This window comes from Aegilops tauschii, chromosome 6 (assembly GCF_002575655.3).
Source record: "Aegilops tauschii subsp. strangulata cultivar AL8/78 chromosome 6, Aet v6.0, whole genome shotgun sequence".
NCBI classification, from domain to species: Eukaryota; Viridiplantae; Streptophyta; class Magnoliopsida; order Poales; family Poaceae; genus Aegilops; species Aegilops tauschii.
Window position 1 is genome coordinate 8,969,460 of NC_053040.3, and position 72,089 is coordinate 9,041,548.

General features: G+C 45.4%; 3 protein-coding genes and 1 non-coding gene across 4 annotated transcripts; all 4 read right to left on the minus strand.

The window, feature by feature from the left end:
• Positions 1-30,378: 30,378 nt before the first annotated feature.
• LOC109764940 (7-deoxyloganetin glucosyltransferase) lies at positions 30,379-32,120 on the minus strand. Its single transcript, XM_020323722.4, has one exon. It carries the CDS (start codon positions 31,975-31,977, stop codon positions 30,535-30,537), a length of 1,443 nt encoding a protein of 480 aa, XP_020179311.1. The 5' UTR covers positions 31,978-32,120; the 3' UTR covers positions 30,379-30,534.
• A 1,282-nt stretch (positions 32,121-33,402) lies between these two features.
• Positions 33,403-37,512, minus strand: LOC141025669 (uncharacterized). Its single transcript, XM_073501581.1, has 5 exons — positions 36,432-37,512; positions 34,877-35,146; positions 34,343-34,454; positions 33,622-33,958; positions 33,403-33,519 (listed from the first exon to the last, which is right to left on the minus strand). The coding sequence occupies exons 1-5, from the start codon at positions 37,510-37,512 to the stop codon at positions 33,403-33,405; spliced, it is 1,917 nt and encodes a 638-aa protein (XP_073357682.1).
• Positions 37,513-41,146: 3,634 nt separating this feature from the next.
• LOC109764941 (uncharacterized) lies at positions 41,147-42,631 on the minus strand. Its single transcript, XM_020323723.4, has one exon. The coding sequence runs from the start codon at positions 42,529-42,531 to the stop codon at positions 41,380-41,382; it is 1,152 nt and encodes a 383-aa protein (XP_020179312.1). The 5' UTR covers positions 42,532-42,631; the 3' UTR covers positions 41,147-41,379.
• Positions 42,632-46,703: 4,072 nt separating this feature from the next.
• On the minus strand, positions 46,704-48,158 carry LOC109737686 (transcription termination factor MTEF18, mitochondrial). The gene has a single exon (XR_005759017.3). It is a non-coding gene; the product is annotated as a transcription termination factor MTEF18, mitochondrial (transcript).
• Positions 48,159-72,089: the final 23,931 nt, after the last annotated feature.

Below are 72,089 nucleotides of genomic sequence, written 5' to 3' on the forward strand. Positions count from 1 at the left end.
CATCACTGCTCAATTTATCCTCTAATCTCTAATCACCCCTCATCATTCCAAATCATCTAACTTCTCGGACGGTCACCCATCCTCTCACTACTCCAGCCTGAGCACGCTTAACTTCCGGGTTCTATTCTCCCTCGTTTCGAAGTCTGCACTTATTGTTTTCCTGACAATAGTAGGATGTCAATTCTATTAACCCTCAGGAATTTAGCTTGAGCATGAAGTGACACATTTCACTGTTTGAGTTTGAAACTATTGTTTTAAAAAACAATAATTATTTAGTAACACTAATATTTCTGGAATAATTAGTTTGACCATTGTTTGACCACAGTTTGACCAGATTTGACCAAATTTTAAAAAAACTGAAATAATTATTTAGTAACACTAATATTCTAGAATAATTAGTTTGACCATTGTTTGACCACAGTTTGACCACAATTTGAAATTTTTTGAATTTTTTTGCCTCTCCAGATCTTAAAAGTCCCGTATCTTTTTTTCTTTTAGGTTTTTGAGGATTTCGAGTAGATGATTTTTCATATAAAAAACTTTTTCATCCGAGTTCGTATGCAAAAGTTATGCCCATTTTAAGATTTTGCAAATAAAGTCAAAATTCATATTTGTTAATTTTCCCAACAACTAGACCACATATCACATGAGAAACTTATTTTATTTTATTTTTTTGACATTTCCATCATTTTCTTTTGGTTTTTCTAAAACTGAAAAGGCGGTCCAGGGGGGTAGAGTTTGATGAGCCCTTTAGTACCGGTTGGTCTGGCCAACCGCGACTAAAGGACTACCCTTTAGTCCCGGTTGGTCTGGCCAACCGCGACTAAAGGCCTTCGGGCCAGCCTGAGGACCTTTAGTCCCGGTTGGCCAGGCCAACCGGGACTAAAGCCCCTCCCGTCCGCCAGCTGTCGACCGAGCGCGCTGGGCCCAGATAGTTGGTCGCGGGTCTCCTCCCGAACCGCGACTAAAGACCCCTTTGGTCGCGGTTCGATTATTTTGGGGACTAATGGGGGCGTATGGAAGCCTCTTTTTCTACTAGTGGACCGAGAGTGATCTTCCGGCCTTCATTTTGTGCGTGCGTGTCGGCAACACCACTACGGGAATCAGCTAGTTTGCCGTCAGGCATATACACACGGCAAAGAAAGGAATACAAACGGCAAAGAGTTTGCCGTCAGCCGACAGACGGCAAACTTAGACGGGAAAGCCAAAGTCGGCAAAGGTATACTTTGCCGTCTGCTTTTCGTCCGGATGACGACAAAATAATTTGCCATCAGGTTTTCTCCCGCGGCAGACGGCAAAGAGAGATTTACAGTTTTATGTTAGCAGGTGGCCCCTACATTGCTTTGCCGTCTGCCTCAGGCCTTGTACAATGTGAGGTGCTTAGAGAGATGCTTAAAAAAATAAACCAGATTTTTCTGAATTACCTGTGCCTATTTCTACAGGAGAGACGCTTAGTTAAGCGTCTATCCTATACAAATAAGTATCGATGCTTATTTCTCTAAGCACCTTCCATTGTACAAGGCCTCATGGTCTAATAGACGACAAATCTTCTTTTAGTTGATTATAAAAAAACAGCGTCCGTCCGGCGTCCGGCGAGCAGAGTGTCCGGCGTCCTGCGTACACCATGGCCGGAGCAACAGAGGACGACGGGGGACATGGCCGGAGAAGCAGCCGTGGAGGCCGGTGAGCCACGATGTGCAGAGGTCTCTTGCATCCGTCCAGACCGTCGGTCGCCCCCGTGGTCGTCGTCGAGGTCGTCTGCGCGGCGTCGTCGTCGAGGTCACCACCGTGGTCGTCGAGACCTTGGGAGAGAGAGGCAGACGGCCTGCACGGCCTCGATGGCGCAGCTGGTCGCGCGGCGGGCCCCCCCTGACGGCTGCCCCCGACTGGGAGGTGGCGGCGGGAGGAGACGGTAGGCCGCGGCTACTTCGGCGGTGCTGCTTCTCCGGCTGTGCCGCTGCTACTCCGGCGGTGCTGAAGGGAGAGAGGGAGATAGAGGAAGATGGCAGAAAGAGAGGAAGGAGGGGAGATGCATGGCGGGGTCCGGCGAGGGACGTCGACGGGGGATCTTGCGAGGGGCGGTGGCGCGGGAGTCCGGCAGGGGGCAGCGGCGGGGTAGTCCGACGAGGGCGCTGTACGTGCTGCGCTTGTGTGGAGGAGAAAAAGAGATCGAGGAGTTGTTGGACTGTACGTGTACGTGCACGTGGGCTGGGTTGCTAGCTGGTGTGTGCGATGTGTGGTGGTGGTGGGCTGCCCGCCACATCATCGATCCAGGGGACATTGGTTCCAGCCAATAGGAACACAGGGAATTTTTTGAGTTTGTTTAGCCTATTAATGTTGACCAAATAAACATGTTAAAATATAGTAAATTTTCTCAAACTTTTTCCATGCCTTCTAGGACTTGTAAAACTGTACCACGCCAAATTTCATATTCTTTAGACCTTGTTTACATTTTCAAAAAATAAAATAAAAGTCAATACACCCGTGGGCTGTGTTTTCTCTTTGCCGTCTATGATTTTTCTTAGGGCATGTACAACGGCATCTAGTCAGCCGTCTGGAACGCATGCCACGTAGGATTTTTATCTAAGTGGAGGAGAGAGATGAAAGAAAGAGAATAAGGGTGTCTGTAAATCGGCAGGCGGTCGATAGCCCACAAAAATCGCTCCTTACCGATAGCCCGTTGCCGTTGTACGTGTAGGCGTCGCTAATTTCCTATCTGCCGTGCCGAACCGTCGTTTCCATGTTCCATGATTATACACAAGATTTATTTTTCTGTTCCTATTTTTGGGGGAGTTACAGACGGAAAATAGGTTGTCTGCTGTACAGGGAGTTTGTTCTGCTGTCTACACATGATTGCTACAGACGGGGTTATCTAAACTAATGTACATGCCCTTACAGACGGCAAATAGCTCACTTTGCCGTCTGTAGAAAAAATTGTAGATGGCATTGCCGTCTGTAATTTTTTTATAGATGGCGAAGAGCTCATTTTGCCATCTGTAAAAAAACGTAGACGGCAAAGTATTTTTGCCGTCTATGATTTTTCTTACCTACGGCAAAGTGCTCACTTTGCCGTCTGTAGAAAAAATTGCAGACGGCAAAGTATCTTTGGTCGGTTGTTCTTTGCCATCAGCAACTGTCGGCAAAATTGGTCTTTGCCGTCTGCCCGACGAAATGCTGACGGCAAAGAGCAGTACCGACGGCATGCACATAAGCTGAGCACCTGTCGACGACCACTCGGCTTCTGTATTAGCCAACAATCGTGTGCGTACACTCGGCTTACGCCCGAGGCCACGTGGCGCGACCGTTAACGACCGTCCGCCATCAAGCGACTTTATGTTGCCGAGCACACAAGTTTTAAGCTCGGCTTAAGGTAATCTAAGTACCCGATAGAAAACACTTTGACTTACACCCGGTTACCGGCCGGGTGTAAGCGGAGCACCGTAGTCCGAGTGTAACACTCGGCGTATATGTAGCCGAGCCTTTTTTGGTCCTTAACCGAGTATGCTTGGTACTCGGCTTTGACTGCGATTCCTGTAGTGGTAGTAGCTTTTCTAAACTTAGTGAATCCCACTGTCAGTGCTAATTTTAGCTTGTTTCTCGACCGCATCAGATGAGATAATATTATTATTTCTATTTAAACTTAGTTAATAGACCTACATCGCGTGAGCCAGGTTTAAACCATGCTAACTACGTGTGTGGGACAATTTTCTACTATATTCTTGTAGATGCCACATGCGTAGAAACTATGGATCAATTATTACAGTTTTATTGTAGCCTGGATTTTTTCCGACTGACATGCTCTTTTTCATAGATTTTATGAATTCCTGTATCTCTATTATTCTATCTATATCTAAATACGAGGCCCCTATTACCTGATTTTCCTGCCGTCTTGTGAGGTCGTCAGGCATACAACACAGTTTGGTTCGGATCGACTTCCTTTGTTCCGATTCCGATCAAATACACGGACGTGTATTCTAATGCAAACACTCATACATTTGTTATGTTTAGTTTTAAATATCATCCGTTATAAGTTATAACTAGATGTACCATATACACGGATGTTGACAATGATCACTTGATCCCCACTTGTTCCCGTATGCTTTCCCCTAAATCAATGAAGCCGGCCAAAACCGGGGCTTTAAAAAAAATTATGCTCGGAATCTCGCTTTCCCTTCCCCTAATACAGTAGAGAGAGGAGAGGCGGAGACTTTTCTTTCCACCGTGCCGCCGGCGCGGCCGCTGGCTCTCCTCTTCTCCGGCAGCGGGGGGGGGGGGGGGGGGGGGGGGGGACCACGGTGCCTGTGTCTGGCTTGTACATAAGGTAGGATTTAGTTTGTCTGGTGCCGGCACTTGGATGGTGGAGGCGACGGTGCGGGGAATAAGGTGTGCTTCGGCTCGTTCCCCACCCCGGTGTGTTGATCACCGGCGAGCTGGAGGCCGGACCTTCCCGCGGAGTGGCGGGATTGATCTGCTTTCGGGGCTCCTCTCTTTGTGCGGTGGTTGCTCGCCGTGGAGGTGGGTGACAACGGCGCCGATTTGGTGTTCTTCCAGATCCCCTTCGACGGGGTGCTCTTTGTCGGCCTTGGATCTATGTAGAGGAGCGGCGGTGCGGGGCTGTCATGGCGGTGGCGGTGGCCTCGTGGATGCTTTTGTGCCGGTGCTCTTTCCCCGCTTCACTGGTGCACGCTCCGGTGCCGACGAGGAGCTCTGCGGCTGGTTGTACAAGGGCGGCTTCAGATATTTCTTCCTTTCCTTCGTTGGCGAAGGAGAAGATGAGGTGGTGCCGGTGATGCCTGCTGGCTGCCTCAGCTCCGGCGTATTGGTCCGAAAGGACCTATGCCTGACGGCTTCCTGCTTGCAAAAAATCCGTCCGCGGATTCGAAGCTCACGCCGGCCCTGGAAGGGAGCGGCGGTGCGCCATCAGCTTGCGCCAGAGTGTGGGTGTGGTCGGCTCGGGACCCGAGTGTAATTTCTTACTTTGCTGGGGTTCGTGGTATCACTGGCATTTCTCAATAGATCTGGGGTCTTTTCCGCAAAAAAAAGACAATTATTTAGTCTACATGGACAAACGTCGTGACTTGTTTGCCTCGTTTTAATAATATAGGATAGATAGATAACTAGATGTTCTCAAGAATATACCACCACAGTCGATACACTGACCGACTTGACACGGTTGGCACAATTTTGAGAAAAACAGTACACTGATGCTGCATTTCTATTTGCTAGAAACCGACTAGAACCGACACACTAGGTTAACCATCGATAATCTGCAAAACGACCACAAATGATTGTTATTTGACCACTGAGAATTCAAAACGAAACTGCGCACGAACACGTCACCATGTACCCTGACGTCGAGCGCGATACGGAAAACAACGTCGCTGGAGGAGCCTCGCCGGGAGTGAGATACGCAAGACACGCTGGCGAGATCTTTTGGAGACCCGAAAGCCCACACGGCCGGGAGGGACCCTTTCAAGGCGTGCGATGGCTGTCGGCTGCCCTAGGTTGACCTGATCGCCCCAAGGGCTTCGAGGTTCGATGCCCTGCAACACGAAGAACGAGAAGAAGAAAAACTAAGGTAAAGAAGGAAAGGTAAAAGATAAAAGCGGTAGATTGATTTGTCGACTGTGTGTTGTTCAATTAGCCGCCACCTCTCATCTATATATGAGGCAGATGGACTTTCCGTACAAGAAAATGACTCAAAATCTCGTCCAATAGGTCAAAACCTAATCTAACTTGGACAGAAATCGCGCACAAGTCCGACATAAGGTCGGACATCTGGGGGTGAAATATCTGACTTGTAATAGAGAGCCCGCTAAACTCGGATACAGGGTCGGACATTTGTGGGGTGGGGGTGGATCTATATCCTCACGCGCATCCCACTCACCCTACGTGGCCGCCGCCTCCCCTCCGCCATCACCACCTGCCGGCTCCACCACTCCGCACCAAGCCCCGCCTCCCAAAGCCACAGCCTGCTCCCCGGCCGCCGCCAACCCCCTCCTCCCCGGCCCCCGGAGCTCTAACCGTCGCCAATCCTAGGTGAGTTGCATCTCCAAAAAAATTGTTTTAAAAAATGATATTGCTAATTTAGTTGAGCAATATGTTGGGAAACGTAGTAGAAAACAAAAAAAATTATGTCCTACGAATCAAACCTAGGAACACTATGAAGATGCTGATGGGATTAGATTAGATCGTTACCAACTTAGAGTGCAACGGAAGAAGAGTTGGTGTAGATCGTTGGTGCAGATTCCCGCAGTTAGGATTAAACCTACCAACAACGAGAATTAATTCCCTCGAAGAAAGATTGATCGCACGATCTCTCTGCCGGTATCCACGCGTACGAAGTCAGCGATCTGACAGGGCTTCGCTGTCTAGAGCTAAGCAGAGCCGGAGAACTAGAGGAGGGGTGGAGCAGCCTCGCGGCATAGGAAAATTTTTCGGTGGAGAGAACGAGAGAGAGAGAGAGAGGGGCAACCCTTCCGCTAGGAGTTGTGTCTTTGGAGGGGGCTGCCCCCCATTTATATATATATAGGCGTTGGGAGGGGTGGCTAGCCTTGGAGGAGGGACTACCTCCTCCTAGGGTGGCGCACCAAGGGGTGGGCCCACCCCAAACCCTAGTCGTACCAAGCAAGGCTTGAGTGCCAAGCTAGGGGGCCACCCCAATAATGGGTCACTAGGGCCCTTGCGGCTACTCCCCACTTTGGCTTTGCCCACTGGATTAGCCCATGATACCCTGGAACATTTTGGAAAGTTCCTGAACCTTCCCGCCCCTTCCATTGGTTCTTTTATTGCCTCCAGAACTTTTTCGGTCCTCCAGTTTTCTCAAAAACACTTCCGGTTCTCTCTCCAAAACATTTTCAACATTCTCGAAACTTTTTCGGTGAATTTCTCTCAAGCTGCTAACTCATCTAGTACTCATCAGGTTGATGACCCTTAAGTGTGTGACCCCATAGGTTCGGTAAAGTATAGACATGACCGGAACTCCCTCCGTTCAATGATCAATAGCGGCACCGTGGACATCCTTATTAACCCCTATTCCCACATGAATAATTATCGAGTGAACTTGTTGTTCCCGTGTGCTATTCCTTTTGCTTCGCGATATTTTACAAAAACCGAGGTGAGATTTATCGGCATCCTCGTGAACCAACAAATTGATCACTATGCCAGTTGCTCCATTACATGTTTTGTTCTCTTTTCTCGTTCCCGTGTTCCGGCATCCCCGTGAGTCAAGTCACGTTGTGTCTGACCAGATGATGATGGATACCGTCACCCCGAGATGGTCGTAAGAATATCTCTCCATCATCGGAGGAGCAAATCCCAGTCTCGAGCTATTAAGTCCCTTGTCATACTTTTCCGATGCACCTAAAAGTTGCCGTTATAATCAACCTGTTACGGTTGACATTCGACGAACCCCAAAGTGCATCATCTGGTATGAAGGTACATGATACTCCCATGGTCTAAGGAATTATGCATACGTTAACATCTCTATGTTATATACTATTAACTTGTGACGAAATGATCTCGTAGTATAACAATCAATTGGGTCGGTTCAACACAAGTGTTCTTCTAACAATGTGTCCTCAAAGTTGCCGACATCCTCATTATTTTAACTATGCCCATGATTAGGAAAATAGAACCATCATTCAACACTTGAGCTAGTCTTAGAGGTGAGACTAGGAATCTTTTTACTATTTATTATTCCACACATGCATATGAGTTTTTCTCTGAGCCTCGTGGTTATTGCAGACTCGATAACCATCATAATTATAGCACAGAACATAAACATTAATTACAAACATGGAAATAAATAATAACATTTATTATTGCCTCTAGGGCAAATTTCCAACAGTCTTCAACTTGCACTAGTGTCAATAATCTAGTTTACATAACTTCTTTAACACCAATGGCAATCTGGTGTTGTTCATGCTTTGCTCGTGATAGAGGCTTCATCATCGGGTCTGACACATTCAGATCCATGTGAATCTTGCGTACTTTCACAAAACCCTTATCGACATGATCTCGAATGATGTGATATTTGCGTTCAATGTGTCTGGACTTCTGGTGGGACCTTGCCTCCTTTTCCTGAGCCACAGTGCCACTATTATCACAATAGAGCTCTGATATGTCCATTTTGCATCATGCTTTTATATCAATATTTATTGCATTATGGGCTGTTATTACACGTTATGTCACAATACTTATGCCTTTTCTCTCTTATTTTACAAGGTTTGCATGAAGAGGGAGAATGCGGGCAGCTGGAATTCTAGGCTGGAAAAGGAGCAAATATTAGAGACCTATTCTGCACAACTCCAAAAGTCATGAAACTTCACGGAGGCACGTTTTGGAATATATAAAAAATACTGGAGAAAGAATCAACCAGAGGGGGCCCACACCCTGGCCACGAGGGTGGGGGCGCGCCCTACCCCCTGGGCGTGCCCCCTGCCTCGTGGGCCCCCTGGCAGGCCTCCGGTGCCCATCTTCTGCTATATGAAGTCTTTTACCCTGCAAAAAATCATAAGCAAGCTTTCGAGACGAAACACCGCCGCCACGAGGCGGAACCTTGGCGGAACCAATCTAGGGCTCCAGCGGAGCTGTTCTGCCGGGGAAACATCCCTCCGGGAAGGGGAAATCATCGCCATCGTCATCACCAACGATCCTCTCATCGGGAGGGGGTTCCTCCTTCGAATACTCGAAAACATTCCTTGAACACAGAGAACATGTCCGGCTCTGCAAAACAAGCTCCGTAAAGAATAATATTTAACAAGTCCCATCTACTGACATCTTCTGTAGTGAAACGCCACGTCTCCACCCGATCATTATTTCGAACCGTTTTTAGCCATGTCTCGAGACGCGGTTTTTATTGGCACGTCTTGTCGAAGCACAGATCGTGTCCCCTTATCACGGGATCCTCATCAATATAGGCGTGGGTAACCCAACCGTGTTGTTGGTGATTCCTTGGGAATAGGCGAGCTTTAAGGCCCGTGAAGAGGCGTTCGATATTCCTTGCCTTTATAAAGGGATACAGACCCGTCTTCCCCCCCCCACGCCTACCTCTTCCTCAACTTCAGGCTCCAGCACCCAGGATTCAATTTCTTCCATTGTTACCAGGCCCTCTAGTCATGTCCGGATCTATCTCCCAAGGTAGGTGGGCAGCCTCCTCGGTCACCGAGGAGGATATCGCGAAGCTTCGAAAGGCGAGGCACCTGACTATGGAAATTCCCCACAGGCTCCCCACTAAAGGGCAGGTCGTCCCCATGCCGAAATCCGGCGAGAGGGTCGTGTTCATCTCCCACTTCCTCCGCGGGCTAGGGTTTGCTCTTCATCCCTTCATTCGCGGCCTCATGTTCCATTATGGGCTAGATTTTCACAATCTAGCTCCGGACTCCTTTCTCCACATCTCAGCATTCGTCATCGTGTGCGAAGCCTTTCTCCGCATCCCCCCACACTTCAGCCTATGGCTCAAGACTCTCAATGTGAAGCCGAAGCTAGTTAACGGGGAGCAAGTGGAGTGCGGCGGTGCTATGGTGAGCAAGCTTGCCAATACTAGCTGGCCAAAAGGTACCCTCACGGAAACCTCCGATTCCTGGCAACAGGAGTGGTTTTATATCACCAACCCCGTGGCACCAAATGGGCAGCCGCACCTATGTTCCGATCCGGCCCTCCATTGCGGCTCGCGTCGTGGATAAATAAGGGCTGCACTGGGGATCAACTGATGAAGTACAGACGCTGCAAAGTCGTATCCGGAGTATCCTTGAAAGGGACATTGGCCTCATTAACATGATCCAAGTGATGCTAGTCCGTCGGATCCTCCCGTGTCAGCGACGGCCTCTCCGTATGTGGGAGTACAATCCGGAAGGACCACTGACCCTTCAGCAATTCTTCGGCACAACGCATGAAGGGATGTGGAAACTATTCTTCAAGACTCGAAAGCAGTGGCCGGATACATCAGAGGACATCGGTCTCGACTGCAACCATCTGGATACCTCGGTAAGCACCCAATTTCTGATCGCAACTCGATCAATTATCCCATTGCGATGTACTAAGAGTTTTATTTTTGACCAGGGTTGGATAAACAAAGCGGAGCGAATTAGGTCTTCATCTCCACTTCCCGAGGATTCGGCCAATCCCGTGTTGACGAGGATGCTGGTCCCAGCGCCGTATCAAGTGCCAGCGCAAGAGAACAAGAAGAAGAGCGAAGAGGCCGAAAGCGGCCTCCATTCTGCAGGTATGCCGGACACTATGTCCGGGGAGACTAAAACTCCTTCTTCAGAAGAAGAAGGGGAAGAAGAAGGTGATGTCCCTTCCCTCCATAGAAGGAAACGGACTACATCCGAAGACTTGGAGGTGGAAGCGCCCAAGAGAGGGAAGGTATCCCTACCATATGGTTCGGGTTCCGGAGCCGACGTCGTCGCAAGGCACCTCTCTAGGGACAAGCCCCTTGCCGAATCGTCAGTGAACAAGGATGCTCTAGACATTTCCCGTTCTTTTCGGTTTTCAGGGGTTACATTTAAACTATATGTTTGCAGTTCGACCCACAATCCACCCCGGCAGTCCTCCTCATCAAGGGACTTGACTCCGGGGATGATGGAAAGCGAGACGCCTTCTCATGCTTCCTCGCCTCTTAGGGCGGACGACTTCGAGGTGTCATCTCGAAGAATCTCCCCTGGCCAGCAAACAGCGTGGGGGACGATGAAACTAACGCCCGAGGGTGGTACTTCGATCATCAAGGGTCCGGGGGCGCAGACCCTACGGAGGCCAGTAATGAAGGCCCCGAACTATCCGGCTTACAGCCGAAGGTGACTCTAGGGTCGAGCCAATGGGCCCTTTTGAAGGGAATGCATACTCTCGCAGAAGCCTCCAGGAATCCGGAGGTGCCGAATAGTCTAATGAGCACATTACAAAGTGCATCCATCTCAGAGGAACATCGTACCTTAATGGGTATGGTAGTTGAAAGGGTTCTGTCTGCGAGAAGCGGATTGAATGAAGCCTTCATGGGCCTGTTGAGAGGCTTCATGGGCCCGTGTACAGATAGTAGCCCCTGAGGCCCTGGTCGGCTTCCACAGGGAGGCAACCAAAGGATCAAAAAGATATGCTCAGGAAGTAACCTTTAATTCAAACACAGGCTGTTACGTCCATGGCGACCGCCCAAGCTACGGAAGTTGCAGATCTAAAGCAGAAACTTGGGTTAGCGGATGAGGACAACACTCTTATTAACAGGCGGCTCGACGAGGCACAAGGTATGTGTTCGGGCAGTTTGTTTATGCATGTATATTAGTATGAGCACGGGGCTGAAAATCATATACTGTGACATGCATAACTGTAGATGGTGCTGCCGCGGTTGAGACCCTTCGGGCTGAACTTGCCCGGGCCAAGGAGCAGGCCAGAGTGAGCGACGCGGCTGTCAAGAATGCGGCTGCAGATTTGAAGGCCGAACAGGCCGCTCAGCGCCGGTGCCAGGAGAGGATATCTATCATGGAGCAGGAGCTGAAGGATGCCAGTAGCAGGTGCAAATCTCTTGAGGAGGATAACAAAGCCAAGGCAGAAAAACTCGACAAGGCCTTATTAGAGGCAAAAGAAGCGCGATCCGAGTCTAGAGCGGCTCGGGAGGAGATCCGACCGGCTGAGGAGATAGCGGCTGGTCCCCTTTCTTTTACAGACTAAGTTCGGCGACCCAAAGTATGCTCTGCTTAACCAAATGTGGAGTTCTCCAGACGCGTTCTTGGATCTGTCGAAGAGTGTTTCCGACGCGGCGCAGTTCTTCCAAGCACAGGAAGGACGTGTTGCGGAGAGGCTTTTCTGGTTGCAATTCAATGTGGCAAGGCGTCCGGCGCTACTGAACGAGCAGATGGCCCAGTGGGCCGAGCTTCACAAGATGTCCGGAGCTGCCATGAGGGACGTCGTGGTTCAGCTATGGCCCGCCCAACCCGTTCCGAGCAGCTATTTCGGTTTGGTGCAGTGGCTTGTTGATGCGGTGCCGCGTATTGACGCCGTCAAGTGGTCGGTGTGCATAGAAGGTGCCCAGATGGCCTTCGCCCGCGTCAAGATGTACTGGGCAAAGATGAAGGCCACCGATGTTGCAGCCAAGGATCCACCTGGAGGCAAGGACCATCGCACGCCGGAGCATTATTTGGCGGACGTCCTAGAAGGCGCCCGCTTGATAGAGGGTAAGTGCTCAAAGGATATTATATTTGAATAATTGTACCAGAATTGTGAAAACAATATTATGATACGTTTAAAACTGTGTTATATACCTTTGGAATTTTTTCCTCCTGTGCGGCCGTTTCTTATAACCTGAAAGTTTGCCAATCGTCGGATTCGGCCCCCTCGCATATAATGCGGGGGTGTTCGGAATAGCACCTGATCACTCTTAACCCAACGTCTTGGTCCGGAACGGAGGTATCGGTGCGGCGAACTAGGCAATCGGACTATAGGGCTTTAACACCTTCACTTAGCCATAGGAGTTTTACGGTGGGTGTACGATATAGCCCCTGGTATGTACAGCTATGCGAATACGGTTGCGTTACATAGGTTACCGAAAAAACGGTCCTTCGTGTAATACGGAAGAAATCGCGAAAGATTCTGATAAGTCATCGAGTGGTTGACCAGCTATAGCCGTATCATGACAGTCAGTTTTCGGCTTTCTCTACTGGGGTGTTTTGACCAGGTGAACCGAAAACACAATCGCAGTAGTTCTCCCTTTACTACCCTAGGCGATAAGACGGAACGTAGGGTAGCAAGCACAGGAGCCGAGCAACCCAACTATTGACCAAAGACATGATTCGGAGCTGATGCATATAATGCCAAACTCGTGACACCGAAGTATGCTATAAAGCTGTTCGGACTTTTTTCGGCAACCCATATGTTGCCGTATCAAGCCCTTGGCGACTTGTGCCGAGGTGTCAGCGTGGAACAACCGAAGAAGCAAGCTATGTTTGTATGCGGAAAAGCAAATGCTGAAGACGGATTATGTTCACTTAAAGTATGATTGGTACGTCGAACGTAATATTGCAGATTATGACACTAGCACCCATGCCATTTTATGTGCCAAGGGTCGAGGGCGGAGGAAAATGGATCTGTACAGGATTCAAAAATTGTTGGTCTATAAGAAATCCTTTGGACCACTTGTCGCACGCCTGCACTGCTGTGCTTCCGTGAAAATGCTTCCTTAAAGGGAGCAATCCCTGGTTATTTGTAGGAAATCCGGGCTCATAAAGATTCCTTTCGGGTCAATAGGACGGACAGGTATTGCATCACCTGTGGCAAGAACATAAGATAATAGTTAGAAAAGAGAAAAGGCTAAGGTTTGGACGGTCTGCTTTGTAGGCCTAATCGTATTGTGCCTCCGTCGATGACCAGGCTATTTTGAGTGCATAGTTATGTATGCGCGGTGCAAGCTTTGTTTGTGTAAGAGGCGAACGACGGAGGCGGAGCTGCTAATCCAGCTATAAGATTGACCACTCCTGTGTAGTAGAGGTCGGGGGTTTAATGACCGATGAGGTATGCGGATTGAGGAGGCCGCTTTGTAGTTCGGCTATGGTAGCCACCGTGTGCCCCTTAGAGTGTAAGCGCTCCATTTCAGAGGTATGCATCACGTGTATCATGTTTACTATTTTTATTTCGGGGGGAAATTGCTTTTGTTCCCCGGTGCTCGGTAGGCGAGCCTCTTCTTCCTCACTGTCACTGGGCGGCCCCTTCCCTTTGCGTTCGGCATTAAGCTTGCCGGCTTGTTTGAAAACCCAACAATTTATGTTGGTATGGTTGGCGGGTTTGTCGGGGCTGCCATGGATCTGACAGGGCCGATCCAGGATCTTGTCTAGGCTGGACGGACTATCTCTGTTTGCCTTGAATGGCTTCTTCTGTTGACTGGTTTTGGAGCCACTAAATCCGGCGTTGACTGTTGCGTCTTGGGTTCCTGCATTATTGTTGCGACGCTTGTCTTTATTGTGTCGTGGCTTGCCATTGCCGTCCCTGACTTCGGAGGTGCCAGGATAGCTCACGCTATTGCTTCTATGAGCGAGCCAGCTGTCTTCTCCTGCGCAAAAGCGGGTCATTAGTACGGTAAGTGCTGCCATGGATTTTGGCCTTTCTTGGCCGAGGTGGCGGGCGAGCCACTCGTCGCGGACGCTATGTTTAAAGGCCGCGAGTGCTTCGGCATCCGGACAGTCGACAATTTGATTCTTTTTAATTAGGAATCTAGTCCAGAGTTTCCTGGCTGATTCTCCGGGCTGCTGGATGATGTGACTGAGGTCATCGGCGTCCGGAGGCCGGACATATGTTCCTTGGAAATTGTCGCGAAAGGCGATTTCCAAGTCTTCCCAGCTGCCAATGGAGGTCTCTGGGAGGCTGTTTAGCCAGTGCCGGGCTGGTCCCTTTAATTTTAGTGGGAGGTATTTAATGGCATGGAGATCATCACCGCGGGCCATATGAATATGGAGAAGAAAGTCCTCAATCCATACCGCGGGATCTGTCATTCCATCATATGATTCAATGTTCACGGGTTTGAACCCTTCTGGGAATTCGTGTTCCATTACTACATCAGTGAAGCAGAGGGAGTGTGCGGCGCCCCTATATCGGGCCAAGTCGCGACGTAGCTCGGATGGAGTTCGTCTGCGGTTTTTGGCCCGGACGTGGTTATGCCTGTCGCGCCCGGCTAGATAGCCGTCGTCGCGCGTCGGGGCACGCCCACGCGATCCGTAGATCGATCTGGTCTGACCTGCTCTATTTTCCAGGTCCTACCGCAGGTCATATGTGTATCCCCGAGCTGTTGTGTCTCTACCTTTACGGCGAGGTAGTATGGGCCGGTGTTCGGCTTGAGTCGCCGTTTTGTCCAGGCCACGTGGTGGTCGGTCAGCCGCGTTACGCGCTGATGGTATGGGCTCGAGTGCCTCGTTGTTGAATTGAGGTAGAAGTTTATGCTTCGGGTAACTTTTGGTTGGGCGCTCGAGGCCGTATTCCTCGGCTGCCAGGACATTAGTCCACCTGTCGTTGAGTAGATCTTGATCAGCTTGAAACTGCTGTTGCTTCTTTTTTAGGCTCCTTGCAGTGGCTATTAGCCGGCGCTTAAGGCGTTCCTGCTCGGGGGGTTCCTCAGGCACGATAAAGTCTTCATCGCCGAGGCTCACCTCATCCTCGGAGAGTGGGAGGTAATTACTGTCCGCCGAGTCCTCGTGTACAGCCTGTTCATCAGGGCTAACTTGCCCATCTTCCCGATCATGCTGTTCGGGGGTTGGCTTGACGGTGTTTTCTTGGTCTTCGGCGTCTTCCGGAGTATTGTTGTCTCTTCCATGGCGTGATTTAGAGCGGCGCCATCGGTGGTTTGGTTGTATCTCAGGAGGTTTATCCTCTACTAGATTCTTCTCATTATCGCCGTTATCCTCTTTGGGTGTATCCACCATGTACACGTCATACGAAGAGGTGGCCGTCCAGCGTCCGGTAAACGGCGGGTTTTGGGCCTGCTCTTCTCCGGCATCGTCGTCCATACTGTCGATGTCTTCGGGGCCATAATCGAGCATGTCAGTTAAATCCTCGACAATGGCTATGAAGTGGGTGGTGGGGTGGGACGTAAAATTCCTCGCTCTCAGCCCCTAGTCCGGGATGGGCATAGTTCGGACATTGCTCCTCTGTAATAACGAGGGATCGCATCAAGTCCAGGGCCTCGCTTAAAGGCGAGGTTTGGTCAGGGAGAAGAGAGTTCGTGGAGTACGGCGGGAAGGCGACTCCTTGGCCAAGCTCACACAATGCCGACTCCGAGGGTTCGGAGCCAGTGTCCAGAGAAAAGTCTGGCCTCATGATGGTTGCCAGCGACAATACTTTCTCCGGCTCTCCCGTACTGGGCCGGGGGACCGCAGACAGTCCGGCGGGCTCAGGAATCCCGTCTTCAGACCTGACGATGCACTCCGGATTTAAGGCCAGAGCAGAGGTTGGGGTCGTGAACCCTTGGAAGATCAAGTCTCCTCGGATATCACCGACATAATCCAGATTTCCAAAACTAATCTGGTGACCTGGGGCGTACCTGTCAATCTGCTCTAGATGGCCGAGCGAGTTGGCCCGCAGTACGAAGCCATCGAATACGAATATCTGGTCGGGGAGAAAAACCTCCCCCAGGGCAGGATCGTTGTAAATGACTGATGGAGCCATCAAACCTTCTGATGACGACACAACGGAACTCTCAATGAAAGCACCAATGTCGGTGTCAAAACCGGCGGATCTCGGGTAGGGGGTCCTGAACTGTGCGCCTAAGGTCGATGGTAACAGGAGTCGGGGGACACGATGTTTACCCAGGTTCGGGCCCTCTTGATTGAGGTGATACCCTACGTCCTGCTTGATTGATCTTGATGAATATGAGGATTACAAGAGTTGATCTACCACGAGATCTTAATGGCTAAACCCTAGATGTCTAGCCTATATGATTGTGATTGCCTCTACCGACTAAACCCTCCGGTTTATATAGACACCGGAGGGGCCTAGGGTTGTGCAGAGTCGGTTTACAGAGGATGGAATCTATACACCCGAACGCCAAGCTTGCCTTCCACGCAAAGGAGAGTCCCATCCGGACACGGGAGGAAGTCTTTTGTCTTGTATCTTCACAGCCGATCAGTCTGGCCCACATCACATAGCCCGGACACCCAAGGACCCCTTAATCCAGGACTCCCTCACTCCCCTTCGCGTGAAACCAACGCCAAAAATTCACATATATATAGAAACCTCCGATGGATAACCTAGAACTCGAACTCCTCCGCCGCACGCCTCTGTATCCTCCGAAAACTAATCTGGACCCTGTTCCGACACCCTGCCGTAGGGGGGAATCATCACTGGAGGCCGTCTTTATCATTCCCGCGGCCACCATGAAGAGGAGGGAGTAGTCCACCCTCGAGGTTAGGGGTATGTACCAGTAGCTATGTGTCTCATCTCTCTCTCTCTCGTGATCTTGAGATGTCACGATCTTGATGTATCATGGGCTTTGTTAATATAGATGGATCATATGATGTTTCTCCCCTCTGTACCTTTGTTGTGATGAATTGAATCTTTTCCCTTTGAAGTTTTGTTATTGTCAGATTGAATATTCAGATTTGGGAACACATGATGTATGTCTTGCATAATGAATACTCGAGGTGACAATGGGGTATCATATTGATTCACTTGATGTATGTTATGGCACTCAACTTGCGGATTCCCGCGGTGACATTGGGGTAATCTATGCATAGGGGTTGATGCACGTTTTCATTATCTTTCCTCCGATAGAAACTTTGGGGACTCCTTGTAGTTCTTTGTGTGGATTGAATATTCTGATTATGAAGTTGTTTGATGCATATCGTATGATCAACTCACGGATACTTGTGGTGACATTGGAGTATCTAGGTGACATTAGAGTTGGTTGATGTGTGTCACATGGTGCTATTTTAGTACGAACTCTAGGGCTGTTTGTGACACTTACAGGAATAGCCCAATAGATCGATCAGAAAGAATAGCTTTGAGGTGGTTTCGTACCCTACAAACAATTTCTATCTTTTGTTCTCCGCTAATAAGAACTTGGGAGTGATTCTTTATTGCACTTTGAGGGATAATCATATGATCCAACTATTTTAGCATTGTTGAGAGATTGCACCAGTGAAATTATGTATCCTAGGCCTCATTTTCTATCATTGCAATACCGTTTGTGCTCCATTCTACTAGTTGCTACCTTGCTGTTTTTTATTGTTCGCAGTACAAAAACTCATATCTACTATCCATACTACACTTCTATCACCATCTCTTCGCCGAACTAGTGCACCTATACAATTTAACATTGTATTTGGTGTGTTGGGGACACAAAAGACTCTTTGTTATTTGGTTGCAGGGTTGCTTGAGAGAGACTATCTTCATCCTACGCCTCCCAGGGATTGATAAACCTTAGGTCATCCACTTGAGGGAAAATTTCTACTGTCCTACAAAACTCTGCGCTTGGAGACCCAACACGTGTCTACAAGAACAAGTTGTCTAGTAGACATCAAGCTCTTTTCTGGCGCCGTTGCCGGCGAGGTGAGTGCTTGAAGGTATATCTTTAGATCTTGCAATTGAATCTTTTAGTTTCTTGTTTATCCCTAGTTTGGTTTTATAAAAAGAAAACTATAAAAAAATGGATTTGAGTTTGCCCCATATTATGCATATTTATAATGTTTTTCATGAAAATAAGGATTCTGAAAATTGTGCTCAATTGATAGAAGAAGAATTTAATAAAAAAATTAGCACAAATGATGAGCATGATTGCAATGTTGTTAGTATGTACTCTATGAATATCCATAATACTAATGATGATTGCCCTAGTCATGACAAAATGTTTCTTATAAGCATGTCAATTTTTGTGGAGTGCATAGAGTTTGTGAAGATGTGCCTTATATGGATGATATATTTTGTAAGAAGCATAAACATGATAAAACCAACTTTTTGCTCAACGTGATAGATGAATTTGCTACTAAATTATGTTCTCATTGTTCTATCACCTGTGATCTTTGCAATAAAGATGGTCAACTTAATTTTCAATGCATACTTTTTCATGATCAAATCATGGCTAAATATTGTAATGATTCGACCCCCCTTGAACTATATAATGAGCTTTATCTATTTTTGGGGTGTGAAGAATTGACACATAAATATAGTTGGTTTGAAGTTTTCATTCTCTCAAATGACATTGAAAATCAATTGAAACACATCTATATGTTTTGTGTGGTAAATTGCAATGAAAATGCCTATATTGCCAACTATAGAGAGACGGGAAAACCAATGGAATATAGAAGGAATACTAATGAAAGGGTAAAGATTTCCACTTTCTCTTCTATTGTCTCTCATGATGAAATAGGTGATGAGGAGGAGCTTCCTATCCAACCAATCTCATGAATAAGAAGCTCGGAAGAATTAAATAAACCCACACATAATGTGGTGAAGAAGAAGAAAAGAAGGAAAACTAAAGGTAAAGAGGTATCTCTCCCAAATAATGTTGCTCCTATTATTGATATGCCTCATGAGAATGAATCAAAACTAGTTGTGGAAGATGATACACTTGAGGATGATTTTGTTATACCTATTGCATGTTGTGATAATTATGATTGGGAAGATAATGATACTTCTTATAATCTTGAAAATATTTATGGCACCAACTTGGAGGATGATTGCTATACTATTGGTGCTATTTATACTATTAATGATGGGAGTGGTTATGCTTGTGATATGCAAAGCCACAAGCTTGGGGATGCTATGCTTGATAAGAATGATGTGTTTGAGAATATATTTGCTTGTCCCAAGCTTGGGGATGCTATGCTTGATGAGGATGTTGTGTTTGAGAATGTATTTTCTGCAACTAATGTTTGTCCCAAGCTTGGGGATGCTATGCTTAATGAAGATGATCTTTTTAGTCCCCCTACTTTGAATGATCAAATTAGTTATGATGATTGCATGCCTCTTATCTATGATGATTATTGCAATGATACTTATGCTATGAAAAAGAGTGATGATTGCTATTATGATACTTGTCATAAGTATGAATACCCTTTTACTGAACATTACTCTTTTAATGTGGAAAGAATTTTTAGTATTCAAGTCTCATATGATACTCCCACTACTATTGATGAGAAGATATTTGCTCATGTGGAGAGTAATAAATTCTCTATGCTTGTGTATCATGAAAAGAATGCTTTATGTGATAGTTATATTGTTGAATTCATTCATGATGCTACTGAAAATTACTATGAGAGAGGAACTTATGCTTTTACATATTGAAATAATATCAAGTTTCCTCTCTATGTGTTGAAAGTTTTGAAGTCATGCTTGTTTTGCGTTCCTATGCTAGTTAATTCTTGCTCCCATAAATTGTTTGCTCACAAATCCCTATGCATATGAAGTGGGTTAGACTTAAATCTGCTAGTCATATGCTTCACGATGCTCTCTTTGTGTTTCAATTCTTATCTTTTATGTGAGCATCATTGAAATCATCATGCCTAGCTTGAAAGGCATTAAAGAAAAGTGCTTGTTGGGAGACAACCCAACACTTTTACCTCCTGTTTTTGTGTGCTCACATGATTAAGATACTGTAGTAATAATGTTTTATAGCTTTTATTTCAATAATGTGCCAAGTAAAGCCTTTGGGATAGTGTGGATGATAGTTGACTTGATTATGTGCAAAAACAGAAACTTTTGCTCCCAGTGCAGAATTTTTATAAATTGATCAGAGCGTCAAAAACTTATGAATTTTTGACACATGAGTGATATACAAATTACCCACGTTGTCCTATTTTTTCAGAATTTTTGGAGTTGCATAAGTATGGTGGTTGTTCAGATCATTACAGACAGTTATGTTTTTGACAGAATCTGCCATGTTTGCATAGTTTGCTTGTTTTAGCATTTCCATAGCTTATATTGAGTGATATAAATTGTGGAAATGATAGAGTACAGTAGACATTATGTGAGAACAATTATGGATCTTGTCTTTGACAGTACCTAAGTGAATGATTTGTGTTTATCATACTAACCCATCTCATGAAGTTCCGTTAAGTTTTGTGTGATTGAAGTTTTCAAGTTTTGGGTGAGATATTGATATGTGGAGAATAAGGAGTGGCAAGACCTTAAGCTTGGGGATTCCCAAGGCACCCCAAGGTAATATTCAAGAAAGACCCAAGCAACTAAGCTTGGGGATGCCCAGGAAGGCATCCCCTCTTTCGTCTTCAACATTATCGGTAACCTCACTTGGGACTATATTTTGATTCGTCACATGATATGTGTTTTTCCTGGAGCATCATTTCATTTTGTTGATATTTGCTTTCTGTTATTTAGAATAAAGTTTTGTATCTTTTACTTTAATAAAAATGTCAAGTGTAGCCTTTACCATGCTCAATTTGCAAGTGAATGAGTTGCTGTTTCAAAACAGAAAGTTTTCTGCTATTGCAAAAATTCCCTAGAAAAGTCAGTATGTCATAAAATCTTGAAATTTGGATAAAGAATGCTATTATAAATTCTTTACAGTGTGGTAAATTTTCAGAATTTTTGGAGTTAATTAAGTATGGATCTTGCTGCATTCTTTACAGGCTGATCTGTTTAGGCAGATTGCTGTTATGTTTGCATTGTTTGCATATGTTGGCTTGTTTAATGGTTCTATTTGAGGATAGGATTAATAAATATGCAGAGGCATTTAGTATGCAATTTTAAATTATAATTTTAGTGATTTGTTACAGTAGAAAATGATAAGGTTTTGCATTGATCTATACTAACTTATATCACGAGTTCTTGTTGAGTTTTAGTGGATGAAAATTTTAAGATTAAGAAAACCCGTGATATGAGAGGAATAGGAGACACAAAAGCTCAAGCTTGGGGATGCTCAAGGCATCCCAAGTTCATATTCCAAGAAGTCTCAAGCAAATAAGCTTGGGGATGCCCCGGTAGGCATCCCACCTTTCTTCTTCAACAACTATTGGTCAGTTTTCATTGAGCCTAAGTTTTTACTTCTTCACATGAGTTGTGCTATACCTGGTGTGTCCTTTTATTTCCATTTTGCTTGCTATTTAATAAGATATTTAGATCTGAAATCTTTCTTTGAGAGAGAGTCCTAACATAGCTACTTAATTATTTGACTACTCATTTGATCTTCACTTATATCTTTTTGGAGTAGTTTATCATTTGCTCTTGCTCTTCACTTATATCCTATGAGTAAATTGTGAAAGAATTTCATATCATAAAGTTGAAATTATATGTGCTTCATATGCTTGTATCCCATTTTGCTTGCTATTTAATATTGGTCATACAAGCAATTCATGAATGATTGGTATGAGGAAGAGAACTTTCACATGTAAATATATTATCTTGGACATCTTTTATGATTGTGACTACTCATTAATTATTTTCAAACTTGAGCAAATTAGTTGAAGTTGGACAAGGAAGACAACGTAATGAGTTATGTTTGGGTATATTTGCATAGAAGTTATATTGTTATGGATCCTCCAGCATGTGGTGCTTGCGTAGGATCTTTTGCTAGGCAAAAATTTGCACTAAATAGAGATACTACTTGTGCATCCAAAAACACTTAAACCCAGTTTCTTGACATGAGTGTCCACCATATCTACCTATGGATTGAATAAGATCCTTCAAGTAAGTTGTCATCGGTGCAAAAAGCAATAAAATTGCTCCTAAATTAAATGTGATCTTTTATTGTAAGGGAAAATAAGCGTGGTACGAACTTGTGATGGTGAAGAATAAAGGCAACAGACTGCATAATAAAGGTTGCTATCTCAAGGGGCAGTATCACGTGACGTTCCTTTGCATTAAGAGTTTGTGCATCCAAAAACCAAAAGCGCATGACAACCTCTGATTCCCTCTGTGAAGGGCCTATCTTTTACTTTCATGTTATTTACTTTAATGCTATTTATTTTCATGTTGTGTCAATTCCTTATCCCAACCTGTTCTCTAGTTGGCAAGCATCATGTGGTGGAGAAAGATCTAAGCACATATGACCAGTCAAATATATTTGATCATGAATTATTATTGTTGACAATTATCTCTATGATAAATGAGTTGGGAGGCGAAACATTATGCCCCTATCTTTCCCTATGTTCGATGGATGTCATTTGTTCTAAAAATATGCTCTGAGTACTAGCAATCATGGAAGACTAAATGATAATTGAGTATGTAGAGCTCTTTCTTAGACTTTGTTGAATTAAGTTGAATTGCAATTGCTTGGTGACTAAGAGTTAGGACACATAAATTGACCACTTGGAGAGAAATAATTAATAGTAGATGCATGACTGAAGAATACCATATAACAATTTTCAGAACCATGATTAGTTGATGAACTAATTACCATCAGTGTTAGGCAATAGATAAAGTGAACCCTTCTAGGGTGATAAATTAATCGTAAACATGCAACAACTACAGAGATCTAAGATTGGGTAATTTATGCCACACATTGTCATAAGTAAAAGAGGATAATGCCATGAGTATCTTATCTCACTTGAAAAAGAAAAATGATTCATAGCCTCTTGTTCCTTATCGCTTCAAGCATTTTTTGAAGCAGCAGTAGCTTGACACATGCTTGCACTCTCGGTAAACAATCATCTGAGATCTAGGTTAAGACCTTTTTCAAGTACTCCTCTTCGTAAAGAAGGATCTGAGATCTGGGTCAGGACCTTTTACCAAGAGCTTCCAATTAATGCTTTCGGAAAGTTTTATTTAAATTAACTTCCAGAACTATTTACATTCTATATGATTCGCTTCTTGCAAACACATATTGATATAAGATGACTCACTTCTAGCAGGCACATATTTAACGGTTGGATTGGGCCACTAGTAGAAAGACGGCCTAATGTGAAGCACATTAGTACCGGTTTGAATTTGAGCCGGCACTAATGTGTCCATTAGTGCCGGTTCGAACGGCTAGGCGGGTGGAGCTAATTAGTACCGGTTCGTGGCGAACCTTTAGTACTCGTGCCACGAACCCATACTAAAGAGGCTGTGGCACGCCATGGTCCGGCTGGGGCCCCACAAGCACCTTTAGTACCGGTTCGTACCACAAACCAGTACTAGAGGTTTTTAGTTGCAGCCGTTTTTTAGTCCCACCTCGCTCCGCTAATAGGGTTTTGACCACTTTAAATATGTTACTTCTCAAATTATCACAACCACTTGGTCTTCATTGAACTCTATGTGTAGAATTTGTGGCCTCAATATGAGTTTTCTCTGGTTTCTAAATCGGTGAGGACTCATATTGTCAATTCAGATTGTACACAAAAAGATCAGCGATAATTAATGTATTTTTTATGTATTTCTCTATAAAGAAATATAAGAGCATTTAGATAGGTTTCAAAGCCACGTCGTCAACTTTCAACCCTTTCTGACATAATTTGATATCTTTGATGCATTTACTGATTTGTTTTGAGCTAAATAACTCTGGAATTGAAAAGCACTACAACTGAACTCTGAAAAGGTTGAAACTTGGCATGGTATCATCATTTCACCCACATGTCATGTGCAAAAAAGTAGCGTGGTTACGGCAAAAACTGGATGCACTTTGTGTACAAACTGGACACTCTCTTTCGAAGTATCAGGGTTTCGGACGAAAACTCATCTGTTACACCGGCTATTCAAAATTTTAATAACTTATTACAACTCTGGACTTTTTGTGCGTTAATTATGCACCATTCAAAGCCACGTCGTCAACTTTCAACCCTTTCTGACATAATTTGATATTTTTGATGCATTTACTGATTTGTTTTGAGCTAAATGACCCTGGAATTGAAAAGCACTACAACTGAACTCTGAAAAGGTTGAAACTTGGCATGGTATCATCATTTCACCCACATAGCATGTGCAAAAAAGTATAGATGGTTACGGCAAAAACTGGATGCACTTCGTGTACAAACTGGACACTCTCTTTCGAAGTATCAGGGTTTCGGACAAAAACTCATCTGTTACACCGGCTATTCAAAATTTTAATAACTTATTACAACTCCGGACTTTTTGTGCGTTCATTATGCACCATTCAAAGCCACGTCGTCAGCTTTCAACCGTTTCTGACATAATTTGATATTTTTGATGCATTTACTGATTTGTTTTGAGCTAAATGACCTTGCAATTGAAAAGCACTACAACTGAACTCTGAAAAGGTTGAAACTTGGCATGGTATCATCATTTCACCCACATGGCATATGGAAAAAAGTAGAGATGGTTACGGCAAAAACTGGATGCACTTCGTGTACAAACTGGACACTCTCTTTCGAAGTATCAGGGTTTTGGACGAAAACTCATCTGTTACAAAGGCACTTTATTCTTTTAAACTTATTATAACTCCGGACTTTTTGTGCGTTTATTATGCACCATTCAAAGCCACGTCGTCAACTTTCAACCCTTTCTGACATAAATAAAGCAAAAAAGAAAAAACTATAAAAAACTACTCAGAAATAATTAGAAGAAATAAGTAAAGCAGAAAAGAAAAAAACTATATAAAAAACTACTCAGAAATAAAAAGAAGAAAATAAATAAATCATAAAATAAAAAACTATATAAAAACTACTCAGAAATAGATAGAAGAAAATAAATAAAGCAGAAAAGAAAATAACTATATAAAAAACTACTCAGAAATAAATAGAAGAAAATAATTAAAGCAGAAAAGAAAAAACTATATAAAAAACTACTCAGAAATAAATAAAAGAAAATAAATAAAGCAGAAAAGAAAAAAAATATTAAAAAACTACTTGGTAGGCAGTACCGTCCACTGTCCCGGGGCTGAACTAAACTGCGAGGAGATAAGTCATTATGTTTCATGGCTTGAGGATCTTGATGATGTCAAGAGAAATTATTTTCCTGAATTTGAAAATCTTAGTACTCAAAACGTGCGACCAATAGTGATCGTATTAAACTACGGTCACATCTATTTAGGAAAGATGGTAAGATTTTTACTATTTGTCCTCAGTGCATCTTTTGCATACATTATTTTTCAAGCTAAATTTCATTGCTAAGTAATGTTACTATACGCGATGTTCTTCAACAGGGACTCCCGATGACAGTTGTGCCTCAGTGGATCGAGACTAAAGGTTGCATGTCAATGGTTAGCTTACGGCCAAGATATCCTACATTGCACATGAGTGCATTCAGGATTTCTACAACCGAGGAATGCTTAATAGTGAAAGACTGGAGCAAAATTGTGAAGGATCGCAGAGAAGTACTAGGGGCAGCAAACAGAAGCGCAGCCCATGATTAGGAGACAGATTCATCTGCATGCTCCAATATGATGAATCAGGAGAGCTATACTTGTTCTATGCTATTTTACCTGAGAGAGAGCAGCAAGAGTGATTAACATGCTCTTAATACTTGTCCTCTCATGTCCGTGTTCTTCGTCGATCCTGAACTTAACCTCATGACCATGTTGAACTTGATGATATCTTTGCTTCTCGTACAAGTGAATGTCTCTTCTTTAAACTAGTGTTGGTGGTGATTAGATAGCGGTAACGACTATGATGATTAATAGTGGTAATGACGACTATATATGATGATTTTTAGCTAGCTAGTACTGTTGTTGGTGATGATATATGATGCAAGAGTTTTTATATTAATATGATGATGATGAGTTATTATTTTATTTATGAAAGAAACCGCAGATTAGTTTCAACTGGATGCATGGATCAAGTAATATATATATATATATATATATATATATATATATATATATATATATATATATATATATATATATACACACTTGATCACTTAGCTAGCTAGCTCTGCATCCAGTTGAAACTAATCTATGGTACTTTCACCAAATGATTTAACAACTCATTATAATGTAAAAACAATCTCTAAATTAAATTGAAAACACAAAATTATAGTAAAAACAAAAAATAAAACCAAAACCACCCCAAACATTTAGTACCGGTTGGTGTTACCAACCGGTACCGGTACTAAAGGTATCCCCGCACCCGGCCCTGGCATGTGCCACGTGGTGGCACTTTAGTGGCGGTTCGTGCCAAACCGGTACTAAAGGGGGGACCTTTAGTCCCCACCCTTTAGTGCCGGTTACAGAACCGGTGCTAAATCCCGGTTCTGCACTAGTGGGCATGCCGCCGAGGTAACCTCCCCCCCCCCCCCCCGGTGGCAGGGCCTGCCCCTCCCTCGGCTGCACAAGGCCTATGCATGTCGGTCGCAAAGACATCACATAGGATTTTCTATGTCGCTTCTGGACAATATGTCATGTGTCCGCCGTGCAGATCTGCAATTTCCCACGCTGAAACCCTAGGAGTGCAATAAATACCTCAAATATTACAGGAGGGCCCGAAAAATGTGGGGGCCTAGCACGTGTCATGCGATGGCCTCATTTGAGAGCACAAGAAGTTTTGAGGCCAACGGAGCACCAGGACCTGCACTTCCTTCACAAAACGGACACGTTCCCTCTCGATAGCTAGAAACTACCTTTGACATGGTGTAGTTTACAAGCGGCCTCCGATCAGGCTTCTATGAAACACGCTCAAACTTTTACCACACCCTACAGGGGCCATGTGATGACACCGTGACAGGTCCCGAGGATTTCCGGCATTGTATGATTTTTCGTGGATTTAAACGGCTCGATTGGGCATGCCGCCTAGGTACATTCGCCCCCCTGTGGCGGGGCCTGCCCCTCCCTCGGCTACACAAGTTCTACACATGTCGCAAAGACATTATATTAGATTTTCCATGCCGCTTCTAGACATGATTTCATGTGCCCGCCATGCAGATATGCAATTTACCGCATTGAACCCCTAGGAGTACAATAAATGTCTCAAATATTGCTGGTGGGCCCAAAAAATGCGGGAGCTGGCATGTGTCATGCGATGGTCTCCTTTGAGAGAACAAGAAGTTTTGAGGTCAATGGAGCAATAGGCCCCGCACTTGCTTCACAAACCGGACACGTTCCCTATCGATAGCTAGAAACTACCTGGGAGATGGTCCAATTTACAAACGGCCTCCGGTCAGGCTTCTATGAAACACGCTCAAACTTTTAACACACCCTACAGGGGCCATGTGATGACACCGTGCCAGGTCTCGAGGATTTCCGGCATTGTGTGATTTTTCATGGATTTAAACGCCTCGGTCGGGCTTGCCACCGAGGTACATTCACCCCCGGTGGCGGGACCTGCCCCTCCTTCGGCTGCACAAGGCGTAGACATGTCGTAAAGACATCATATGGGATTTTCAATGCCGCTTTTGGACATGATTTCATGTCCCCGCCCTGCAGATCTGCAATCTCTCATCACCATGTGAATTTATTCTTATAGTTCTACTGTCTGAAACATTCGACAAAAATATGTCGGTTCAGCAACTTGGCGTGGAAGATATGCAAATAAAATCATGATTTTACGTGTCCCACGAGGTCGGTTATAAATTCCGTACCTTCCTTCCTAAAAATTCCTGCGAAGCCCATAAACAATAGAAAACAGAAACTTTCCTTCCTTTGTAGGTTAGCATGAATATATTTTTCATCATTTTATTTTAACCATGTTCACCATATTTTCCAAGGAGGTGACACAATCTTTCCCGAGAGCCGACAGAGGTGTTTACGATAGGCCCTCCTGGGAAATGCACTAGCCCTAGATCGGGCTGGCTTTTCCGAGAGCAAGAAGTAGCTAGGCGCTTGGAAGACAAGTCGGCCAGGGATTGGATGACGTGGCTGCTGACTAGACGTCGACACATCAATGGCTGTAAATTACATGAGGAACTTATTTCTTGAGAATGTATGCCGAGCACCCTAGCGGAGCTCGGCAAAGAGCCCCCTAACTCATGGAGCTGTCAGTCGCAAACGGACATACCATGTGGAATCTATTTGCCGTGTTCGGCTCTCGGCGTATGTTGGTTTTTGCCGAGTGTCCTCCCTTCGCCGTGTACTTTTTTGCTGCTACTCGGCAACAACATCTTGTTGCCATGTGCTGGACTTTGCCGAGTACGGCTCTCGGCATATATATCTTTGCCGTGTGCCCGTGGTTTGGCTCTCGGGATAGAGCCAAACACTCGGCGTACACTGAAATTCGAGTAGTGTGGCCCTCCGAATGTTTACATCGTCAGGTAAGTCCTCAGCCCATCGCTGTCTAGCAGCAGGCTTTCTGGAACCGAATGCAGCTAATGCATGGGGTAATTTATTACATTCACGAGGTGCGAAGGAAAAGCAGCAACTAGAAATAAAGTTTTGACGAGCAAACTGTCTGATTTCTCAAAAAAAGAAAAAGGATTCCTTCCGGTGTGAGATCATAGTCGGTGGATTTCAGGGCTCTGACTAAAGTCTGGCAATCAGACTCCACTTGGATTTTCATCATCCCCAGCTAGCAGCAGCATGCATTGCCTCCAGACAAGCTGTTGCTTCGGCATGAATGGCACTCCCAACACCCTGCAGTTTGCCGGCTCCTGATCCCCTGACATCCGCCTGCTTATCTCGGATCACAAATCCCCGGCCTCCTGTGTTGTCCTCTTGTTTGAACGCGCCGTCAATGTTAACTTTCAGTATCTCACCCTCCGGGCGCGTCCATTCCTTCTGCCTTTGGCCTGCTACCCCAGCCTTCTGACTAAGACAGAATTGCAGCGACTCCGAGGCCCAGTGACTGATGTTTGATACTTTCTCCTCCCCTGGCCACGTTTTCTCCTTCTTGTTTATTTTATTCCCGTGGTCCTTTGATGAAGTAGCATGTGTACATGTAATGATAAATGAAAATAGTGGGCATCAACTATATAGGCTACAGGACCTTTGCTTCACGAGAGAGAGCCTTGGGCCTCTTTGGGTTCCGGGTTCACTATTGCATTACCGCTCCAAATTTCAGAGGCGTTACATTCAAAAATGTTCCCAAGCACGTTATCTTATCTGTTAAACCATTCTTGTTGTCCCTTGGACTTCATCTGAATTAGTACCAGACAGGTTGCACCTCAACTTCATCAATCTCGTCGTGGAAAGGACGCGGAACCATGTACAGTTCCCCGACACGGGCTCCGACTTCGTCAATGTACCTCTTCGGCTCCCAAAACCTCGTGCTCTCTGCCGTCAAGGTTTTTAGAGCACGCACGACTTCATCGCTGCGTTGTCTCTCCGGCATCAACCTCAGGGAAAGTAAGCCGGTGATGGTTGGGCGACATGGGTCTTGCGACAGCATGCTTACCATGCCTTTGCATCATGTGCATGCCCACAAGTTTGGGTCAACCCATAGGTCCTCCTCTTGCATCCTCCACTGGCTACAAGTATTATGATGGCAATGCGGATGATACTAACTGATTTTCATGAATTCATCTTCTTAAACACAAATCAGATGTTGAGCAAGACTTTTACACCTTTCAAACGTCTCTCATTACAAAAGTTCATGATATCCAATTGGGGAGGTTGTGGGGAGGGGGTATCATCATCTCCATGTATACTTTTGACGTGTTGGCATCTCACACCGTGCGGCATACGCACACGCCCCAAAAGAATACGTATCATCATCTCCATGAATGCTTTGTCGACCAAGAGATGTACATCATGGAGCATGTCAAGTTATCTTTACCGTTACCCGCAAAAAAAAGTTACTTTTATCGTTTAGTATTTGTGAAAACCGACTGGTTTCCAGGTTTTGAATATGTTCAAATAAGGTGTATATGCTATCATTACTACTCCCTCTATCCCAAAAAAGTGTCGCTTTTCAGCAAAAAAAAGTGTTGCTGACTTAGTACAATTATGTGCTAAAATTGTACTAAATTTGTGACACTTATTTTGAAATGAAAGAGCGACACTTATTTTGAGGAGGGAGTAGTTCACATGCCTTGGCGCGGTGGTAAGTGGCCGTCCATGTGCGAGGTACCGGTTTAGAATCGACTTCTGGGAAGTAACGAGCCACCATATAATAACAACTACTATAATTGCAAAACCACGGGTCAATTACATTTGTTTTTGGCAAAAGATACTTAATAAAAATATATTTGCTGTTATTGGACGGTAATTTGCTGGGATTACTGAGATATTCTCAAAACCGGCCTCCTCCGTAAAAAAGGGCATTGGGCAAAATAAAACTTAAAGCAGGTACGTACATTATTATTTCTTTACCCATGGCGGCTAGGAGCTAGCACATCGCGAATCAGCGCATCAAAGTTGTCATGAGACGAGCCGCCGGGCTTGGTCGCCTTGACCGCTTTCTCCCTCCACTCCTGTGCCTTCTTCTTCATCACCTTTCCATTCTCCCCCTCCATGAGCTCCATGATAAGGTTTGCAACGGCGTCGCGCCGGACGTCGGTGTCGATCTCCATGCCGACTCCCCATTCGTTGCACTGGTATCGGCAGTTGGTTTGCTGGTCCGCGAAGAATGGCCAGCTGATGATGGGCACGCCACCGCACATGCTCTCCATCGTTGAGTTCCAGCCACTGTGCGTCAGGAACGCGCCCACAGCCGGGTGGTTCAGCACTTGCTGCTGCGGGCACCAGGAGGCCACGAGCCCACGCTCCGCCGTCTCGACCGAGAATTCTGGGGGGAGCACTGCAGTGTCGCCCTTGACGAGGTCGGGACGGATGATCCAGAGGAAATGTTTGCCGCTCTTGGCCAGCCCCCACGCGAACTCCACTAGCTGCTCGTTGGTCATGACGGTGATGCTGCCGAAGTTGACGTACACGACTGAGCCGACCTCCTTGCCGTCGAGCCATGGCAGGCACTCCTCCTCCTGCTTCCACAGGCTCATGTTGATGCCTGAGCTCGGCGCCAGCAGATGGAGCGGGCCGATGGTGTAGACCTTGGGCAGGCCGAGCGCCTCCATGGCCGCCACCGCCTCGCCCTCAAGGTCGCCGAAGGTGTTGACGATCATGGCCGACGCGCCGACCGCGCGCTCTGCAATGCCGAGCGCGAAATGCAGCATATAGTCGTCCGAGGCCGGGCTGCGTATGAAGGTTGGGAAGTCCCTGAACCTCATGTTCCGCAGGCCCGGCACGTCTTCCACCGGCGTGTCAAGGTACTCGTTTGTCAGCTGCTTGACGTCTCTGATCGGTGCGAGGCCACGTTCGAAGAGGAGACGGTAGTGGCGGACACCGACATAGCTGACGGCACTGGACGTCCAGAGCTGGACATAGGGGAGGCCGAGCTCCCCGGCCGCTTCCATGGAGAAGTCCATAATGATGTCGGCGACGACGCAGGTCACGGGCGGATGGCCCGTGGCGGGGTCACTGAGCTCCGCGAGGAGGCGGCGGAAGGGCCCGAGGCAGGTCTCCGTGAGGGACTTACATAGGGACGTGACGTCCTGCGTGACGTCGCCGTCTGACGGCGGCAGGCCGTCCGGAATGGTCGCGAAGCGGAACCCCGGGACGCCGGCCACCGCGGCCGCGCCCCGCGCGCGGACGAGCCGGGCGTGGTTGTACTCGGTGTTGACGAAGGTGACGTGGAAGCCGCGGGCGTGGAGCATCTTAGCCACGTCGAGCATGGGGATGATGTGCCCCTGCGCGGCCGCCGGCAGGCACACGGCGTGTGCTCTCTCGCCCGCCGGTGCTGAGGAAGAACCCATTTCCGGCGGAGACGGCGATGGGCTATTGCGGCCACTAGCTAGTGTCCTTGTTGCTGCTGGTGAGGATGCTATATATGCGTTGGCTTGGCATGGCTCTGCCGATCTTTACCATACATTATTTATAAGGTGTAGACGATGGGCAAACATACTGACCACGTCTTTGAATTGGTGTCGTGGTATGAAGGACATACGCAAGTGATTACGTCCACCGATTGGGACGTGTTGTTTCTTTATTTGTCGTATAACCTTGGATCGAGGATGGAAACTTTCAGTGGAATTAAGCTCCACATGGACATGTCGGGCGGCCGGGGTGGATCTATTACTCGCTCCAAATGCTAGGTAAGTTAGTACGTAAATACTACTCTATCCCATGATGTAAGACGGTTTCAACACTACTCTATCTCTGTGGACGATATGGACCGAGGGGGATTTTTCCTCGGTATGTCCATTACCGACCGATGTGTGAACCTCAGTTGGGAGGCGATCATTTTGTATGGCCCGGCTGATCACGGGCGGTCGACGGACTTTTTGGCCAAGCTGAAAGATAAGGTAGAACGCTGCACTACGCCGGTCGTAGTCGTTGGGGATTTCAACCTTATCCGTCAGGGGGCTAAGAAGAGCTCTCCTAATATCGACCGGCTCCGGATGCGCATGTTCAATGATTGCATAGCGGATATGGCCCTATGTGTGATAGTCCGTGTAGGGGCTAGGTTCACATGGATCAATAAACAGATGGACCCTATCCAGAGTGTGCTGGATCGGGTCCTGGTATCTATCCAGTGGGAGATTATGTTCCCATTGTGCTCTCTGAGGGCGGTCACTAGGATTGGTTCCGATCATGTTCCCTTGTTGTTCTCGTCTGGGGAAGGGTCCCCGCCGCGGTCCAGGCGCTTCCTGTAAGACATATGATTTGGGAACTGCATGACACACCTAAACCGGGGTGTGGCTATCTCATTATATAGAGGTACCCAAGGGGTACAATACAATGTTACAGTATATCTGTACAGAGGCTATGTATATACAGTCTAACACCCTCCCTCAATCTTAACTATGGCCTGAAGTACAAAGCAAGTTAAGATTGCGCCTACAGCCTACAAACTGTGATTGTGGAAGAGGCTTCGTGAAGATGTCAGCAAGTTGATCCTTTGAAGAGATGAACTTGATACAAAGTAGCTTCTGTGCAACACGTTCCCGAACAAAGTGATAGTCCACCTCAATATGTTTTGTCCTAGCATGAAACACCGGGTTAGAAGAAAGATATGTAGCACCGATGTTGTCACACCACAGAACCGGAGGACAAGCCTGAGGGACACGCAACTCTCTCAATAGAGACTGTACCCATATAATCTCAGCCGTCGCATCAGCAACAGCTTTGTACTCAGCCTCAGTACTACTGCGTGACACTGTTGCTTGCTTACCAGCATTCTAGGCGATCAAGTTTGGACCGAGGAACACCGCATAACCCCCCGTGGATCGCCTGTCACCGGGACTACCAGCCCAATCTGCATCAGAAAAAGCTGAGAGCTCATACGAAGGTGCAGGCTGAAGGAGCAAACCATAGGAGGCAGTTAAACTGACATAGCGCAGAATACGCTTCACAGCTGACCAGTGAGACGTCCTGGGTGCATGCAGAAATTGACACACACGGTTGACTGCATAGGAGATATCAGGCCTGGTAATAGTAAGGTATTGCAGACCCCCAACGAGGCTGCGATACTCAGTAGCATCATCAGATGAGAGAGAGTCACCATCAAGAGCAGACAACCGATCAGTGGCAGACATCGGAGTGTTAACATGTGTGCATTTGAGCATTCCAGCACGTCGCAACAAGTCCAAGAAGTACTTCTTCTGAGTGAGAGTCAACCCAGCAGAGGACTGTGACACCTCAAGACCAAGGAAAAAATGTAGAGCACCTAAATCCTTGACAGCAAAATCATCACGGGGAGCAGTGACAAGACGATCAGCAGCAGCAGCAGAGGAACTGATGAGAATGATGTCATCAACATAAACCAAGATATACATCGTAACCTCATGGCGCTGTAGGAGAAACAACGACGTATCAGCAGTGGAGGGAGTAAACCCAACGGCCCGAAGAACAGATCCAAGGCGAGCATGCCATGCACGAGGAGCCTGTTTGAGTCCATACAACGCCTTAACCAGTCGACAGAGATGATGAGGTCGCGTCGGATCAACAAAGCCAGGCAGCTGACGCATATAAACCTCCTCCAGAATTCCATGTAGGAAAGCGTTCTGCACATCAAGCTGACGAAGGAACCATCCACGAGTAACCGCAAGAGACAGTAGTAATCGAATGGTAGTAGGCTTGATGACTGGACTGAACGTGTCTTCATAATCAAGACCATACCTCTGTTTGAAACCCTTGGCAACTAGTTGTGCCTTGTAGCGTTCAATTGAGCCGTCAGCATGTCTCTTGACTTTAAAAACCCACTTGGAATCAATGATGTTGACGCCAGATACTGGAGGAACCAGACGCCAAGTGTCATTCTTTTGTAGAGCCTGAAACTCCTGTTCCATTGCATCACGCCAGTGAGGAATACTCAGTGCAGCCTGAAAGTGACGAGGCTCTGCAGTGGGATCGGTAGCAGTGTGAGCCATGCACGCAGCAAGCCATGCAACCGTCCCATCCGTGCGTTCCTTCGGACAAAAGACACCGGATTGACTCCGTGTTCGAGGACGAAGAGTGACAGCAGGTCCTGCTGGCAAAGTCGGTGCAGCAGGTGACATTGACGAGGCCGGCACAGAACCAGGCTCGCAAGAGGCCGAAGTCGGGCTGGTCGGCGACCCGGGCGCCAAGACAGGACTGGTCGGGCCAGTGGAGGCAGCCGCCGGCCCAGGCGAGAGGCCTGGCAGCGGCCGGGCGAAGCAGCAGCCAGCGGACTAGGCGAGTCCAGCTGGGAGTCACGCGAGCCTGGCGAGGCTGGCGCTGGCGAGGCCAGCATCGGGCCGAGTGGGGCCAGCGCGGAGCAGGGCGTGACTGGCCCCCGCGGGGCCAGCAGGGAGCCGGGCGGGAGCGGGGCAGCCGCCACAGGTGAGGCGGGGACGGGTTGGCGGGTGGCGCCCGACATGCATGGCGCATGCACGTCCCGATCAGAAGACTCATCCATGACCTGTTCATCAAGTAGCTCTAGCCGAGCACCTCGTCCAATACCTGCAGCATGATTAGGAAGCAACGCAGGGGCATATGCAACATCCACAAATTGATCAGGCGTAGGTATGGACATGGGCACCGGTAGTGTAGAAGTAGTAGAGTTAGTCGGAAGTGCACGAAAAGGGAATACATTTTCATCAAACACAACGTCACGAGAGATGTAGACGCGATTGATAGGAACATGTAAGCACTTGTACCCTTTGTGAAGAGAACTATATCCGAGAAAAACGCACTTCTTAGACCGAAACTCTAGCTTGCGCTTGTTGTACAGACGTAGGTGAGGCCAACATGCACACCCGAACACTTTGAGGAATGTGTAGTCTGGATTTTCATTAAGCAGGAGTTCGAGCGGGGTTTGCATTTTCAGAAGTCTCGACGGAAGCCTATTTATGAGAAAACAGGCTGTGGAGAAAGCATCACTCCAGAACTGAAACGGGACGGATGCATGAGCTAGCAAGGTTAGGCCAGTTTCAACAAGATGACGATGCTTACGTTCGGCAGTTCCATTCTGCTGATGTGTATGAGGACATGACACGCGATGCGAAATCCCAAGTTTGTTAAAAAACGAGTTGAGGTTGTGGTATTCACCCCCCCCCCCATTCGGATTGTACATGGATGATTTTCTGCTTAAGAAGACGCTCAACGTGTGCTTGAAACTGAAGGAAGACATCGAACACATCAGACTTACGCTTAATAAGATATAACCAGGTAAACCGACTATAAGCATCAATAAAGCTGACATAATAATTGTGACCACTAACGAATGTCTGGGCATGACCCCATACATCAGAAAACACAAGCTCAAGAGGATGTTTTACAACACGAATAGACTCTGAAAAAGGAAGTTGATGACTCTTGCCCTGCTGACAGGCATCACAAATAGTTTCAGCAGTTTTATTGGACACAACAGGTAGATCATGACGATGCAAAACATGTCGAACTATGGGAGCCGCCGGGTGACCAAGGCGCGCATGCCAGTGTGTAGGTGACACACGAACACCACTGAACGCCTGAGGAGAAGACGGCATGGACGATGGGCGCGGCGCATCAAGTGCATATAGGCCATGGCGAAGACGGCCGCTAAGCAGAACGGCCCTCGTGTCCCGATCCTTGATAAAGAAACGAAAAGGGTGAAACTCAGCAAGGACATTATTATCACGAGTAAGTTGAGGAATGGACAACAAACTACGCGTAGCAGAGGGAACACGAAGGACATTGGAAAGATGCAATGTGCGAAAATTGTGTGCAAGGAGAGAGGCCTGACCAACATGGGAGATGCGCATACCTGCTCCACTGGCGGTGTGCACCTGATCATGACCACGATATGGCTCCTGAGTAGAGAGCTTGCCCATCTCGCCGGTGAGGTGGTTGGTAGCTCCAGTGTCCATGTACCATGCAGGGTCGATGGAGTAAGACGGTGTACGGCCATGATCATGACTCGTCACCGCGGCAGCGGCCTGCTTGTCGTTCCCTTTGCCATTGTTGCCGAGGCCCAGAAAGTCTTGCTTGTAGCGACGATGACAGCGAGAGGCAATGTGGCGCTCAAGGCCACACAGCTGGCAGGCCTGCAGAGCACCACAGGAAGAACAGCACGCCACCGGCCGGTTACCGCCCATGATGGTCGGAGCATTGCCCCGCGAGGCCGGTTGTGAGGACGGCGCCGGTCGACCGCCTGAAGATGATGATCGCGGGGGTTTGCCACGAGTCGCGGCGTTGGCGGAGGCAAAACTGGGAGAGGCGCGGCGCGCCTTAATGCGTTGTTCACGACCAAGGAGTCGTGCATAGAGCTCACGAGGTGGGAGCGGATCATCACGGCCATGGACATTCTCAATGAGATTGTCATAATCATCATCAAGCCCGTTGAGCACGAAGGTGGTGAACTCCTCATCCTGCAGTGACTGGCCAACGGAGGCCAACGTGTCGGCGAGACCCCGCATCTTGTTGAAGTAGTCCGTGATGCTGAGGTCACCAAGCTTAGTCTCACCCAGCTCGGTGCGTATAGAGTGAGCACGCGCCTGAGACTGAGAGGCGAAGCTGGTGTGAAGCGCCGCCCACGCCTCCCGGGACGTAGCAGCGAAGATGACCAGCGACGAGACGCTCGGGGTGAGCGAGGACTGGATGGCGGAGAGGATGGCCTGATCCTGGGCCACCCATGTGTGATACGCCGGGTGATGAGGGGGCAGACACGGGATAGACCCGTCAACGTAGCCCTCCAGATAGCGACTCCGCAGAAGAGGCAGCACCTGGGCACGCCAGGACAAGTAGTTGTCTGGTGCGAGCTTCACCGGCAGCAGATGCGAGAAGTAAAACGGTGACGACGCCGGGGCCGGATCACCGTGAGCGTGCGGCGATGCATAGAGACTCATCAACGGGGCCGCCCCGGGGTGCGCAGTAGGCACCGAGTAGGGCGGGTAGGAACCAGCCACTAGGGCCCCGTAGGATGCCGAGACCAGAGCCCCATGCAGCGAGGGAGCGGCAGCCCTGGCGGCTGCTGCGATGGCGCCGGGTAGTGGTGGATCGGCGCCGGGTAGGAGTGCGGCGCCGGGTAGGAGTTCGGCTGGGGCGCCAAGTAGGGCTGGGGTGGCGCCGGGTAGTGTGGCGGCGGCGGCGCACCGTAGTAGTGAGGCGACGGCGGGGCACCATAGAGCTGATGTGGGGGCGGCGCCACGTCGTGTTGGGGCGGCGCCGGCCAGGACGACGCTGGCGGCGGCCCACCATGGTGCGGCGCAAGGACACCGCCCGTAGAAGAATCAGTGCCAGATGGCACCGCGACCCTCGAGGAGGCCGCGCGATCACCCGATCCGATCAGGGAGTGGGGCGATGGAGAGGCGCCATAGGCCATCGCAAGAGGCTGCGAGGCGAGAAACGGCGACGCAGAAGCAAGGGCCGGCACCGCGGCGACGGGAGCGACAGAGGTCGGCGCGACGGCGGCGGTGGCGGCGGCGGCAGTGGAAGACATCGTAACCTAATCTGATACCATGTAAGACATATGATTTGGGAACTACACGACACACCTAAACCGGGGTGTGGCTATCTCATTATATAGAGGTACCCAAGGGATACAATACAATGTTACAGTATATCTGTACAGAGGCTACGTATATACAATCTAACACTTCCATTTCGAACCGTCATGGCTGCTACAGCCGGGGTTCTTTGAAATGGTAAGGGATCGTTGGGTTCAAGCGGCAGCCAACCCGCCGCGGGTATTCTGTGCTACCCGCCAGTTTATGCGGGGTTGGGGTGCCAACCTGGGTGCTGATCTGAGGGCCCGCAAAGGGGCCTTGCTAGTTCATATTAAGGCCCAAGATGTAGCTGCTGATTCAGTTGGACTATCGCCCGACGATTGGTTGCAGCGGTACTCCCTTGAATCCTCCCCGATGGAGATTTTCAAGGGAGAGGAATTGTTCTAGCAACGGAGGGGGGCCAGAAATGGCTCCTCCAAGGTGATTCTAACACCGCCTACTTCCAGGCAATAGCTAATGGAAGGCGCCGGAAGTGCGCTATCCCGTGCCTATGGGAGGTAGTTACCCTCCTGGAGCATCCGGGTGAGATTAGGTCTCACATTTACTCCTTTAAGGAGCTCTTCGCGGCGGGACCCCTGGTGGGGTTTCTTTGGCGGAAAATTTCTGGCCGACGACGGACAGGGTTTCCGACATTAAGAATGCGGGACTTACTACCCCATTTTTGCAAGAGGTGGGTAGGCGATCGCCTCTGTGAAGGAGGGGTCGGCACCGGGTCCTGACGGCCTTCCGGTTGCCTTATTCTAGAAATTCTGGAATGTCCTTAAACCTGTGATCATGCCGATGTTCCACGAATTTTATATTGGAACATTTGACATGGCGCGAATAAACTTTGGAGTCATTACCCCGATCCCCAAAATAGTTGGGGCGATGGACATTAGGCACTTCAGGCCTATCATAGTCATCAACGTGCTCGAGCGCATTTTCTCCAAAGTCTGTGTGACTCGTCTAATGCTGGTGGCGCGCGACTGGACCACCCCCTCCAGTCGACATTCTTGAACGGACGACGGATTCATGATGGGATCCTGGCCCTTCACAAGATTGTCCATGAGGTGCGGACGCGCGGCCATAAGGGCGTCTTCCTCAAACTGGATTTCCAGAAAGTCTATGATCGGCTGGATTGGAACTTCTTACGGTTAGTTCTGGAGTGTTGGGGCTTTGAGGACAGATGGTGCAACTAGATTATGCAGTTGCTCCAATCTGGAAAGACTGCAATTAACATAAATGTCGAGGTGGGACCATTCTTTACATCCTCGGCGGGAGTGAAGCAAGGGGATCCGATTTCCCCTCTTCTCTTCAACCTTGTTGTGGATGCATTAGCAGGAATCCTGGATAAAGCTAGGATGGCAGGTCACCTATCGGGGGTAGTGGGTCACCTGATCCCAGGAGGAGGGGCCACCCACCTCCAATATGCCGATGACACCATGATTATGGTGGAGGGATCTGACCTGGACATTGTGAATCTTAAGTTCCTACTCCTCTACTTTAAGGCTATGTCGGGACTAAAGATCAACTTTGACAAGAGCGAGGTCATCATCCTAGGATTCCCATAGAGGAACAACAACGGATTGCGGGCAACCTCAAGACTAGCCTCATTCCCCATTACATATTTGGGAATGCCGATGGCCGACTTGAAGATTTTGATGAGTGCCTTTGACCCTCTGGTGGGACGAGTGGCATCTCAAGCCGAGCCCTGGTGTGGGCGGTTTACTTCAAAAGGGAGTAAATCGGTCCTTATTAGCTCTAACCTAGCGAGCCTCCCCATGTACATGATGGGGTTGTATATCTTACCAGACGTGTTCATAGTGCTTTCGATAAGGATCTCGCGAGGTTCTTCTGGCAGGATGCAAATGGCCGCCAAAAGTATCACATGGTAAAGTGGGCAGACATATGTATGCCTAAGGACCGTGGTGGCCTTGGCATTTCTGCCTCCCACCGCATGAATGTCGCGCTCATGTTGCGATGGGTCTGGCGGATCCTACGAGGAGAGGAAGGACTATGGCTACGTCTTTAAAGAGATCATAGCTGACACAACAAAACAAAATATAGAAGAGCATCCAAAAAAAGCAAATAGTGATATGGAATACAGATGCCTAAGCATCGATGTACATAGTGCTAATATGGAATAAAATCAGTAATAAAAAGGTATGACAGATAAATGACATAACCAGTTTTAAGATTAACTTGACAAAAGTTCTGTTATATGAAATGCCCTCTGCTTTTCAGAAATTTGCCTCTGCAGGACAAATGCCTCCAAAATGCCCGTTACATAGTTCTACATGGATAAGTCGATAACAAAAATGCTACTAGCCAACTAATGCACTATTCAGTTCTGACATCAGAAGCCATATGAGAAATATCAACCAGTAGGCCATCAATCAAAGAATATAAGGGGAAAAACTGAACTCAAACTACTGAGTAGTACACAATGACTTGCTTCCACAACAGTTTTATAAGCAAAGCTACTGCTGGATGAACGAAGATTTTCATCTTAGAAGAACTAGAGCAAGCAACCAACATACTAGATCCAAACTGCATCCTCGGGAGTGACAAACATACTTTCATCCGGAGAAAATTTAAAAGTCCATGTCATCTTTGGCAAAAATGAGAACCTTCTTTCATGAAAAGATAGATTGAGGTGCACATGAAAATGCTATGGTCATTTGAGAACATAAAGATACTTGAAAGTATTTGCAGAATGTCCTGCTCTCACTCTCTTTAATTCCAGTAGTTCTTAGAGAGACTTTTTTAGCTCCATGAAACCACTGCTCCACTCTTGGACGCCATCCGTTTCAAATATAATGTTGTGGGGATGTGTCAGAGAGTGCTTAATACTTTGCATTGCTTTTTCTGACATGGCTCCTATCTCGAGGTGGAAATGGAGGGTATCCGTGGCTGCCGCTCCATGGTTTTCACAAAGATTCCCGTAAATCCAATATGTATGTCAATGCGACCTTAAGAGTGCACAAGCTAGTAGTACGATGCTTTCTTCTCTAATTGAATGTCATAATGAGCATACAAATACTCTCAAATCAAATTGCCAATTTCATCCTAGACTAGCGTCATCAAATCAGCATGTAAGAAACATACAATAGATTATCAATAGCAGACAACTACAATTTAGTTAGGCCAAGAACACCAAATCAGGAATGAATAGCATAACACAGAATGTAAATTTGAATCATGCTGTTACCGCACTGTTACCAATTTTCATGTAAATTTGAATCTAGTCGGCACCTCCCCTCTGCAAGCGGCATCATAGTCTTCAGCAAGGTATGGTGCAACTTCCTTGTGAGGGCATATGTACTTGTCCACGAATACTTTCTCCATCACAATGACTGCAGAATAGTAGCTCCGGTTGTGATCCAGCAGTCCATTTTCCTTAAGAAACTTTACAACATAGTACCGGGGTATGATCCGGCCCTCCAGGCTGTACGTGAGCAATGCCGGATGATGGGCAATGTATGCTGGCTCAAACCCCACCTCGGAGATTAGGAACTCTGACCTTCTCTCCAGCATCTGGTTAGACCGTGCCAGCACAGATGGAAGCTTGGACAAAGCAATGCCCACCTCGGCATCAGACCACCTGAACGTCTTCTTCAAGTGCTCCACTTTGGCGGCGATTTTCTCCTTGCTGAGGCGCGCAACAGCCCGCAACGCGTGCCTGAACATCCTACAGCCACGAGGCACACCAATATCTTCGGCATGTGCCACCATTTCCCGGACGCACTCTATGTTGGAGGTGAGCAGCCATGGATGAGCGATGCTAAGCTTGGCAATGTCAGTGTCATCTAGCCCGCAGGAACGCAGGAACGCAACATTGGGCTTGAGCACTGTCTCGAGGTCGGCCGAGAGAAGGCGGCCGAGCCTGAGAGCAGGGAGGAGGTTCTCGAAGGAGCCGAAGAGGCGCAGACAGTACTGCAGATTGGAGACGATGGATATACAGCGGAACTGGGCGCGGCTGAGCGAGACGAGGTGCGCGATGTCAGAACGTGACAGGCCGAGGCCGGTGAGCCCAGCGACGACGGGGGCCAGGGTTCTCTCCACTTTGGCGCAGAGGAACTGCGGGTCGTTGACTACGAGGGCGGCGACGTCGGCGGCGGAGAGGCCGAGGCCGGCGAGGAAGGCGAGGACGGCGTCGGGCTTGGAAGGGGACTTGAGGTGGGAGAGCTTGGCCGAGGCCTTGAGGGCCTGGGGTCGGGTGAGGCCGCAGGTGGAGACGAGGTAGTCCTCCACCGCGAAGCTAGGGTTCGGGGAGACGGCGGGCGCGGCGGCGGAGATGAGGCGGCTGAGGTGGGAGATGGGAGAGGCGGGGGAAGACGAGAGGAGCTGGGAGAGGACGGTGTGGCGGAGCCGGAGCATGGCGGCGCCGCCGCTTTGGAGGAGATCGACGGGGCGGCGGCGGCGGCGAGGGAATGGGGAAGTGATTTGCGTGGGTCTGATCTGATCTTCTGGTTCGACCCAACCCAGGTGAGCTCCTTTCCCTCGAAAAAGGAAAGAAAAGAAAAACAGGTGGGCTCCCACCCGTCAGTCTCATGCCACGTCATGTTTTATTGCTTCTTTCTTTTTATCGCTTCGTTCAAGAATGAGGAAAAATAAGTTGGAGAACATAACAACATGATAAATATGACAAGGGGATTATCGAGTTCAGAATACTCCAACATCCAAGTTCATAATCGAAACTCGTCAAATGAATCAAAATTACGGATACTGACACATTCACCTAAAAAAACAGTGTGGATAATATAGAGGAATCACTGGGTACCGATAAATTATTTCCAGCAACAGCGACAAACATGATAGTAGGAGGGACGGGCCTTGTCACCTCTTTGTGCATGTAAATTGGATCTCTCGAATGCCTATGATCGTGTCGGTTGAGACTTTTTGGAAGGTGCTTTAGTTAAATGGGGTTTTTCCGCACGGTGGATTTCTCTTGTTATGGCTTGTGTGAGATCTGTAAAGTATTCAATAAAAATCAATGGGAAGATATTGAATTCCTTCATACCTAAAAGGGGTCTTCGCCAAGGTGATCCCTTATCACCTTTCTTATTCCTATTTGTTGTTGATGCCTTGTCTGCTTTGGTACATAAGTCTGTGGAGAAGGAGGGCTTCAAGGGTGTGGCAATATGTCGAAAGGCGCCCACTATCACCCATTTATTATTTGCAGATGATTCCCTTTTATATTTTGAAGCCTCACAACATCATGCAATGTTAGTTAAAGGTTTGTTGAACACTTATTCTTCATCGACGGGGCAACTCATAAACCCCTCAAAGTGTTTCATCCTCTTTTCTGACAATTGTCCTGGTGCGGTGGTGGAGGACGTGAAAGGAATTCTTGACATATCTCAACAAGTGTTTGACCCCAAAAAAATTGGGACTACCGGTTTCAGATGGGAAAATGAATAAAGGTATGTTTGAAACAGTTCAGGCGAGTCTAAGCAAAGAGGCTAGTTGATTGGAGTGAGCAATACATGTCAGTTGGCAACAAGGAGATATTAATTAAAGCAGTTGCACAGGCTATTCCCACATATGTAATGAGTATGTTCTAGTTGCCGGCATCGGTTTGTAATGATCTCACACGAATGATGCGGCAGTATTGGTGGGGGTGGAAAAAGGGAAAAGAAAGATTGTCCTCCTCCTCGGGATACTCCAACTCTGAGTGTGTCTTCGAGGGTTCCTTCCATGACCTCGATAAAGTTAGGGTCATCGGAAGTGTAGGGGGCAGGAGAGCTACATCAGCGCACCTGAACCGTCGCTTGACATTCCTGGAAGTCATGGCAAAAGAATATTTTATGCTCCAAAAATGCTAGCTTTGAAAACATTTTGGAGTGTTGATTTTGTTTTTTTGCCATCACTTGCACAAAAGTTATTTCATGCTGAAATTTGTCAGGCATACAAAACATCTGTCAAAGTTTACAAAAAAAAGGATTTGTGGTAGATCTTTTTACTATTATTTTCGATTTTACTGTTGATCAATGAGCATTTGAGCTCGGAATCAGAAAAGGAGTTCCGGTTGCATTGTTTCTTCATGAGAAAAAAAATGTGAGCATGTACCCAATTACAGTGAGTCAAATAAGAGCAGCGACGAGCTGTTGTATGTATCATGGGGGCAACAGAAAGGAAAAGTGGAGCCCGTCACAGACCACTCCACGCAAGATTTTGGTTATTCAACGGCCAACACACTCCCACCTAAAGTAAATTATCTGAACATATATATTGGGTGCCATCTTGTCAGCTCAAAATTAAACTGCTCTCAATAATCCCGCAAGCAAATCAAAATCAAAATCAAAATCAAAATCGAAAACTTTGGAAGTCTGGCTGGCTGACTGCAATGTGCGCCTGCACTGTGCCCTGGACTGAAGCTGACCCTCTGCCTAGTTTTAGGTGCCATGCGCGTGTGCATCCAGTTTCAGATCATCCTCTCCTGGTAGAAAGGAAGCGACATCCACATTCAGCAAATCGAAAACTTTTGAGTAAGCACACTGAATAAATATACATGCCCATGGACCCGCTTGCTCCAAGAGCTTATCGAGATGATAAACCAGCATGCTACTGCTACCCCATGACCATGAGATACATCTTTATCTTCATTTCAGACAGTGTAAAACCCACAAGTAGTACTAGGGGTGGGGGCACTTGGCTAAATATGGCAATGGCACAGAATATAAGAAGAGCCTGCATCTGACTTCGAGATGGGATATTTTCCCCGAAACGAACATCGGATTCAAAATCCTCTTACAAGATGAAAACAGCTTAGTTAATGCCATCTCTGGACCGTTTGTATCCTATTACCAAGAATTCAAATGAGAGTCAGATGTGCAAAGGTTACCCAAATAGTCAAAATCATCCCATAAATGGTGCTACGAAAATGACAGGTCTAATTTATGTTACTCAACGGAAGAAGGAAAAGTAAGTTTTGCAAGGTTCCACCGTCTCATATTGCCAGAAGACGAGTTAGACATTCAGCTACCTCATAATACCAATCTATAATTTGAGATACTACTGGGTATAAGCCAACTCAGTAATCTTTTGAATCCTTGAAAGGAACCATTTTAAATTGTAGCCCAAACGAGGACCATGAAACAGGTTGAAACCAGTAACCGGTAGGTGCAGGTAATAGTTCAGTTCAGAAACCAGTACAGTTCAACGGAGGGGAAATGTAGAATCAGAACCTATGACATGGCCAGGCAATAATACCAAACATAATTATGAAAAAGCAAGTCTACTGCATGCGTCACAACCGTTCAGAAATGGTAATCGTATCAAAAGTATTAGTTTGCTTGCACTATATGACATCATCACAACACAAGGGTGGTTAAGTAAAACATGCATTATGAGCAAAGGGGAACATGCTTACAGGCACACAATAGAACGGTAATATAAGTACAACTATGACTGCAACAAAATGAAGCATGAAACAAAGAAAGTACCTCTTGTGATGAGTCAGACCCAAAAGGTGCGAGTACTTTCCCATTTTGCTGACACAGTATCTTCAACAGGGAGATAAGCAACTTGTGGTATTCACTCGTGGAAGATTCATACCATGTAGTCATCTCATCGAGCCCCTTTGTTTACATTCTTTGATGTAACACTTCCACCAACAAGAGGACCAGGAAGTAACTAAGTGCACTACTCTCAGTGGTCCTTGAAGCAAATAAAGAGAAAAAGACAACTAAAGTGTTAACTGCAACGGCAACCTGATAACTCCAGGAGTTCATGTTTACACTGTATGTGTGGATACATTGGGGTTTACTTGTGTGGCATAAAATGGACCCAGTGTCTCTCGAACTTCAGTCCTAACAGTCATCTAGATATATAATACATTTAACATTATAATTAATATTGTGAAGGAAACAACATGGCCTATCTTTTTGTGCTTGATAAAGCTTAAGTAATACAAGGCTTTCAAAAGGTGATAAATTTTTTGAAGTAGCCGTAAAACTGCCAAGTACTTTCAGAACATGAACAACATTATTCAATTTTGAGATCAGATGTCCCTAGAAAAATATAAGCCAATAGGCCATCCAAAAACATAGAGCGAGAAAAAAAAAGGTGATACAAAGTACTAGTAGTAAACACTGACCTGCTTTCTTGTACAGTAAATATCTTATAAACAGAGCAACTGCAGGGAAACGAAGACTTTCAGCTTAGAAGAACTAAGAGGAAGGAACCAACAGACTAGTTCAAAACTACATCCTCGGCAGTAATCTACACATTGTGGCCATCAACAACTCCACAATTGTTTCTGCCATCCAAATGGAAATTTTGAGACTTCAATTAATAATGAACAAAATGGGAACATTTTCATGGAAAGGTAGTTGAGGATTTGCACTGAAAACTGCAATGGTCGTTGAGAACATAACGACATACTCTATCGCTGATATTTGAAACCATTTGCAGAAATGCCCTGATCTCACACACTCTTGGTTCCATTATGTGTGCCAATATGATATGAGGAGACATGTTCACCATAGTGCGATGCTTCCTTCTCTACTGGAATGGTGTGATAGACATAGAAAGAAGTCACAATCAAATTATCAGTTTCATATGGAATTAGCGACACTAAATTGACATGTACCAGACATACTAGAGCAGACAACAAACATCCAATTAGGCAAATAACACCGAAACAGAAATTACTAGCTGACTGCACAGAGCATAAACTCTGCTGCGTCATACACAGTTACCAATTCTCATAGCCCGCTCTTGGTTTATGTAAATCTGAAACTGGAAGGCACTTCCCCTCTGCAAGCTGCTGCATAGTCTTCAGCAAGGTGTGGTGCAGCTTCCTTGTGAGGGCATATGAACTTCTCCACAAATTCTTTCTCACTGATCATGACTGCTCTATAATAGTCCCGGCCGCGATCCAGCAATCCGCTTTCCTTGAGAAACTTTACGACGTAGTGCCGGGGTCTGAGTCGGACTTCCAGGCTGTACGTGAGCAATGCCGGACGATGAGCAATGTATGTCGGTTCCAGCCCGACCTCAGAGATGAGGAACTCTGACTTGCTCTGCAGCATCTGGTTAGACCTCATCAGCACAGATGGATGCTTGGAGACAACAACGCCGACCTCAGCATCTGACCACATAAATGTCTTCTTCAAGTGCTCCACTTGGTTGGCGATCTTCTCCTTGCTGAGGCGCGCAACAGCATGCAACGCGTGTCTGAACATCTTACAGCCACGAGGCACACCAATACCTTCAGCGTGTGCCGCCATTGCCCGGATGCGCTCCATGCTGGAGGGGAGCAGCCATGGCTGAACGATGCACAACTTGACAATGTCGCAATCACTTAGCCCGCACTCCCGAAGGAAGGCGGCATTGGGCTTGACCACCCGCTCGAGGTCGGCCGAGAGAATGCCAGCGCCGCGCTTGAGCACCCGGAAGAGGTCCTCGGAGGAGTCGAAGAGAGGCAGGTAGTAGTGCAGCTTGGAGAGGATGGATCTACTGCGGAAGCGGGCGCGACTGAGCGAGACTAGGCGGGCGATCTCAGAATGCGACAGACCGAGAGCGGTGAGCCCGATGACGATGGGGGCCAGAGTTTTCTCCACTTTGGCGCAGAGGAACAGCGGGTCGTTGACTACGAGGGCGGCGACGTCGGCGGCGGAGAGGCCGAGGCCGGCGAGGAAGGCGAGGACGGCGTCGGGCTTGGAAGGGGACTTGAGGTGGGAGAGCTTGGCCGAGGCCTTGAGGGCCTGGGGTCGGGTGAGGCCGCAGGTGGAGACGAGGTAGTCCTCCACCGCGAAGCTAGGGTTCGGGGAGACGGCGGGCGCGGCGGCGGAGATGAGGCGGCTGAGGTGGGAGATGGGAGAGGCGGGGGAAGACGAGAGGATCTGGGAGAGGAGGCTGCGACGGAGCCGGAGCATGGCGCCGCGGCGGCGCGGTGGCGCCGGCGGCGAGGGAATGGGGAACGACGGCCGGGGGCGAATGCGAGAGCCAGAGGATTTGCGTGGTCTCTTCTTTTTTTCCTTTTTTTTTTGAGAGAGAGAAGAATGGTCTGGTCTGGTCTTGTTCGACCTTGATGCTGACAAGGTGACCCCACGCGCTGATGGGCTGGGCTGGGCTGGGCTGCAGTGAATAGTTTTTGGTTCTCCTAAAAAAGACAACTACCCGTCAAAAAAAAGACAACTGAATTTATTCTTTGTTTTTCTTTCAATGACACAAAAACTGATGCACTTCCATCCGTCGAATCAAGATTTTAAGAGTTCTTTGCCCTTAATTCGACCTGAATGTGAATTTTACAAGACCACCCTCTAGTACTTTCTTGCCGCATTGTTTCAAGAACTAGGTACGATTCCTATTCGCCTCTCAAGACCTAAAAGTATTGTTATCTTCTGCCACTTGCTCTTTCCCCGGGGATCTAGTTGGTCTCAATATCTTCAAATCATTCCAAAAAAATTGTTTAGCTCAATATCCAAAAAGAGAAGTTGGAGACATGCATCTAGCTCACTGGAGGAAGTTTGTTTTTTGACCAAACTCTACACTTTTTTTATTGACATATGTGCATTATCTATACAATCACATGATTCTCAGGAAAAAAAAATCTATACAACCACATTAGTTGTTTCCTATTTTGCCTAGGAGTCAAGGAATCATCATTGACTAGAAGGGTAGGGCGAACTTTGTTGCGCCATTCATGTTGTTGGATTTTCATTATTCTTTTACTGCGCATGTTTCAAAATATAAGGTGGTGTACTCCCTCTGTAAAAGAAATCAAAGCACCCTTATATTTCTTTACAGAGGGAGTATTAGCTTTTTTTAAGTCAAACCTCTTTAAGTCTCACCAAATTTATTGGAAAATATATTAATATGCATAATATCAAATTAGTATCATTAGATTCATCATGAAATGAATTTACATTTTTTTAGCATTGTGGATACCAATATTTTTCACCCCGAACTTGGTCAAAGTTAAATAAATTTGACTTTTCAAAAAAAACAAATACACCTTATATTTTGGAACGGAGGGAGTATTTGGTTTGGCTAGGGGGAGATGATCGAGTTTGTTTTTCATTTTATTTATATACAGTGTTTTGGTGGGCCTTTCGCGCTGTAATTTTGTGTTATCTGCTAATCAACTAATACTTATGTGGGGAAATTTTGTGCACTGGTGTCTGCATGCAATATTTTTCATATGTTTTTATATGCCGGTTGCTCCCGATTAATTTTTAAAATCATTGACCCGGTCAAAATCATGAATCAAATCTGAAATTGGATACCTCAACTGAATGAAAAAGCTTAAAAATTAAGGACCACAATGAATTAAAAGAATTCAATAGAAGAGTTTCTTAAGAAATTGTTGACCCGGTCAAAATCAAATGACCCAATTCCCAATTGATTTTTTTAACAAACTAAGGGTCCAGAAGGACCCCCAAGCTGCATTGAGTCCTCAATTGATTGTGATGCTAAAAAATTAGGGAGCATAGAGTAATACTTGTTCTGTTGACCTAATTCTGCCTTCTAAACATAAACAGAATCTCATATTAGCATTGCTTTTCACATAAATTAAACAAACTCAACAAAGTGGTGTAGATACTCCAATTTCCTAACTCCGAAATTACCTGCCAGGATTTTGAAACAAATTCTTTGTCTTGTGCAGTGTGGAGCCAATCAAACCAAAACCATGAATAATCACCAAATCCCGATGCACTCGCTGCGTGTTATCGGACCATGCATCCTGATAGAATTATTCAACATATTAAATAAATAGGGAGAGATTTAAGATCTTCCTCACCAAACATCCACTGATACTCGGAGTTCCTTCCATGAAAGACATAAGTACCTGTCCGCGGTTTTGCCAAAGTTTGGTTCGGAAAACAATTTCTCTTCTGTGCAATTTTCCTGCCAGTGACACCACCCTATTCTCAGCCATAGGATGCACCAAAGCAGATGGTATTAGTATTGGATCATTAAAATGGTCATTCATGTTTGTCTATTTAAAAATTAAAATATTTCCATCGTTTAAATTTTGAAGAACACAAAAAATGCCTCATAATGGATCACCCCACCCTCATAAATCTAATGGCATTTGACAAGGGACGCAAATGTGCAGCAAGGTCAAAACCTGGGACTACCTGAAAACGGTCCCACACTTCGGGTAACAATCAGAATAGTAGGCATTTCAATGCAAGAACATAATAACTGTATCGATATTTTGAAATTGGGATGCTGTCAAGGAGTCTCCAGCTATCAAATATGCCTGCTCCTTTCTCTTTGAAAAGGGTAAATGGAGTGCATATCTGGTGACAATATGCTGATTCTAAGAACAACTATCTCTAGAAAGGAAATCTAAAAACTTGTTATGGCATGTAGCATCAGTGATATAGAGAGGATGATGAGCGGTCACCCAAAATCAGTATTAGTATAAATGGTACTCCCTCCGTTCGGAACTAAAACCATATCAGTTAGGTAATAATGTATAATGATAGGCTCTAGCTGTTTCATCATGAACCGCATTAAAAACCTAAAAATATGTGATCCTGTAAACTAATAGGATATTTATTCGATATTATAGCACCTAAGAACCTAAAGCAATCTGCTTTGTCTTGCAGCTGAATGAAGCACGGTTCTTGAGAAGATCAGATTGTGCTATCACCTATCAGTCACCTCCCTGTATAATAAACATGCTGAGATAAGCCTACAATTCAAAGCTAGCACTTTGGAGGTGCGCAATAGGAAAGAAGGAACTCTTTGCAGCAACCAGTCTTATTTGTTATTTATTCAGTAAATATATAAACCCAAACACCAATAAAACATAAATGCTCTAAAAGTGTACACTGCATTCTGCAACATTTTGACTGCTTTGACGTGATCTATAATTTTAAACAACATTCAACAATATGAACTTTTGAGCAATGCTGACAGGTCATAGCAACGAATTTGAGCACGATAAAAGAAACGATACACCACCTCAGTTTCTTTACCCGCCCTGGAATAAAAGTTTGCCTCCTTTATAACATTGGAGGAACTTTTTTCAGATACTGGCCATTTTCTTTTACAGATATTTAGTTCTGTACTAACATGCTTAGGCCAATTAATCATCAATTGGCCAGTTCACCGGATGCAAAATTCGCAAGACCAAAAAAATCACAAAAGGAAGTGAGAGCACCAATGAATTCAGTGGTGCAACTGAAACTAATGCAGCTCACAGTTTGTTTCGGTAGCTGCAGGTTTTTTTGACAATGAAACATATGTTTGTGGCTGGACATGAAATAGGAGAAAGTACAATGCCTCTAGATTATGAAGTACCTGACATGGGTTCTGTTGGGGATATAATTATTGAGTATAAACCGCCCAGGAGGGGCCGGGTTATACTCATAGTGATTTACTCATATTGAAGCCCATGAAGACAAGGAATATGGCGCTTTACGGAGGAGATTAACAAGAAGCCCAAAGCCCAAAGGCGGATTAGGGCCCGTAGATGTAAACCGCCATATGGTGTATGACTTGTGTTGTAAGACAGGAAAGGGTAGAAACCGAGCCGGACACGTTTATGAGCCGGCCGGGATTCTGTGAACCGCCGGGCGTCAACCTGTGTATATAAAGGGACGACCCAGCGACGGTTTAGGGACAAGAAACAACAGATCGAGAGCCAGGCAAAGCGTATTCGCTCCCTGGTCATCGAAACCCTAGCAATTCCATCACAACTGGATTAGGCTTTTACCTTCACTGCAAGGGGCCGAACCAGTATAAACTCCTTGCGTCCTTTGTCCCGCTTTAACCCCTTTAAGCTAACTACATTGCGATGGCTCCACGACTAAGTCCTCACACTAGGACATTTGCCGTGACAAAACCACGACAGTTGGCACCCACCGTGGGGCTATCGCACGATGGTTTCAAGTTCTTAGAGGGCAGCTTCGAAGGGCTCAAGGGATACACTGTGGGCCGGATGACCAAGAGTCATCGCGGCAAGCTTTACATCGACGATGCAGGCTAGGGCCCCGAGGCCGGCTCAATTGAGTATGGGTATCGGGTCCCCTTCGGCGGTATTCACGTCTTCATTAGCAAGATCGGCGAACCGGGCCCTGAGCCGGACATCTGCACCAACATCGTCGAAACGGCTCAGCGTGCGAGACCCGCCCGGGTTCAGCCTGCCATGAAGCGTGCCTTTGTGGGAGTTGTCCACGGAGCGGAATCTGAGGATAGATCGGTATCTGGTGGTGAAACCGTCGTTTACTCTGATGACGAGTCATCTACCGGAGAGACCGAGTCATTGTACCAACTGCAAGATGGCCGGTTTGGGGGCTGTTCCGATGGCGACAATATTCCGGACCCCTTCGATCCGCAACAGAGGAGTTGAAGTTCTACAAGGACATGGGAGCCGTAAGATAGCTTTGGAATGTGAAAAAGGTGATGCGGCCTATGCTGAGTCGGTTTGTGCAACAGAGGAGTTGAAGTTCTACAAGGACAATGTTGATCCGGCGGATATGACTTCTTTGAAAAAGCCAACTACAGAGCATGATCGGGCCTTGAAGTTTAAATCGGTTGATGAGACTAAGCTGGTTGATTTTGTTCCTGGCGATTCATCCAAGCAGTTTAGCATCAACGCTAACGTGGATCCGAAATAAGAAAGCACGCTCATCGAGTTCATCCGTGAGAACCGGGACATCTTTGCATGGAAACCTTCTGACATGCCAGGTGTACCGAGGGAACTCGCTGAGCACACTCTTAATATCGATCCCAAGTTTAAACCGGTCAAGCAGTTTCTCCGCCGCTTCAATGAAGAAAGGCGCAAGGCCATTGGTGAGGAGGTAGCCCGGCTCTTGGCAGCAGGGTTTATTGTGGAGGTTTTTCACCCTGAGTGGTTATCTAACCCGGTGCTAGTACTTAAGAAGAACGGCACTTGGCGTATGTGTGTGGACTACACAGATTTGAACAAGGCTTGTCCAGCTGATCCCTTTGCTCTCCCTCGTATTGATCAAATCATTGATGCTACGGCGGGTTGTGAGCGTTTGAGCTTTCTGGATGCTTATTCTGGTTATCATCAGATCAAAATGGCAGTTAAGGACCAGGAGAAGCCAACTTTTATAACTCCCTTTGGAGCCTTCTGCTATGTATCTATGCCTTTTGGGCTCAAGAGTGCCCAGGCGACTTATCAGCGCTGTGTGCAGAATTGTCTTCATAATCAGATTGGGCGCAATGTTCATGCTTATGTGGATGATATTGTGGTGAAGTCCAGAAAAGAGGAGACGTTAGTAGATGATTTGAAGGAAACTTTTGAATATCTCCGGGTCTATAAGATGATGCTTAATCCGGCCAAGTGTGTTTTTGGTGTACCGGCAGGCAAGCTCTTGGGTTTTCTGGTGTCTAACAGGGGCATTAAAGCTAATCCGGAAAAGATCAAAGCTATTACGTCTCTGGCTAAACCGGCGTGTATTAACGATGTTCAGCGTCTGGCGGGTCGTATTGCAGCATTGAGCCGGTTTATCAGCCGATTGGGAGAGAAAGCTATCCCTTTATATCAGATGATGAAAAAGACAGACAATTTTGTCTGGAGTGACGCTGCTAATGCGGCGTTTGAGGACTTGAAGAAACAGTTAGCTGAGCCACGTGTCCTTGCTGCTCCGGTCGATAAAGAGCCGCTGTTGTTATATGTGGCAGCCAATGCCCGGGCTGTCAATGTGGTCATTGTGGTAGAACGTAAGGAGGCTAGCAAGGAGTATCCGGTTCAACGGCCGGTTTATTATATCAGTGAGGTGCTTATTGAGTCTAAGCAGAGGTACCCACATTGGCAGAAGCTGGTGTATGGAGTTTTTATGGCAAGCCGGAAGCTTAAGCAGTATTTTCAGGGTCATCCCATCACTGTGGTTAGTTCTGCCCCTTTGGGAGATATAATCCAAAACAGGGAAGCAACTGGCCGGGTTGCCAAATGGGCCATCGAGCTTGGACCTCACGGGTTAAAGTATATGCCTCGCATGGCAATCAAGTCCCAAGCGCTTGTGGATTTCATCAATGACTGGACGGAGTTGCAGGCGCCAGAAGAAAAGCCAGATAACACTTATTGGACTATTCATTTTGATGGGTCCAGGCAATTGGAGGGCTCGGGGGCTGGAGTCGTGTTAACTTCCCCACGAGGTGATAAGTTTTGTTGCACTAACAATGCAGCTGAATATGAGGCCTTACTCCATGGTCTTCGAATGGCTAAGGAGATGAATTTAAGCCGGGTTAAGTGCTTTGGTGACTCGGACCTGGTAGCTCAACAAGTGTCTGGTACTTGGGATTCCAAGGATCCGCTCATGGCGGTGTATCGACGAGAGGTGGATATTGTGGCTGGTCACTTCAAGGGTTATCAGGTTGACCATGTGGACCGGCGAAAGAACGAAGCGGCGGACGCTTTAAGCCGTTTGGGTTCCCAACGTAAACCGGTGCCACCCAATGTTTTTCTGGATGTTTTGCATAACTCGTCGGTCAAGCTACCTACAGAGGAGGATTTGGCTGTTCCTGACCCGGAGGCTCAGTTGGTGGCGGCTCTTCACGTTATCCCAGATTGGACAGTCCCATATTTGGTATATATGACCCGGGGCGAGTTACCCGAGGATCAAACTTTGGCCAGGCAGATAATCCGGTGATCCAAGTCAATGACTATTGTCAATGGAGAATTGCATCACTGCAGTGTGACAGGGGCGTTTCAGCGTTGCATGTCTCCTGAAGAAGGCTGTGAGATTTTGCGTGAGATCCACGAAGGGGATTGTGGTCACCACGCTGGTTCAAAGTCCTTGGTAGCCAAAGCTTTTCATCACGGCTTCTATTGGCTGACAGCTCATGCTGATGCTAAAGACTTGGTCAAAAAGTGTGATGGCTGTCAAAAATTCTCACGACGTGCTCATGTACCGGCTCAAGAATTGAGGATGATTCCAATTACTTGGCCGTTTGCAGTCTGGGGGCTGGATATGGTTGGGCCCTTTGAAAGTTCCAAGGATAAGAAGACCCACCTTTTGGTGGCAGTTGATAAGTTCACTAAGTGGGTGGAAGCAGAGCCAGTCAGTAAGTGTGATGTAGCCACGACGGTTCGATTCATCAAGAAGGTGATTTTCCGGTTTGGTTTTCCACACAGTATCATAACTGATAATGGCACTAATCTGTCCAAGGGTGCTATGAAGGAATTTTGTCAACGTGAGCACATCCGGCTTGACGTGTCATCAGTGGCTCACCCCCAATCTAACAGTCAAGCGGAGAGAGCCAATCAAGAGATCCTGACAGGCATCAAGCCCCGGCTTATGGTTCCTTTACAGAGGACGCCGGGTCGTTGGGTGGAAGAGTTACCTTCTGTGTTATGGAGTATCAATACCACGCCTAACAGGTCTACGGGTTACACACCTTTTTTCATGGTCCGGAGCAGAGGCGGTTCTCCCTAGTTACATCCGTCATGACTCGCCTCGTGTGGCAGCTTATGTTGAAGCTGACAATGACAAGGCACGACAGGAAGCACTTGACCTGTTAGATGAGGAGTGTGACATTGCAGCAGCTCGTTCGGCGATTTACCAACAAGATCTGCGTCGTTATCACAGCCGCCGGGTTAGAACTAGAACTTTTCAAGAAGGCGATCTGGTTCTCCGGCTCATCCAGGATCAGACTGATATGCACAAGTTATCCCCGCCTTGGGAAGGACCCTTTGTGGTCAGCAAGAATCTGAACAACGGGTCATACTACCTCATCGATGTTCGAGAGCACAAAGACTCACGTAAATCGGAGGAGACCCACCGGCCATGGAATATTGCTCATCTTCGGCCTTACTACACCTGAGCCATAGGCTCCTCTTATGTACATATTCTTGAGAATGTATATATTATGATCAATATAATAAACCGGCATCCCTACTAAAGCAGGGCCTCTGCCGTTCTTCCTTAAAAGCTTTTGATTACTTGGGGGCTTCTGTTTATAAAACGGAGTTCTGATTGCCCATTGATCCGGCTCAAAGGCTATAAAAAAACTTGGGGCTCGTTACCCAAAGTCAAAAGGGGCCAAAGAGAGTGTTGCAAAAGCACAATTCAAACATAGGCACCCATTGAGCACAGCTCAAAATATTGCTCGGGGGCTCTTTGCTTCTACAAGAACAAAAAGTTTATAACCTTGTAATAGGCTATAAAAGCCAGGCTTGGAAGCCAGGTGTATTCACCTAAAACCCCGGGTTATCCTGCCTTTTTAAGTAAGCCACTTCGCCCAGGTAATCCTGGTAAGACCGGTCGAACGTTTGACAAGCCAATCTTATAAAGACCCTGAACTTGTCATAGTTAAAATGACGATTGGTTAATGTGAGGTCCATCTTATAAGGCTTTGCAAAATGGTTTAACTCAGTGGCCTGGCAGCCCATGAAAAGCCTCGCCTTTTTGCATGTTTTCTTCTGAAATCTTTCTTTTGGCAGTTTATTTTGATGAGGTTTATGTTAATCCGGTGTTTACTGACCCGGTCTGGCTTTTGAGTTGCCAAGTACAAAATTACAAGATGACCGGTGTCAATTGACCCGGCTTGGCTTTCAACTATAAGTTGTCAGTGCACGATCAGTTATAATCCGGTGTTTGTTGACTCGGTCTGGCTTCGACTACAAGTCGCCAGTATGATATATGGATAATCCGGTGTTTATTACAACCCAGTACGGCTTTACTATAAACCGGCAAAACATGGGAGGAGTTATGAGTACTCAAGATTTGGGTTATCACCCTTACTACAAAAAGTTGGTAAACCAACGATGTGATTCAATGTCACAGGTATGAAATATTTCATATTTGATTATTCTTAAGTGCAGCCTTGGTTATAAACCCGGGTTATATGTTGGGCATTATGACCCGTCCGGCGGTAAACCGCCAGGACACTTTAAACTTGTTGTATGCAGAAACAGGTTGAATAAAGCTGCTAAGGATCATAAACAGACATAGCATAATCATGGCGGATTAACAGTGTCATGCAAAGTGAATATGCACGATGGCATAGCAGACCAAGTGTTTAAACTAGCCTATTACAAGGCGCTTTGATGCCCAAAAGGATAATTGTTTTCAACAAGTGTTGCAGTGTGCAGAAGGCTAAACCGGCCTCCGGATCATGACTCTTCGCCGGGCTGACTTGACGGCTGTGGATCATCCTGCGCCGGTTCATCCTCCTCCTCTCCACCCAGCGGCTAGAAGTAATGGTTGCCCAATCGATTCCAGTTAGGGCCTTGAATACAGCTTCATCGCTTATAAGTGTGGAGGGTTCAACATCAGGGGCGTAGGTATGCTTACGGATTGGCGGGATAAGATTTTGCACATCATAAGTTGGCGTATTAACCCGTTTGTTGTCGGCGTCATAAATCGACTGGTAATGAGAAAGATCCGTCTCTTCAGCCAATTTGCTCGCTAATGGGCGCATTTCCTTCGTCAAAGCTCGGAGATCATCATTGTCAAAATCTGACCCATCCTCTTTTATGCTCGGATAGCCGTTTCCCACATCAGCCGGGTCAAGATCTGGTATCCATGCTTTAGCCCGGGTTAGCGCAGTCAGAGCACCTGCCCTTGCAGCTGATCTTTTTAACTCCTCAAACCGGGCGGGCAGCATTGACAGCCTCTCTAATGTTTCCTTGATCAAGGTTGGGGGCGGTTTGTTATGAGAGGCAGTACAAATGATCCGTTGCGCGCCGGTGTATAATTGCTCTATAAGAGTATAGGCAGCCTTCAATTTCTTCTGCATATCAGAGCCCAGATGGGTAATGCGAGATCCTGCATCATTATGCACGTCGATAAACCGACAGTTTATGGGATAATACATGTTAACAGCTTACAATAAGGGTACTTACCAAACACAGCAGTGGTCATGGCATTTATTTGCCGCTTCAAACCAGTCGGCTCTTCTACCACCGGATTAAGGGCTGCTTCTGCATCCTCAACCCTCTTCTGCAGTGTGGTTTTCTCTATGTCCCAGTCTGCCCGCTCCTTCTTGAAGTTTTCCTTCAGTTTCTCCATGGCTGCTAAGGCACTGGTCAGCTCTTGATACGTCTCCAACGTATCTATAATTTATGAAGTATTCATGCTATTATATTATCCATCTTGGATGTTTATTGGGCTTTACTATGCACTTTTATATTATTTTTGGGACTAACCTATTAACCCAGAGCCCAGTACCAGTTTCTGTTTTTTCCCTTGTTTCAGTGTTTCGAAGAAAAGGAATATCAAACAGAGTCGAAACGGAATGAAACCTTCTGGAGAAGTTATTTTTGGAAAGAAAGCAACCCGATAGACTTGGAGTGCACGTCAGGAAAGAAACGAGGGAGGTGATACGTCCATTTTGCATCATGCTTTTATATTGATATTTATTGCATTATGGGTTGTTATTACACGTTATGTCACAATACTTATGCCAATTCTCTCTTATTTTACAAGGTTTACATAAGGAGGGAGAATGCCGACAGCTGGAATTCTGGGCTGGAAAAGGAGCAAATATTAGAGACCTATTCTGCACAACTCCAAAAGTCCTGACACTCCACGAAAGTCATTTTTGGAAATAATAAAAAATACTGAGCGGAAGAAATACGTCAGGGGGGCCACCACCTGTCCACGAGGGTGGGGGCGCGCCCTACCCCCCAGGGCGCGCCCCCTGCCTCATGGGCCCCCTGTTGGCTCTCCGGTGGCCATCTTCTGCTATATGAAGTCTTTCGTCCAGGGAAAAATCATAAGCAACCTATCGGGACGAGACTCCGCCGCCACGAGGCGGAACCTTGGCGGAACCAATCTAGGGCTCCCGCAGAGCTGTTCTGCCGGGGAAACTTCCCTCCGGGAGGGGGAAATCATCGCCATCATCATCACCAACGCTCCTCTCATCGGGAGAGGGCAATCTCCATCAACATCTTCACCAGCACCATCTCCTCTCAAAACCCTAGTTCATCTCTTGTATCCAATTCTTGTCTTCAAGTCCGGGATTGGTACTAGTAGGTTGCTAGTAGTGTTGATTACTCCTTGTAGTTGATGCTAGTTGGTTTATTTGGTGGAAGATCATATGTTCAGATCCTTTATGCATATTAATACCCCTCTGATTATGAACATGAATATGCTTTGTGAGTAGTTACGTTTGTTCCCGAGGACATGGGAGAAGTCTTGCTATTAGTAGTCATGTGAATTTGGTATTCGTTCGATATTTTGATGAGATGTATGTTGTCTAGCCTCTAGTGGTGTTATGTGAACGTCGACTACATAACACTTCACCATTATTTGGGCCTAGAGGAAGGCATTGGGAAGTAATAAGTAGATGATGGGTTGCTAAAGTGACAGAAGCTTAAACCCTAGTTTATGCGTTGCTTCGTAAGGGGCTGATTTGGATCCATATGTTTCATGCTATGGTTAGGTTTACCTTAATACTTTTGTTGTAGTTGCGGATGCTTGCAATAGGGGTTAATCATAAGTGGGATGCTTGTTCAAGTAAGAACAGCACCCAAGCACCGGTCCACCCACATATCAAATTATCAAAGTACCGAACGCGAATCATATGAACGTGATGAAAACTAGTTTGACGATAATTCCCATGTGTCCTCGGGAGCGCTTTTCTCTATATAAGAGTTTGTCCAGGCTTGTCCTTTGCTACAAAAAGGATTGGGCCACCTTGCTGCACTTTATTTACTTTTGTTACTTGTTGCTCGTTACAAATTATCCTATCACAAAACTATCTGTTACCACTTATTTCAGTACTTGCAGAGAATACCTTGCTGAAAACCGCTTATCATTTCCTTCTGCTCCTCGTTGGGTTCGACACTCTTACTTATTGAAAGGACTATGATAGATCCCCTATACTTGTGGGTCATGAAGACTCTTTTCTGGCGCCGTTTCCGGGGAGTGAAGCGCCTTTGGTAGGTGGAATTTGGTAAGGAAAAATTTATATAGTGTGCTGAAATTTACTGTCACTTGTTACTATGGAAAGTAATCCTATGAGGGGCCTGTTCGGGGTATCTTCACCCTGACCAGTAGAGCAAAGAGTTGCTCCTCAACCTACTGAACCTATTGAAAATGAAAATGTCCCCTTTGAAGTTCCTTCGGGTATGTTAGAAAAACTGCTAGCTGATCCTTTTGCAGGAGATGGAACAAAGCATCCTGATGAACATCTAATCTATGTGGATGAAGTTTGTGGATTATTTAAGCTTGCAGGTATACCCGATGATGTTGTTAAGAAGAAGGTCTTCCCTTTATCTTTAAAGGGAGATGCATCGACATGGTATAGGCTATGTGATGATACGGGGTCATGGAACTACAAACGACTGAAATTGGAATTTCATCAGAAGTTTTATCCTATGCATCTTGTTCATCGTGATCGTAATTATATATATAATTTTTGGCCTCGCGAAGGAGAAAGCATCGCTCAAGCTTGGGGGAGGCTTAAATCAATGTTATATTCATGCCCCAATCGTGAGCTCCCAAGAGAAATAATTATTCAAAGTTTTTATGCTCGGCTTTCTGATAACAATCGCACCATGCTCGATACTTCTTGTGCTGGCTCTTTTATGATGAAGATTATTGAATTCAAATGGAATTTATTGGATAGAATTAAACACAACTCTGAAGATTGGGATCTCGACGAAGGTAAGGAGTCAGGTATGACACCTAAGTTTGATTGTGTTAAGTCTTTTATGGATACCAATGTTTTCCGTAAATTTAGCACTAAATATGGACTTGACTCTGAGATAGTAGCTTCTTTCTGTGAATCTTTTGCTACTTATGTTGATCTCCCCAAGGAGAAGTGGTTTAAATATCATCCTCCCATAGAAGTAAAAGTAGCTGCACCTATTAAAGTTGAAGAAAAGACTATCACTTATAATGATCCTATTGTTCCTACTTCTTATGTTGAGAAACCACCTTTCCCTGTTAGGGTAAAGGATCATGCTAAAGCTTCAACTGTGGTTCGTAAAAGCAATATTAGAACTTATACACCTCCTGAGCAGATTAAAGTCGAACCTAATATTGCTATTGTTAAAGATCTCTTGGCTGATAATATTGATGGGCATGTTATTTATTTTTGCGGTGAAACTGCTAGAATTGTCAAACCTTGTGCTAAAGATAAACATAGACCTGTGGTAGGCATGCCTGTTATTTCGGTTAAAATAGGAGATCATTGTTATCATGGCTTATGTGATATGGGTGCTAGTGCTAGTGCTATACCTCATGACTTATACAAAGAAATTATGCATGAAATTGCACCTGCTGAGATAGAAGGTATTGATGATACGATCAAACTTGCTAATAGAGATACAATATCACCCATTGGAATTGTTAGAGATGTTGAAGTCTTGTGTGGGAAAACTAAATATCCTGCTGATTTTCTTGTTCTTGGTTCCCCACAAGATAGCTTTTGTCCCATTATATTTGGTAGACCCTTCTTGAACACAGTTAATGCTAGGATAGACTGCGAAAAGAGTGTTGTTACTATTGGCTTGGGTGATATGTCTCATGAGTTTAATTTCTCTAAATTTAGTAAACAACACCGTGAAGAAGAATTGCCTAGTAAGGATGAAATTATTGGTCTTGCTTCTATTGCCGTACCTCCTAGTGATCCTTTAGAACAATATTTGCTAGACCATGAAAATGATATGTTTATGAATGAAAGAAGGGAAATAAATGAAGTATTATTTAAACAGGAACCTATTCTGAAACAAAATTTGCCTGTTGAAATCCTAGGGGATCCTCCTCCACCCAAGGGTGATCCCGTGTTTGAGCTTAAACCGTTGCCCGATACTCTTAAATATGCTTATCTTGATGAAAAGAAGATATATCCTGTTATTATTAGTGCTAACCTTTCAGAGCATGAAGAAGAGAGATTATTGAAAATTCTGAATAACCACCGTGCTGCCATTGGATCTACTCTTGATGATCTTAAGGGCATTAGTCCCACTCTATGTCAACATAAAATAAATTTGGAAGAAGATGCCAAACCAGTTGTTGATCATCAACGAAGGCTGAATCCTAAGATGAAAGAAGTGGTAAGAAAAGAAATACTAAAGCTTCTAGAGGCAGGTATAATTTATCCCGTTGCTGATAGTCAGTGGGTAAGTCCTGTCCATTGTGTCCCTAAAAAGGGAGGTATTACTGTCGTTCCTAATGATAAAGATGAATTGATTCCGCAAAGAATTATTACAGGTTATAGGATGGTAATTGATTTCCGCAAACTAAATAAGGCTACTAAAAAGGATCATTACCCCTTACCTTTTATCGATCAAATGCTAGAAAGATTATCTAAACATACACATTTTTGCTTTCTAGATGGTTATTCTGGTTTCTCTCAAATACCTGTGTCAGCCAATGATCAATCAAAGACTACTTTTACTTGCCCTTTTGGTACTTCTGCTTATAGACGTATGCCTTTTGGTTTATCTAATGCACCTTCTACCTTTCAAAGATGCATGATGGCTATATTCTCTGACTTTTGTGAAAAGATTTGTGAGGTTTTCATGGACGAATTTTCCGTCTATGGATCCTCTTTTGACGATTGCTTGAGCAACCTTGATCGAGTTTTGCAGAGATGTGAAGAAACTAATCTTGTCTTGAATTGGAAAAAGTGCCACTTTATGGTTAATGAAGGTATTGTCTTGGGGCATAAAGTTTCTGAAAGAGGTATTGAAGTTGATAAAGCCAAGGTTGACGCTATTGAAAAGATGCCATGTCCCAAGGACATCAAAGGTATAAGAAGTTTCCTGGGTCACGCCGGTTTTTATAGGAGGTTCATTAAGGACTTCTCCAAAATTTCTCGGCCTCTGACTAATTTATTACAAAAAGATATACCATTTGTCTTTGATGATGATTGTGTAGAAGCATTTGAAATACTTAAGAAAGCATTAATCTCTGCACCTATTGTTCAGCCACCTGATTGGAATTTACCCTTTGAAATTATGTGTGATGCTAGTGATTATGCTGTAGGTGCTGTTCTAGGGCAAAGAGTTGATAAGAAATTAAATGTTATTCAATATGCTAGTAAAACTCTAGACAATGCTCAAAGAAATTATGCTACTGCTGAAAAAGAATTCTTAGCAGTTGTATTTGCTTGTGATAAGTTCAGACCTTATATTGTTGATTCTAAAGTAACTATTCACACTGATCATGCTGCTATTAAATATCTTATGGAAAAGAAAGATGCTAAACCTAGACTTATTAGATGGGTTCTCTTGCTACAAGAATTTGATTTGCATATTGTTGATAGAAAGGGAGCTGAGAACCCCGTGGCAGACAACTTGTCTAGGTTAGAAAATGTTCTTGATGACCCACTACCTATTGATGATAGCTTTCCTGATGAACAATTGAATGTCATAAATACTTCTCGTACTGCTCCATGGTATGCTGATTATGCTAATTATATTGTTGCTAAATTTATACCACCTAGTTTCACATACCAGCAAAAGAAAAAGTTTTTCTATGATTTGAGACATTACTTTTGGGATGACCCACATCTTTATAAAGAAGGAGTAGATGGTGTTATTAGACGTTGTGTACCTGAGCATGAACAGGAACAGATCCTACGCAAGTGTCACTCCGAAGCTTATGGAGGACACCACGCTGGAGATAGAACTGCACATAAGGTATTGCAATCCGGTTTTTATTGGCCTACTCTCTTCAAGGATGCCCGTAAGTTTGTCTTATCTTGTGATGAATGTCAAAGAATTGGTAATATTAGTATACGTCAATAAATGCCTATGAACTATTCACTTGTTATTGAACCATTTGATGTTTGGGGCTTTGATTATATGGGACCTTTTCCTGCCTCTAATGGATACACACATATTTTAGTTGCTGTTGATTACGTTACTAAGTGGGTAGAAGCTATTCCAACTAGTAGTGCTGATCATAACACTTCTATTAAAATGCTTAAAGAAGTTATTTTTCCGAGGTTTGGAGTCCCTAGATATTTAATGACTGATGGTGGTTCACATTTTATTCATGGTGCTTTCCGTAAAATGCTTGCTAAGTATGATGTTAATCATAGAATTGCATCTCCTTATCACCCACAGTCTAGTGGTCAAGTGGAATTGAGTAATAGGGAGCTCAAATTAATTCTGCAAAAGACTGTCAATAGATCTAGAAAGAATTGGTCCAAGAAACTTGATGATGCATTATGGGCCTATAGAACTACATATAAAAATCCTATGGGTATGTCTCCGTATAAAATGGTTTATGGAAAAGCATGTCACTTACCTCTCGAACTGGAACATAAGGCATATTGGGCTATTAAAGAGCTCAACTGTGATTTCAAACTTGCCGGTGAGAAGAGGTTATTTGATATTAGCTCACTTGATGAATGGAGAACCCAAGCTTATGAAAATGCCAAGTTGTTTAAACAAAAAGTTAAAAGATGGCATGACAAAAGGATACAAAAGCGTGAGTTTAATGTAGGTGATTATGTATTGCTATACAACTCTCGTTTAAGATTTTTTGCAGGAAAACTTCTCTCTAAATGGGAAGGCCCTTACATTATCGAGGAGGTCTATCGTTCCGGTGCCATAAAAATCAACAACTTCGAAGGTACAAATCCGAAGGTGGTGAACGTCAAAGAATTAAACATTATATCTCAGGTAATCCCATAAATGTTGAAACCAATGTTATTGAAACCGTAACGCCGGAGGAATACATAAGGGACACTTTTCGGAACATTTCAGACTCTGAAAAGGAATAGGTATGTGGTACGGTAAGTAAACCGACTCCAAAACAGTTTTTAAGGCAATATTTCTCCGTTTTGGAATATTTAGAAAAATAGAAAAAATAAGAGGCAGTCCGGGAAGGACACGAGGCCTCCACGAGGGTGGAGGGCGCGCCCCCCTACCTCGTGGGCACCTCGTGTGCTCTCCGGACTCTGATTTCTTGCACGATACGTATTTTGGTCGGTAAAAATTCATTATATGTTCTCCCGAAGGTTTTGACTCCCGTATCACGCAAATATCCTCTGTTCTTGTTTCGAGCTATTTTTCTGACAGATCTAGATTATCATGATGTCTCCAAGTGCCCCCAAGGACAAGTTCTTCGAGAAGGTCATCAACCCTTACCTCGCGGAGGTGCTGCGACACCCTCAAACCATTGAGATGCGTGATGGGTTGCTGCACATCCGCGATGTTGAGGGGCCGAAGGGGACCGGAAGCGTGGAGGCAAGGCTCGAAGCAATGGAGCAACAAGTTTTCAAGTGCTAGGGGATGGTGGAACATGGACTCAACTCCAACCACATGATGATCGCGGAGTTCACCAACAACCACAAGCTGGATGCTGACAACATCGGAGAGACCATCTTCAAGCTTCACGAGAAGATCGAGCACCTTCAAGCCCAAATCTATGACCTGCAAAACCAAAACTGTGAGTATGAATATAGATCCAAAAGGATGAGTTTGGCTGCAGATTTGAGGATCCCGGAGAGTCGATCATCTTTCTATGATGGTGAGCCTATGCCTTGGAAGATGGACGATAAGCCCGCATCATCAACACCGCCACCTTCTTCATCAGCAAAGGAGATATAATCACATGGGTATGGGCACTCCCCTTGGCAACTACCAAGCTTGGGGGAGGTGCCCCGGTATCGTATCACCATCACACTCCTATCTTTACCGTTTTTCTTAGTTCGATCCTATTAGTAGTATCTTGATCTAGTAGAATAGAGTTTATGGCATGATCTAGTTATGAGTTTTGCTTTATGATCTCTCTATGTAATCGAGTCCGTGAGCTATATAATAAAGATTAGTGTTGAGTCAAGGGCTTGATTATTTTGCCATGATCTTGAGTGAATAAGAGAAAAGAATAAAAAGAAACAAAAAGTTCATAGTGATCTTATTGAGAGTAATGACTCCACATAGAAAGAGTATGATGATTAAAAGTTGTTGGGAGTTGGCAAACATAGCTTTGGTCATCGTTGCAATTAATAGGAGGTAATAAAGAAAGAGAGGTTTCACATATAAATATACTATCTTGACATCTTTTATGATTGGGAGCACTCATTAAAATATGACATGCTAAAGAGTTGATGTTGGACAAGGAAGACAACGTAATGGGTTATGTTTTCTTATATCTGAGATAAAGTATATTGTCATGGATCATCCAACATGTTGAGCTTGTCTTTCCCCCTCATGCTAGCCAAATTCTTTGCACCAAGTGGAGATACTACTTGTGCTTCCAAAAAACCCTTAAACCAGTTTTGCCATGAGGAGTCCACCATATCTACCTATGGATTGAGTAAGATCCTTCAAGTAAGTTGTCATCGATGCAAGCAATAAAAATTGCTCTCTAATTATGTATGATTGATTGGTGTGGATGAAATAAGCTTTATACGATCTTGTGATGTGGAAGAAATAAAAGCGACGGACTGCATAATAAAGGTTCATATCGCAAGTGGCAATATAAAGTGACGTTCTTTCGCATTAAGATTCTGTGCATCCAACCCTGAAAGTGCATGGCAACCTCTGCTTCCCTCTGCGAAGGGCCTATCTGTTACTATTATCTTCTACCTTATGCAAGAGTCATGGTGATCTTCACCTTTCCTTTTTACATTTTATCCTTTGGCAAGCACAGGGTGTTGGAAAGATCCTGATAGATATATCTAATTGGATGTAAGTCAGCATGAGTTATTATTGTTGACATTACCCTTGAGGTAGAAGGTTGGGAGGCGAAACTATAAGCTCCTATCTTTCTCTGTGTCCGATTAAAACTCCATAACCTCAAGTATTGCGTGAGTGTTAGCAATTATGAAAGACTAAATGATAGTTGAGTATGTGGACTTGCTAGAAAGCTCTGACATAGACTCTTTCTGATGTTATGATAAATTGCAATTGCTTCAATGACTGAGATTATAGTTTGTTAGTTCACAATAAAGTTTCTGATTCGTACATTTGCATTGTGAATAGGTTATTACTTGAGCGTAAGAAATCATATGACAATATCCATCTATGTTGCTGTTATGAGAATAATCATGATGCCCTCATGTCCGTATTTTATTTTCTCGACACCTCTACCTCTAAACATGTGGACATATTTATCGTTATCGGCTTCCGCTTGAGGACAAGTGAGGTCTAAGCTTGGGGGAGTTGATACGTCCATCTTGCATCATGCTTTTATATCGATATTTATTGCATTATGGGCTGTTAATACACGTTATGTCACAATACTTATGCCTATTCTCTCTTATTTTACAAGGTTTACATAAGGAGGGAGAATGTCGGCAGTTGGAATTCTGGGCTGGAAAAGGAGCAAATATTAGAGACCTATTCTGCACAGCTCCAAAAGTCCTGAAACTCCACGAATGTCATTTTTGGAAATAATAAAAATACTGAGCGGAAGAAATACGTCAGGGGGGCCACCACCTATCCACGAGGGTGGGGGCGCGCCCTACCCCCCAGGGCGTGCCCCCTGCCTCGTGGGCGCCCTGTTGGCTCTCCGGTGGCCATCTTCTTCTATATGAAGTCTTTCGTCCAGGGAAAAATAATAAGCAACCTTTCGGGACGAGACTCCGCCGCCACGAGGCGGAACCTTGGCGGAACAAATCTAGGGCTCCGGCAGAGCTTTTCTGCCGGGGACACTTCCCTCCGGGAGGGGGAAATCATCGCCATCGTCATCACCAACGCTCCTCTCATCGGGAGAGGGCAATCTCCATCAACATCTTCACCAACACCATCTCCTCTCAAAACCCTAGTTCATCTCTTGTATCCGATTCTTGTCTCCAGGTCCGGGATTGGTACTAGTAGGTTGCTAGTAGTGTTGATTACTCCTTGTAGTTGATGTAGTTGGTTTATTTGGTGGAAGATCATATGTTCAGATCCTTTATGCATATTAATACCCCTCTGATTATGAACACGAATATGCTTTGTGAGTAGTTATGTTTGTTCCTGAGGACATGGGAGAAGTCTTGCTATTAGTAGTCATGTGAATTTGGTATTCGTTCGATATTTTGATGAGATGTATGTTGTCTAGCCTCTAGTGGTGTTATGTGAATGTCGACTACATAACACTTCACCATTATTTGGGCCTAGAGGAAGGCATTGGGAAGTAATAAGTAGATGATGGGTTGCTAGAGTGACAGAAGCTTAAACCCTAGTTTATGCATTGCTTCGTAAGGGGCTGATTTGGATCCATATTTTTCATGCTATGGTTAGGTTTACCTTAATACTTTTGTTGTATTTGCGGATGCTTGCAATAGAGGTTAATCATAAGTGGGATGCTTGTTCAAGTAAGAACAACACCCAAGCACCAGTCCACCCACATATCAAATTATCAAAGTACCGAACGCGAATCATATGAACGTGATGAAAACTAGCTTGACGATAATTCCCATGTGTCCTCGGGAGCGCTTTTCTCTATATAAGAGTTTGTCCAGACTTCTCCTTTGCTACAAAAAGGATTGGGCCACCTTGCTGCACTTTATTTACTTTTGTTACTTGTTGCTCGTTACAAATTATCCTATCACAAGACTATCTGTTACCACTTATTTCAGTACTTGCAGAGAATACCTTGCTGAAAACCGCTTATCATTTCCTTCTGCTCCACGTTGGGTTCGACACTCTTACTTATCGAAAGGACTACGATAGATCCCCTATACTTGTGGGTCATCAGGAGGCACGAGGTAGGGGGGCGCGCCCTCCACCCTCGTGGGCCCCTCGTGGCTCCCCTGACGTATTTCTTCCGCCTATATATATCCATATACCCTAAAACGATCGGGGAACAGAAGAGATCGGGAGTTCCGCCGCCGCAAGCCTCTGTAGCCACCAAAAACCAATCAGGACCCTGTTCCGGCACCCTGCCGGAGGGGGGAACCCTCACCGGTGGCCATCTTCATCATCCCGGCGCTCTCCATGACGAGGAGGGAGTAGTTCACCCTCGGGGATGAGGGTATGTACCAGTAGCTATGTGTTTGATCTCTCTCTCTCTCTCTCTCTCTCATGTTCTTGAGGTGATACGATCTTGATGTATCGCGAGCTTTGCTATTGTAGTTGGATCTTATGATGTTTCTCCCCCTCTACTCTCTTGTAATGGATTAAGTTTTCCCTTTGAAGTTATCTTATCGGATTGAGTCTTTATTGATTTGAGAACACTTTATGTATGTCTTGCGTGGGAAAACCGTGGTGACAATGGGTTATTCTATTGATTCACTCGATGTATGTTTTGGTGATCAACTTGCGGGTTCCGCCCATGAACCTATGCATAGGGGTTGGCACACGTTTTCGTCTTGACTCTCCGGTAGAAACTTTGGGGCACTCTTTGAAGTACTTTGTGTTGGTTTGAATAGATGAATCTGAGATTGTGTGATGCATATCGCATAATCATGCCCACGGATACTTGAGGTGACATTGGAGTACCTAGGTGACATTAGGGTTTTGGTTGATATGTGTCTTAAGGTGTTATTCTAGTACGAACTCTTGAATAGATCGATCCGAAAGAATAACTTTGAGGTGGTTTCGTACCCTACAATAATCTCTTCGTTTGTTCTCCGCTATTAGTGACTTTGGAGTGACTCTTTGTTGCATGTTGAGGGATTGTTATATGATCTAATTATGTTATTATTGTTGAGAGAACTTGCACTAGTGAAAGTATGAACCCTAGGCCTTGTTTCCTAGCATTGCAATACCGTTTGTGCTCACTTTTATCATTAGTTACCTTGCTGTTTTTATATTTTCAGATTACAAAAACCTATATCTACCATCCATATTGCACTTGTATCACCATCTCTTCACCGAACTAGTGCACCTATACAATTTACCATTGTATTGGGTGTGTTGGGGACACAAGAGACTCTTTGTTATTTGGTTACAGGGTTGTTTGAGAGAGACCATCTTCATCCTACGCCTCCCACGGATTGATAAACCTTAGGTCATCCACTTGAGGGAAATTTGCTACTGTCCTACAAACCTCTGCACTTGGAGGCCCAACAACGTCTACAAGAAGAAGGTTGCGTAGTAGACATCAAGCTCTTTTCTGGCGTCGTTGCCGGGGAGGTGAGTGCTTGAAGGTATATCTTTAGATCTTGCAATCGAATATTTTTGTTTCGTGTTTTATAACTAGTTTAGTTTATAAAAGAAAACTAAAAAAATGGAATTAAGGGTGCCTCATATGCTTCATCTTTTTAATGTCTTTCGTGAAAATGATGGGAAGGAAAATTGTGCTCAAGTACTAGAAGAGGAATTACATAGAATGCTTGGCATAAAATATGTGAATTATGAGCATGATTGCAATGTTGTTAGTATGAATTCTTTGAATACCCATGATGCTAATGATATGCAAAGCCACAAGCTTGGGGAAGCTATGTTCGATGAAGATGATATTTTTTGTCCCTCAAGCTTTGATGAGCAAATTTACTATGACGAAAGCATGCCTCCTATCTATGATGATTATTATGATGACACGTATGCTATAAAGAATAATGATAACCATGAAACTTGTCATCTTAATCTTAATTTTCAATCACATGATAGTTATTTTGTTGAGTTTGCTCCCACTATTGTTGATGAGAATAAATTTGCTTTATGTGGAGAGTAATAAAATTTCTATGCAAGTAGATCATGAAAAGATTGCTTTAGGTGCTAGTTATATTGTTGAATTCATTCATGATGCTACTGAAAATTATCATGAGGGAGGAATATATGCTTGTACGAATTGCAATAATATCAAGTTTCCTCTCTATGTGCTTAAAATTTTGAAGTTATGCTTGTTTTGCCTTCCTATGCAAGTTGATTCTTGTTCCCATAAGTTGTTTGCTCACAAAATCCCTATGCATAGGAAGTGGGTTAGACTTAAATTTGCTAGTCATATTCTTCATGATGCTCTCTTTATGTTTCAATTCTTATCTTTTATGCGAGCATCATTGAAATCATCATGCCTAGCTAGGGGCGTTAAACGATAGCGCTTGTTGGGAGGCAACCCAATTTTGTTTTAGTTTCTTTGCTTTTTGGTTCTGTTTAGTAATAAATATTCCATCTAGCTTCTGTTTAGATGTGGTTTTGTGTTTTAATTAGTATTTGTGCCAAGTAAGACTTATAGGATCTTCTTGGATGATAGTTATTTGATCTTGCTGAAAATTCCAGAAACTTTCTGTTCACGAAAACAATTGTTAAAAATCACCAGAACGTGATAAAATACTGATTCCAATTACAGCATATCAATAAACAAATTATCTAGGTCTTCCTATTTTGGTAGAATTTTTGGAGTTCAGAAGTTTGTGTTAGTTACAGATTACTACAGACTGTTCTGTTTTTGACAGATTCTGTTTTCTATGTGTTGTTTGCTTATTTTGATGAATCTATGGCTAGTAAAATAGTTTATAAACCATAGAGAAGTTGGAATACAGTAGATTTAGCACCAATACAAATAAAGAATGATTTCATTACAGTACCTTGAAGTGGTGTTTTGTTTTCTTTCGCTAACGGAGCTTACGAGTTTTCTGTTGAGATTTGTGTTGTGAAGTTTTCAAGTTTTGGGTGAAGATTCGATGGACTATGGAATAAGGAGTGGCAAGAGCCTAAGATTGGGGATTCCCAAGGCACCCCAAGGTAATATTCAAGGACAACCAAGAGCCTAAGCTTGGGGATGCCCCGGATGGCATCCCCTCTTTCGTCTTCGTTCATCGGTAACTTTACTAGGAGCTATATTTTTATTCACCACATGATATGTTGTTTTGCTTGGAGCGTCATTTTATTTTCTTTAGCTTTGCTTGCTGTTTGAATAAAATACCAAGATCTGAAATTCTTAAATGAGAGAGAGTCTTCACATAGCTACATAAATATTTAACTACTCATTGATCTTCACTTATATCTTTTTGGAGTAGTTTGTCATTTACTCGTGTGCTTCACTTATATCCTATGAGTAAATGGTTGAATGATTTGAATGTCATAAATCTTAAATTATATATGTTTCTTATGCCTTTCCCATGAGGAGTAATGCCTTCACATATAAGAAGTAGAGGTGGTAAATTTATTGAAGGTTAGCAAACATTGTATTGGTCACTTGAACAATTCATGAAAGAAT

Coding starts and splice junctions, on each gene's coding strand:
- LOC109764940 (XM_020323722.4), bottom strand. CDS start 31,977: ATGGGTTCTTCCTCAGCACCGGCGGGCGAGAGAGCACACGCCGTGTGC.
- LOC141025669 (XM_073501581.1), bottom strand. CDS start 37,512: ATGAGTCTCTATGCATCGCCGCACGCTCACGGTGATCCGGCCCCGGCG. Junction 34,455..34,876: donor CTCCCAGCTGGACTCGCCTA/GTCCGCTGGCTG, acceptor TGGTTCCTCCAG/TATCTGGCGTCAACATCATT. Junction 33,520..33,621: donor TCTCCTATGCAGTCAACCGT/GTGTGTCAATTT, acceptor TTGCTCCTTCAG/CCTGCACCTTCGTATGAGCT.
- LOC109764941 (XM_020323723.4), bottom strand. CDS start 42,531: ATGCTCCGGCTCCGCCACACCGTCCTCTCCCAGCTCCTCTCGTCTTCC.